The sequence below is a fragment of the Daucus carota genome, chromosome 5, assembly GCF_001625215.2.
Source record: "Daucus carota subsp. sativus chromosome 5, DH1 v3.0, whole genome shotgun sequence".
Lineage (NCBI taxonomy): Eukaryota > Viridiplantae > Streptophyta > Magnoliopsida > Apiales > Apiaceae > Daucus > Daucus carota.
The window spans coordinates 35,221,261-35,293,349 of NC_030385.2; the positions used below are offsets into that span (position 1 = coordinate 35,221,261).

The following is a 72,089-nucleotide window of genomic DNA, read 5'->3' on the forward strand; positions in this document are numbered from 1 at the left end:
ATTTAACCATCGAACTGCAATTCGTACCATCTATTGTCCCCAGAATGCAGTATATATAACCATTGTGAGATGTGACTGCAGATCAAAACCATTGTGAGGTGTGCAAACCAAAGAATTTTCTAGAAGACATAGACCTACAGACCACACCATATCACTTCTGTGCACAATATTATACTGGACTTTGGAAAGTTATTTGAATTATAAAAATATATCAAAACAATACATTAGAGATATGATGTAATTTATAGCATAATTTTTTTGTTGCTAAATTATAACAATAGCCGGTCTATTTTAGTACCATGTTATTTTATTGACTCAGGCTAAGATTGCCATATATAGTTTGTGAAACTTGGTATTTTTTGGATTCCTTAGTCTGAAATTAATTAATACCTCATATATATATGATCCTACTCCGATACAAATTAAATACAAAACAATACAAGTAGAATTGTAAGGATTTTGGGACGGGGAATGAACCTGAGATGGGCCTAGACGGGGTCTAAGTGGGGCCTAGTAGGATCGGGAGAGGCCTAGTGGGACCATGGTGGGGCCAAGTTTTGGCTCTTAAGGCTGTCTGGAGACTGTCTAGGGCCTGTGCAGCGTTGGCGAGGCCCTAGCGGGCCCAGGGTGGATTGAGTGTGGGCCTAGATGGGTGATGACATATAGGAGTGGGTGATGATATACAGGTGGTGTGTGATGTTATTTAGGTATTGTTTATCTTGGTTTGTATTATAGTTTTTATTTTGGTGGTTTGTATTTGAGCAATTGCCTATATATATACCTAGGCAGTTGCTCAAATAGAAACAACCAAAATAAAAACTAAAATGGAAACCAAGGGAAATTATATCTAAATGACCTAACCCACCCCTATATGTCATCACCCACTTAGGGGCCACCCTCACCCCCACTCAAATTATCCCGGGCCCGCTAAGGCCTTGCCAAGGCTCCTCACAGTCCCTGGACAGGCTCCCGACAGTCTTAAAGTGCCAAATCCTGGCCCCATCATGGTTCCACTAGGCCCCGACCCGTCTCTATTAGGCCCCATTTAGATCCCGTCTAGCCCCATCTCAGGTCCATCCACCGTCTCAAAACCCGCATCATTCTACTTAATCACATTGATTTTTATTTAGTTTCTCTACTGGAGTAGGACCCTATATATATATATATATATATATATATATATATATATATATATATATATATATATATATATATAGATATAGATATATATTGTAGAACTATTTTGTAAATGGATATGGTGTTGGTTGCATATTTTTTTGTGACCGATTGTGTTTATGTAAACAAGATATTAAGACTTTCTTTATTAATGGGAAGATATCTTAATCTATATATATTCACCTTCTTAATATTTATGTCCTTTCATAATTATAAACCTATCAATAAAATAGGGATCCAAATATTCTTTAAAATTAACAAATTTTGATAAAGTTATAAACAAAAGAACAATGATTACATAAGGTTTTATGTTTCCTCTTGAAATACATATTTTTCAGAGTCGAACATTATCAATCTATTTTTGCTTTCTTGTTATCTCGATGAAGATCATATCATTTTCTCAGCAAGAGTCTATATGTATTCTCTCATGATGTGGTGCCATGTCCAATGTCATTCTTAGAGCTATATATATTCTCTCAACAAATGGTCTTCAACTTGTGAACATTGATGAGAGAATACATATAGTTGTAAAAGTAACATTTGGAATGACACCATATCCTGAGAGTACATATAGCTCTAAGCTCTTACTGGGAAACAACACAATCTTTATCAAGACATCAGGCAAGCAAGCAAAGATAGAAAATGTTCGACTCTAAAATATTTTGCATTCGGATAAACCTTCTATAATAATAGTTATTTTGCTTATAACTTTATCAGTTTTATTAATTATGAAGAATATTCATATCTCTATATTGTTTATAGGTTTATAATTGTGGTACAAATATTATGAAGGTGAGCATAGTTTAAGATATCTTAGCAGTAAAAAAAATATTCTCATATCTGGTTTACATAAACACAATTAATCATAAAAAAGAGTATGCCCCTAACACCATCTACAATATATATATATATATATATATATATATATACATATATATATATATACATATATATATATACATACATATATATAATGTATCTCTTACCAAAATGATGGTGGTCAACGGTACCCAGAGAATTTCAAGATATATAATCAAATTAATAAGTATTTAATTATTAAAATTTTAAGCCACATCAAGGATCCAAAGAATGGGCGAGTGTTCAATTATAAGAAAAGGAATCAAGTGAAAAAATTGCACACACAAACATTTGTATGTGATTATGAAAGAGAAAAAAGAAAGAATAATCAAACCCATCCTTCATACATGAACATAATCTTAATTATATATATAATTTATACAAAACAAAATGAGAGAGAACATGTGTCATCCCGGAAGATAGCTATGAAAGAAAGATTTAAACAACTGATATTGCAATGAAACAATATTTAAAAATTGATATTATATATAACACCTCCACACAAACATAGAGAGATTGACCAATTATAGTCAGATAAAGAGATGACCAATTGTAGTCAGATAAAGAGATGGGTATTTATACTAGTATAAGAAGTTTCTAGATAGAACTGGACACTGTTGTTGAGCTGAACCAATCAAAATCAAATAAATTTATACAGAGCCAATGAAATTTAGATACATTTAGAGAGAGCCAATAAGAATTGAATCTCTACAATAATATGACATGTTAGAACCAATTAAAATTTGAGATGATGACATGATTTTTTAATTATACTATTTACTCAAAAAAATGTTACATAAACTTTTTTTTATACATATACTATTTACAAAATAGCATTACCAAACTTTGTGTAAAATTTTATTGAGATAATTAAACTAATAATTATATATACCGTTATACGATTTATATATATATATATATATATATATATATATATATATATTATTTTACTTATAATTGATGGTTATAAATTGAATCCTTTTATCATGATCAATAATATATATTGCAATATATTAAAATTCCATCAAAATATTATTAATTTATTAATATAGAAAAATCAATATAAAGAATAAAAAAATTAAGTAAATAATTATTAACTCAATATGAGTCTTTAGAAGAATATTAAATCTTATCATGTAGTTAAATTTAAATAATTGTACAATACTGGAGAAATTCTGATAATACAATTTGATTTTAGAATAATATATGAAATACAAATCTTAAATTTAAAAAAATAATAGACATGTATAAGTCTATACTATGAAATTTCTAATTTAAGTTTTATGCATTTCATAAATATACCCAACAAAATCTACAATTTAAATAAAGTTTAGTTTTGTATAAGATTAAAAAGACACAATACATAGAATACTTGGGGGTGTTATACATTTTTTTTCTAAAAGCTTAATATTTGTTTATAAAAAAACTTAAAAATTAGTTAAGTTCTTTACAATATTTGTAATTTTATTGAGATGTTGAAAAATCTCCACATTTTTTTGAGGAAGTTTAGCAAGTTTTTTCAAGTCAAATCTGCTTATAATTAATAAATTCAAGCTCAAATTAAAGTAACTAGCACGATTGGATAGATCTCAAATTGTAATCCACCTGCATAATCCAGCTTAACGCTTCCCTTATTCCGAGAGCTGCAGACACATGAATTTCTGGACTGCTCTTGAAACAAGTGGCCGTAGAATAATTATCGTCCCTTGCAATGCAACCCACTCCAAACTGTGATGAGTGCTTGAAAACCTGTGTTCTGAGGTTTGATCCAATGTTCATTAACCTGGACATGCTTCATTTGGAGGTTGCACAGCCTCCAAACTAGCCCTACCTTGAATTTTTTTTCTTTAAGCTTATCTTTTAAGAAGACGAAAACTGCATTTTTTTCTTTAAGCTTATCTTTTAAGAAGACGAAAACTGCATTTTCACTTCTACCAATCAATCTTGGTAAGCCTAGATAGAGGACTTTCATTGTCTGCTAAATGCAACAAGGTATACTGAAGGTACCTCCTGACGGCGGCCCTGAGATTTTTAAATTATTGTGCCCTATAATTATATTAAAAGAAATGTAAGGCCAATCAAATAAAAAAAACAATCTAATAACACTAGATATAATAGATACCCCTTTAATTTATAATGGAAAACATACAACAGAAAATGTGGGCGCTCAAAATTTATAACTAACAAGACATTCGGTCGTAACTTAGACCATAGTCCGACGGAAGGAGTTTCCATCATAAGTTTTATATTTAATATTAAATTCATAGCACGAAAATATAAAACAATGCTTTTTATTGTTGCAAAGCATTCCGTAATAAGTAACTTGTCTAGTTTGGATATTGTGCTGAAACAAAAAAAAAAAGGTTTTTTTTTACCTGGCCAATTTTGTCGTAAATTATAAGTTTAAATATTTTCAATAGTTAAATAGTTTTGTCGTAAATTGGCTGTCATAATATGTTGCCTTAGTATTAAGTAAAGGAAGATTAATATTCCCCCACAATTGTTTTTTTATACGTTTTCCGTGAGAAATTCAAAATTTAAAATATGAATTTCAAATTAGAAACGGAAAGAATGAAAAAAAATTTGTTTAATGACCTTCTGTCGTAAATTGATTGTCGTAATATGACATGTTAGCATTAAAAAATGAAAATTAACTTTTTGATCATAAGTTTTCCGTCAAAACTTCTCATTTGAATATGAATATCAAACTAAAACAAATGGAAAGTAAATTATTCACCAATTTTCAGTCGTAAATATCAGTCGTAAGTTTGCGACAACATTTCGTTATAGATTCTTTTGCCTTCCTGGGCTTTTCAAACAAAGCACAATTAATCAATGTAAATTCAATAAAAGAAGAACACAATTAAATAATCAATAATGCTATATATATAGTAACAAAATAAGCACAATGGTCGTAAGAAACGATGATCACAGATCGTAATGAGATAGATAGATATGAGAGAAGGACATGTCTATTATTGTCGCTTTACAACAAATAAAATAAACAATGAACCAATTGAGTACCTAAAATTTCTACATGACTCGACTATTTTTGAAGTGATGATTATCATATTAACGGTGTGACCGGTAGCAACCATATCGCTCTCAAGATGAAATAACTTTAAGTAATCCTTTAATTCAGAGACACGCCAAAACTCAATAACGATGAGTACTTAGTAAATTATGTATCCATGAGCAGAGAAAAAGAGATGAACATATGGCTATTAGGATTTCTAAGATACATATATCATAATAGCACAATTATCACCAGCATTTATCGTCAGCACAATTATGTACATAATATGACTTGTTGTTATTATCTGTCATCTATATATTTTGTTGCTATAAGTGATCTTATGTGTCATCACATTTATGTACATAATGCAAGATATATGAGTCACATGTATACACGTGTCTTCATGCATGGAGTCTATAGCCTCTATTTTTCATCATATAGTATATCATGATCTAAATGGACTTAATTTTATAAAATTGTTGATTTTGATTAATACTTATCAAGTGTAATGATATTCAAAATAATGCTCGCATTTTTCTCATTCATTTTCTCTTTTTTACTTGGTATAAAATACAAACCAAAATTGAAATGAAAACTACAAATTAATCTAAGTATAAATCTAATCTAATCATCACCGGAAGCCATCACACACAATTAAAATAAACCAACGCGCACCTGATCTCACAGATCCCCTCCTTTTCTAATTTAATTTTTCCCGACAATGTTTGTGATTTAATAAAATATTAAGAATACTGTAGGTTCAATTCTTGAGGAAACTCGAGTTCAAGTATTTTTACATTATAGTAATCACTATCGTGTCTCCAGTACGGTTAGTGTTCATTATTCCACAGTCTTTGTGCTACTCGTTTCAATGGCAAACAAAGGCAAGCCCTGTGCTTTCCTTCTCATTCTCTTCCTTTGTCTTGCTTCTTTTATTACTCTTAAAGCACTTGACAAAAGCGATACGACGCTGACCAAGTGCATCAAGAGTTGCCAACGGAACCCTCAGAGCCCAGAGGAGCGATATCGGGCTTGTCAGCAGCACTGCGAGATCACTGAACTGCAGCACCGCCCTGAGTGCAGACAACAGTGCATAGACAAGTACAAAGAGGAACAAAAAGATGATAACCCTTATGCATTCGATGAGCAACACTTCATTAATCATTACGTTTATTGAATCTCAGCATGGCAGCCTCAGGATTCTTCAGAAGTTCTTGGATCATTCCAAGCTTTTATCAGGCATCAACAGCTTCCGTTTTGGATTTCTTGTGGTCGGTCCTCACGCGTTTCTTGTCCCTAGCCATCTGGATGCGGACCTTCTTAACGTTGTTCTTCGAGGTGTGTTTTGTGTGATTACTTAGCCTGCAAACTAGACGTCTGTGATATGTTTTACAAGACATGTGATTTTAGAGTATCGCAATTATTTGACTCCTGTCAGGGGCGGATCTAGGAAGAGGCATGGGGGACAGGTGTCCCCTAAAAAAAAATTCTATTTTTTATCAATATTCTAGATTTTGCAAAACTATAGAAGTGCCCCCACAAAATTTGAGAATATATAGGTATTTTCCGAAAATTTGCTTGGTGACCCCAAAAGTTTGAATCCTAGATCCGCCCATGACTCCTGTAACTCGTAGTTTGTAGCTGGTTTGTTAGGGAACATGATCCTATAATTAATTTGTTAAGTAACCTTATAGATTAACAAGAGGGATAATGATTGCAGGAAGGGGAAGAGTGAGCTTGGTACGTTCGAAAGGAAGAGAGAGCTTAAGTCTTCAACCTGGCGATATCTACAGAATTCCTGCAGGAACAACTGCTTACTTGATCAATATAGACAAGAGTGAGAAACTTGTGATTGCGTCGCTCATCCAACCTGTTTCCACTCCAAGCAAATTTGAGGTGATGATTAGATAACAAGACTTTCAGGTATCTATGTTCAAAGATACATATCATTCGGTTAATATTATGTCTCCATTTTAGGCATTTTTCGGAGCTGGAGGGGAGAACCCAAAGGGATTTCTCACAACTTAATTAAGCCCTCAGCTCCTAGAAGCCGCTTAGAAGGTAAGCCTTCAGAACTGCAAAATGATTTGTGTTTGCCTATGATTGTTAACTGCGGTTTCAATTAATCTAAAATTGAAACATCAGGTGGATAGGGATAGGCTGCAGAGATTTCTGGGACAAAAGAATGAGGGGTTCTTCGTCGACGCTTCTGAAGAGCAAATCAGGGCTTTGAGTGATCATGCAGGTGAAAAAGGGTCATGGCCTTTTTAATTATTTTTTATTTGTTATAAATAGATTTAATAATAATTGGAAAAAATCCTAAATTATGTTTATAGTGACTCATACAAGCATAAATTTGTATCAAACTTCATTTTAAATAAAAGCATAATATTTATGCAAACATAAGCTAGAGGAAATTTGAAGCTAATAATCTTGAAGACACAGCAGAAAAATAGGCAAATTATGACGGAAATTAATGCTTCAATCCGTCATAAAACATCAACTTACGACAAAAAATTTACAAAAAATTGATCAAATAGTAAGTTCAGAAAAGCATTAAAACATGGTTTTATCGTAAATTGAAAACATAGATGGTAAGTTCGAGTAGGTGGAGCCCGCATTAGTGTCAAAGTAATGGACAAACTTATGATATCCATTGTAAGATGGATGAATTAAGACTGAACCCCTTCGATTTTGTACATGTGATATCTCATATGATGTTCGGGTAGGCATGAGTGATTTAAAATGTCTCAATATTTTATCGGAATAATACTATTCTTGGCACTTCTCTCCATCAACTTCTTTCCGGACTCTTGTGATCAATTTCATATGTTGATGTACTTCTCACCAATCTTACAGAATTAATTAGGATATCTTTTTCCAAATTTGGAGCACTTCTCTCTATTTTAAATGCACAATTTTTCTTCAATATCATGTTAATTAGCCTTTATGATTTAAGAAGTATATCGGAAGAGTTTATATATATAGTGCTGCACCAGAGCTTGCATATATAGGTTAGCATTAGATATAATTTTATTTTTTTTTATACTAACAACACCTTCATGTTTATCTTGGTGCATTTTAAAGACATGCTCACAAACAGCATATTTAGAAAATGAATCTAAGAGTCTCAAGTGGCTCCAAATCAAAATTCTCTTTGCTCATAATATTTTGTTACAACTACTGTATAAGAACAAAGCAGTGCATCTGTGGAAATGCCTCCTGAACTTTATTCTATTATCATGTCACGTATTTCTGGCAGCACCAACTATACATATTTCATTTGCCGGAGCAATCATGCATCACATAGAATCTTTGCTCATTGCTAGCAGCTTAAAAAAAGATGCACGCAGATTATTGTAATTAAAATGCTATTGCTACAACTAAGACTCCAACCATCAAGATAACTCAAATTACTGCCATCTCTTTGTCCAAGAAAGTATATTAGCTCTTAATTCTGATCAGAGCTATTAAATTCTATTGCTACAACTAAGCTTTTAAATTTGTGGGGCTAGCTTCTTTATTAATTATTAGGTTTTATTAATGTGAAGGTAGGTAACTTGTATATGGAACTATGTAGATTCTGATAAATTGAAATGCATATGAGCCTGGGAGTCCCAATATAATTGTGCCCAAATGATGAGTATATGGTTCCATATACATAAGTCGAAATTATATTGGAAAAATTTGGCCATAAGTATCTAACGCAAGTCGAAATTTTTCCACCAATTTCTTTCCCGGACACTTGTGACCAATTCTCTCACCAATCTTACAAAATTTAGGATATGTTCTTTCTAAATTTGGAGCACTTCTCTCCATTCTGAAAAACAAATTTTCTACGATACTATGTTTAGCGTTTATAATTTAAGAAGTATACAGGGAGTTTATGCTGCACCGGAGCTTGCATAGGTTAGTAGTATTAGATATAATTTTATTTTTCTTTATACTAACAACACCTTCATGTTTATCTTGATGCGTGCATTTCAAACAAGTGCTCACTAGCAGCGTATCAAAGAAACTCATGTGTACGTGGCTCCAAATCAAAATTCTCTTGGCATTTCTTAGTAGTAATAACTTCCATAACATGAGAGCAAGAGTGCTTGGATGTATTTTAGCTGATAGGTTATGATTATATACAAAAAAAAAAAGACAAAATGGAGATGTTGCCCCTCTACTCTGAAAATTCAATGTATCTTAGAATGCCGAGTTGCTTACACTTTAAACTATATAGACATATTGGTACATAAAGTTCATCACTTAAAATTAACTAGGCTTCGACAAAAGATCAAAATCCATGAGAACAGGAATTCAAGCCTAATTGAATAATGACATTCATAAATCTATACACTTAATGGAGTTGTCAAGTTTGCTAAACTTAATTGTGCGGACCAACGATAACACTAGCTTCCACTTTGTTGTTTATTTGGCCATAACTATCTAACAAGTCGATCGAAATACAATGTCCTTTTAAATTAATCTGAACCATACTCATCACTTGGGCATACAATTATATATATTGGGACTCCCAGGCTCATGCATCTCCAATTTATCAGAATCTACATAGATCCATATACAAATGACCTACCTTCACATTAATAAAACCTAATTATTAATAGAGAAGCCCCAAAAATTTAAAAGCTTAGTTGTAGCAAGAGCATTTAATAGCTCTGATCAGAATAGCTTGGACAAAGATATGGCATTAATTAGAGTTACCTTGATGGCTGGAGTCTAATTAGTTGTAGCAATAGCATTTTGGTTACAACGTAATCTGCATGCATCTTTTTTTAAGCTGCTAGCAATGAGCAAAGATTCTATGTGATGCATGATTGCTCGGACAAATGAATATGTATAGTTGGTGCTGCCAGAAATACGTGACATGATAGTGGAATAAAGTTCAGCAGGCATTTCCACAGATGCATTGCTTTGTTCTTATACAGTTAGTAGCAAAATATTATGAGCAGGAGAAAGATCATGTATTTAGTTAAATAGAATATAATAGGATTTAGTAGATCAATAAGCTTTTCATTCATGTAATTTCCAAATCATTAGAACTATTAGTGTAGAATTATGTAAAAGTAATATTTATTATAATTGACATTTTCAAAAAGGCCCAAATTAGTTGAGTATAAATATGATTTATCTTACATTGCATGCTTCATGTATATGATATATGTCATTATTAGAGCTGTGTATCTGCCCTATTATGCGAACCGGCAAATGTCAAATCTAAAAGCTAGTTTTATTGGATAAACTATCGGAGGATCTTCACGTACATTCATCAGTTAACAACACAAGAAACAAAAATAATAAGAATTAAAACATTAACCTTGTTCCTTGTGCTTATTATTTATACCAAGGTGTGTACCAGAAAATTACGTCTTCCCAAGAAAATGTTACCGGAAAATTATGTCTTCCCAAAAAAATGTTCTAGCTCAAATTCCAATTTAATGTCATGCCACATGCATGACAAAAGGAATGAATTGTTCAATATTGGTATAAAGCCTCAAATAAATATGGTGATACACAAAAACTTAACCAACCTTTTGTTATAGTAGTTAATGTAACTTATATATAGATTCTCCTGCTTCTAATTTAACCACCGAACTACAATTCATACCATCTATTGTGCCCATAATGCAGTATATATAACCATTGTGAGGTGTGCAAACTGCAGACCAAAACCATTCTAAGGTGTACGCAGACCAAAGAATTTTCTAGAAGACATACACCTTCAGACCACGCCATATCACTTGTGTGCACAATATTATACTGGACTTTAGAAAGTTATTTGAATTATAAAATATATTAAAACATTACATTTGAGATATGACGTAATTTATAGAACAATTTTTATGCTAAATTATGAAAATAGCTCGGTCTATTTTAGCACTATGTTATTTTATTAACTCGAGCTAAGATTGACATATACAGAGGTGATACTTTCGCTTGTGAAACTTGGTATTTTTTTGATTCCTTGGTCTGGCATATCATTTTGGACCGGGAATGAACCCCGAGATGAGCCTAGACGGGGTTCAAGTGGGGCCTAGTAGAGTCGGGACGGGGCCTAGTGGGACCATGGTGGGGCCAAGTTTTGACTGTTAAGGCTGTCTGGAGCCTGTCTAGGGCCTGTGCGGAGCCTTGGCGAGGCCCTAGCGGGCCCGGGGTGGACTGAGTGGGGGCGAGGGTGGGCCTAAGATGGGTGATGACATATAGGGGGTGGGTGATGTCATTTAGGTATAGTTTCTCTTGGTTTGTATTTTACTTTTTATTTTAGTGGTTTGTATTTGAGAATTTGCCTATATATATATAGGCAAATGCTCAAATAGAAACCACGAAAATAAAAACTAAAATGGAAACCAAGAGAAACTATACCTAAATGGCCCCACCCACCCCTTACATTTCATCACCCACCCCTATATGTTATCACCCACCTAGAGCCCACCCTCATCCCCACTGAATCCACCCCGGGCCTGCTACGGTCTCGCCAAGGCTCATTAAAAGCCCTGGACAGGCTCCAGACAGTCTTAAAGAACCGAACCTTGGCCCCACCATGGACCCACTAGCCCCAACCGGGCCCTACTAGGCCCCACTTAGACTCCATCTAGGCCCATCTCGGGGTCCATCCCCGGTCCTAAAACCCGTATCATTCTACTTCATCGCATTGATTTCTATTTAGTTTCTATTCTATTAGTTTCTATTGGAGTAGTTTCTAATATATATATATATATATATATATATATATATACACATATTTTTTTTGTGACTGATTGTGTTTATGTAAACAAGATATTAAGACTTTCTTTATTAATAGGAAGATATCTTAATCTATATTCACTTTCTTATTATTCATGTCCTTTCATAATTATAAACCTATCAATAAAATAGGGATCCAGATATTCTTCAAAATTAACAAATTTTGAAAAAGTTATTAACATAAGAACAATGATCAATCTATGTTTGCTTTCTTGTTATCTTGATGAAGATCATATCATTTTCTCAGCAAGAGTTTAAAGCTATATGTATTTTCTCAGGATGTGGTGTCATGTCCAATGTCACTCTTAGAGCTATATATATTCTCTCAGCAAATGGTCTTCAACTTGTGAACATTGATGAGAGAATACATATAGTTGTAAAAGTAACATTTGGAATTACACCATTTCCTGAGAGTACATATAGCTCTAAGTTCTTGCTGCGAAACGACACAATCTTTATGAAGACATCATGCAAGCAAGCAAAGATTGAAAATATTCGGCTTTAAAATTTTTTTGCATTCGGATAAACCTTCTATAATAATATTTATTTTGCTTATAACTTTATCAATTTTATTAATTATGAAGAATATTCATATTTCTCTTTTGTTTATAGGTTTATAATTGTGGTACGAATATGATGAAGGTGAGTATAGTTTAAGATATCTTAGCAGTAAAAAGAATCCTAATATGTGGTTTACATAAACACAATTAATCATAAAAAAGAGTATGCCCGTAACACCATCTACAAATATATATATATATATATATATATATATATATATATAAATATAATGTATCTCTTGGCAAAATGATGGTGGTCAACAGTCTCAACCACAACCATAACCATATAAAGGGCTTATATAATCAAGGATCCAAAGAATGAATGGGTGAGTGTTCATTTATAAGAAAAAGAATCAAGTGAAAAAATTGCACACACACACATTTGCATGTGATTATGAAAGGGAAAAAAGAAAGAATAATCAAACCCATCCTCATACATGAATAGAATCTTAATTATATATATCATTTGTACAAAACAAAATGAGAGAGACCATGTGTCATCCCCCAAGATAGCTATGAAAGAAAGATTTAAACAACTGATATTGCAATGGAACAATATTTAAACAATTGATATTATATATAACACCCACACAAACATAGAGAGATTGACCAATTATAGTCACACAAATGATGTTTTAAACTTGATAAAGAAATGGGTATTTATACTAGTATAAGAAGTTTCTAGATAGAACGGGACAATGTTGTTGAGCTGAACCAATCAAAATTAAAGAAATTTATACAGAGCCAATGAAAAGAAATGGGTATTTATACTAATATAAGAAGTTTCTAGATAGAACGGGACACTGTTGTTGATCTAACCAATCAAAATTAAAGAAATTTATACAGAGCCAATGAAATTTAGATACATTTAGAGAGAGCCAATACAAGTTGATCTTTACAATGATATGACATGTTAAAACCAATTAAAATTTGAGATGATGACATGATTTTTTAATTATACTATTTACTAAAAAAATGTTACATAAACTTTTTTGTATATATATACAATTTACAAAATAGCATTACCAAACTTTGTGTAAAATTTTGTTGGGATAAATAAACTAATAATTATTTATACGATATATATATATATATATATATATATATATATATATATATATATATATAGTTAAGTTTTATGGAGTACACAAAAACATTGGAGTATTGGAGTACAAATCATAATTTTTTAGTTTGATCCTATATAATATCTTTGATTATCCAAATTTTGAAATAATCTATCATTTATAAGGTGTCTTGCACATAATTGTCAATTAATCATTAATATCTTTCAACTTTAACAAGTATTAAGATTATTGTTCTGTTTATGTTGCAGAACATAATGTGCAGGTTGTCAAATATTTACAAATATTATTGGACAAAAAAAATTGAAATTTAGATGATTAGATTATATTTTATCCAACTTTGTAATCCAATACTCCAATTTTTTTTGTGCTCCATAGAACTTAACTCTCTCTCTATATATATATATATAATATATATATAGAGAGAGAGGATCCTACTCCAATACAAATTACTAAAATACAAACTAAATACAAATCAATGCGATTAAGGAGAATTGTAAGGATTTTGGAACCTGGAATGAACCCCGAGATGGGCATGAACAGGGTCGGGATGGGGCCTAGTGGGACCATGGTTGGGCCAAGTTTTGACTCGTAAGGTTGTCTGGAGCCTGTCTAGGGCCTGTGCGGAGCCTTGGCAAATATATAGGCCCTGGACAGGCTCTAGACAGTCTTAAAGAGCCGAACCTTGGCCCCACCATGATCCCACTAGGCCCCGACGCGGCCCTACTAGGCCCCACTTAGACCTCATCTAGGTGTTGGTTGCATTTTTTTTTGTGACTGATTGTGTTTATGTAAACAAGATATTAAGACTTTCTTTATTAATGGGAAGATATCTTATTCTATATTCACCTTCTTATTATTCATGTCCTTTCATAATCATAAACCTATCAATAAAATAGGGATCCGAATATTCTTCAAAATTAACAAATTTTGATAAAGTTATAAACAGAAGAACAATGATTACATAAGGTTTTATGTTTCCTCTCGAAATACATATTTTTTAAAGTGGAACATTATCAATCTATGTTTGCTTTCTTGTTATCTCGATGAAGATCATATCATTTTCTCAGCAAGAGTCTAAAGCTATATGTATTCTCTCAGGAAGTGGTGCCATGTCCAATGTCATTCTTAGAGCTATATATATTCTCACAGCAAATGGTCTTCAACTTGTGAACATTGATGAGAGAATACATATAATTGTAAAAGTAACATTTGGAATGACACCATTTCCTGAGAGTACATATAGCTCTAAGCTCTTGCTGCGAAACGACACAATCTTTATCAAGACATCATGCAAGCAAGCAAAGATAGAAAATGTTCGACTCTAAAAAGTTTTGCATTCCGATAAACCTTCTATAATAATAGTTATTTTGCTTATAACTTTATCAATTTTATTAATTATGAAGAATATTCATATCTCTATTTTGTTTATAGGTTTATAATTATGGTACGAATATTATGAAGGTGAGTATAGTTTAAGATATCTTAGCAGTAAAAAGAATCCTAATATGTGGTTTACATAAACACAATTAATCATAAAAAAGAGTATGCCCCTAACACCATCTACAATATATATATATATATATATATATATATATATATATATATATATATATATTATCAATAAATAAATATATATAATGTATCTCTTAGAAAAATGATGGTGGTCAACAGTGTCAACCACAACCATAACCATATAAAAGGCTCAATCAACCTTTAAAAGCACAACACAGAGAATTTCAAGATATATAATCAAATAAATAAAGATTTAATTATTAAAATTTTAAGCCAGGTCAAGGATTCAAAGAATGAATGGCTGAGTGTTCAATTATAAGAAAAAGAATCAAAGTGAAAAAATTGCACACACAGACATTTGTATGTGATTATGAAAGGGAAAAAAGAAAGAATAATCAAACCCATCCTCATACATGAACATAATCTTAATTATATATATCATTTATACAAAACAAAATGAGAGAGAAAATATGTCATCCCCCAAGATAGCTATGAAAGAAAGATTTAAACAACTGATATTGCAATGAAACAATATTTAAACAACTGATATTATATATAACACCCACACAAACAAGAGAGATTGACCAATTATAGTCACACAAATGATGTTTTAAACTTCATAAAGAGATGGGTATTTATACTAGTATAAGAAGTTTCTAGATAGAACGGGACACTGTTTCTAGATAGAACGAGACACTGTTGTTGAGCTGAACCAATCAAAATTAAAGAAATTTATAAAGAGCCAATGACATGTTAAAACCAATTAAAATTTCAGATGATGACATGATTTTTTACTTATACTATTTACTCAAAATAATGTTACATAAACTTTTTTGTATATATATACTATTTACAAAATAGCATTACCAAACTTTGTGTAAAATTTTATTGGGATAATTAAATTAATAATTATTTATAATATATATATATATATATATATATATATTATTTTACTTATAATTGATGGTTATAAATTGAATCTTTTTATCATGATCAATAATATATATATTGCAATATATTAAAATTCCATCAAAATATTATTCATTTATTAATATAGAAAAATCAATATAAAGAACAAAAAAAATTAAGAAAATAATTATTAACTCAAAATGAGTTTTTAGAAGAATATTAAATCTTTTCATGTGTAGTTAAATTTAAATAATTGTACAATACTGGAGAAATTATGATAATAAAAATTGATTTTAGAATAATATATGAAATAAAAATCTTAAATTTAAAAAAAATATATAGACATTTATAAGTCTATACTATGAAATTTCTAATTTAAGTTTTATGCATTTCATAAATATACACAACAAAATCTACAATAAAGTTCAGTTTTGTATAATAATAAGATTAAAAAGACACAATACATAGAATATTTGGGGGTGTTATACATTTTTTCTTCTAAAAGTTTAATATTTGTTTATAGAAAAAACTTATATTAGTTAAGTTCCTTACAATATTTGTAATTTTATTGAGATGTTGAAATTTCCACATTTTTTTGAGAAAGTTTAGCAAGTTTTTTCAAGCGAAATCTGCTTATAATTAATAAGTTTAATCTCAAAACTAACTAGCATGATTGGATAGCACAGTAGTTGTGACGATCCGGATTTTTCAAAATTTATTTTGTTAGTTTATTTGTGATTCTTCAAAAAATGTGGAATAAAATTTAATATTTTATTCTAGTTTCATAATTCTCAAAGTATATGTTTAAATTATTTTTCCGGTTCATTAGGGTATTGGAATTTTGTTGTCTATTTGAATTGAATACCATGTCAAATACGTGAATTACTTGTTCTATGATTTACTTTATTATCTGGATGTGATCTATGCTATATTTGTTACTAACTGCTGTGTTGTTTTATAAATATTAATGATTTCCTTAAAAATGAATTATAGGAAAATGAATTTCTAAAAATACAAAATGATTTGAAAAGAATTCTTTTAAGTACTTGATAATGATTATAAATATTTTTAGGAGTTTTTAAAATATTAAAAATATGATTATCATTTAAGTTTGATATTTAAATACTTCCTGAGTGCATTTAAATTCTAGATTGTGTATAAATTTCAAAAATGATCTATAAATCCCGACAATTTTATTTTATTAGTTTTATAATATTCGGAGATTTATAAATATTATTTCGATAATTTTTGGGAGAAATTTTATTGCTAGTTATTCCGTAAACTAGTTAATTGTGGGTGTATTCGGTGATTATACAGCTTAAAGATATGTGGCAGTCCTTTTGCACGCCACGTGCTCCATCTTTTCTTTCACCGTCTTTTATTTCTTCCCCATCTCAATTTCATCTCTCTCTCATCACTCCCTTAAATCTCCCCATCAGTCTCGTCTTTACTCCCTCTCTACTCTGCTTCCCGACACAATCACATCCCGCCTAGCTGCAACGCTGTCCAATCCCTTTTCCGTCATGCACCGCGGTCAGTCCACCTGCCGAGTTTTCTTTCCGGCAGCTTCCCTCCTCCGTGTTTTCTACCGCTCGAAACCAATCTCTGTTCTTCATTCTCCGCCCGACTAACTCCATTTTCTGGCCAACAGTCAACCCCACCTTTGGTTGCTCTGATTTAGGTACATCTTATATTGTCTCCTCTTTCGGTTATGTGTGTATATATTTGTGTATGTATATAAACTGATTATATGCTTGTAATTGAAGGTTGATTGAATTTTGAGATTAAGATTGGTGTTAGTAATTGTATGATTGAATTGTGTGCTTAATTGATATTTGAATTGGTTGTTGTAAGTTGATTATAATTAGTACGCCAACTAGTAGTATAATCGGATGACTTGGGTACTTGAATTATGGGAATATATAACTGAGTATTCAAGATTTCAGGTTTAAGATTTTGTGTAAATGTTTTCAGAATGGTGTTTTAAGAGTTTGAATATTGGGCAAAAATTTAGATTTACACATAATCCGTTGAATTCTAGGTTGCTGCTGATCTGTTTTGCAGTACAACTCTGGGCTCATAGAGTCGAATTATATGCTTAATCTTTGTGTGGTTATGTGCTCGTCAGAGTCTAGTTTATGTGCACGAAAGAATCGAATCGATTCGATTAGTGAGCTAGGAGATATGACCAATTTAGTATGGTATGCGCTGAAAATTCTGGGCAGGTTTGTCCTGTTCCAAGCCCTGTTTTACTGCTTTAAACTTGGATTTTCTTGCTGAAAATTTTACTGTAGGTTGCTGGGATTGTCCCATAAAAATTTTGTATTAAAGCGATATATTTTCAATTTATTAAAAATCATAGAATGAAGGTTGTTTTGAACTATTTGCTCTAGTTTTTTTTCTTTGTTAGTGCATAATACGAGGTTCTACTTGATTAATTGCATACGATTGATTATTAAATTGATTGGCTCAGTTGACCTTGTATATCTTATTAAACGTATTTTGTGTATAGTGAATTAGCAATAATGCTAAAAGTTTTTCTTATGTGTTTACTGCAAGTCAAGGGATCTTTTTATATTAATAATTCATGTGTTAGCAATAGTATTGGTTGGTTGTTGGTATTGCAAACAGGTGGATAGGCCTATAAACAGAGGAGATGCTGCCGAATTTTCGTTAGAAATTATATGTATTTAATGGCTATAGAAAGGGTTGTTTGTACAACTATGTGCTATGTGTTTATCTGACTATGTGGTATGTATATGCGAAGGGTAGATATATATAGGTCTTAATGCTTTTCACGGTTAGTTAATCCGTCCAATCTGACGATTAAAATACTATTTTACTATCGTATAGAATTGAAGACATTGACCGAGGCATTGATCGAGAAGTGATTGCAATGGGTATTCAGAAGTAGCCAGGGGGTGTTGCAAGTTGAAGTAGGGCGAAGATTTGTTGTAGATAAAAGCTTGTCAGAAGTTGGCAAAAAGGAATGATATGGCAGTATATAGTATTATTAGAAATCTAAGGTAGACACCGGAGTTAAGGCAAGTATTCTCATTTCTCTCTTATATATTTGAAAGTGCAAGTATTCCTACCTCTCTCTTTTATTTGAAAGAGTAAGTATACTCCTCTTTTATTCAAAGAAAAGCGTCCATAACCATATTTTAGAATTTCGGCTAGTACTTCTACCTTTCTCTTGCAAATTAGAAGCAAGTGCACTTTCCTTAAACTATTACTTACTGCAAATGCATGACTTAAGTGCGATTTTTGATTTGAAAGGTTGACTTACCAAATTGATGCATAAGATTTCAAAATCTCTATAAATGGTTTTCATAACTCGGTTTAGTTCCTCTGGTTGTAAGGCTTATCTATTATAAGTATACTTCTCATGGAATAAACCTTTTCTTGAAAACATTAAAGTTGTAGTTTTGAAACCTATATTGGGTAGGTTTGCGTAAGAGGCCCAGACACCGGCCCAGCGTGAAAGGTGGCTCCATTAGCCCGGAATACCGGATTTCATAATATTTGTGTGGCCTAGCTTGAAAAAGACTAGGTTCTATGGACTATAATGCGACTGATCATCGGCTATAGCATGGTGTCTTATTCAAAAACCCAATTAAACAATGGATAGTTTGAAAAGAGATTATCTTATGTTGAAAAGATGATTGATTTCATTTTTATCTCTACAGCTTTAAATTCATATATTGATGCAGAACTACTTTATCATGTATACCATTTCACTCTTTTATATTGAACTGTGATTTACAACATCATGTTATAATCCAAAGTTTACTTATACTTTAATCATTCAGATTCACTTAAATATGTATATCTTGTAACTTTCACCTATCATATTCTTGCTGAGCATCATTGCTCATTCTTGCTATTCCTTTCGACCCTTTTCAGCTAGGGATACAGATGATTCACTTAAGACTGTGCGTAAGAGTAATGACAGGCAATGATTGCAAGTGGTTGAGTTCAGGCAGATGGTCAGGTAGAGTATCCAGGACGATGTCATTAAGACTAGATGCAGTTGGAGTTCTGCAATTCAATTCAGTTGGAAATGAGATTTGTTTATTTGGTTATAAGTTACTCTTCTTATCGAGGTTTAGATGATAATGCAGTTCAATTTGTAAATTAAATTTGATAGTTTTAGTTTCTGATTTCAATGCTGTAACCTGTATGCGATCCTGTTTTCAGGGGGTAAAATTGATTTTCAATTTGAATCATTTTTTTTAAAATATTCAGGTTTCGAAATATTTGTTTTAACTTTCTTTCAAAAATACAGGTTTTAAATTGTTTTTCTTTTAGTGGCTAAAAAAAATACAGGTTTTAAATTATTTTTATTTACACGTGGCACCAGATCCAGACCCCCGGATCTCAGGGCTGTCACAGTAGTCTCAAATTGTAAGGCACCTGCATAATCCAGCTTAATGCTTCCTTTATTCCTAAAGTTTCAGACACATGAATTTCTGGACTGCCCTAGAAACAAGCAGCCGTAGCATAATTATTGTCCCTTGCAATGCAACCCACTCTAAACTGTGATGAGTGCTTGAAAACCTGTCTTTATCTGAGGTTTGATCCAATGTTCATTAACACCGGCTCTGACCTGGACATGCTTCATTTGGAGGTTGCACAGCCTCCAAACTAGCCCTACCTTGAATTTTTTTCTCTAAGCTTATCTTTTAAGAAGACGAAAACTGCATTTCTACTTCTACCAATCAATCTTGGTAAGCCTAAATAGGACTTTTATTGTCTGCTAATTACAACAAAGTATACTGGTACATCCTGACGGCCGCCCTAAGATGTTCAAATTATTGTGCCCCTATAATTATATTTAAAGAAATGTAAGGCCAATCAAATAACAAAAATAATCTAATAACACTATATATAATAGATACTTCTTCAATTTATATGATGGAAAACAAACAAGAGAAAAGGTGGGCGCTCATAATTTATAACCGACAAGACATTCAGTCGTAACTTGGGCCATAATAGTCCGACGGAAGGGGTTTCCATCATAAGTTTTATATTTAATATTAAATTCATAGCACGAAAATATAAACTAATGCTTTTTATTGCTGCGAAGCATTTTGTAATAAGTAACTTGTCTAGTTTGGATATTTTGTTGAAACAAAAAATAATAATAAAATAGGTTTTTTTTACCTGGCCAATTTTGTCATAAACTATCCGTAGTAAGTTTAAATATTTTCAATAGTTAAAGAGTTATGTCGTAAATTGACTGTCATAATATGTTGCCTTAATATTAAGTAAAGGAAGATTAATTTTCCCCCACGATTATTTTTTTATACGTATTCTGTGAGAAATTTAAAATTTAAAATATGAATTTCAAATTAAAAACTGAAAGAATGAAAGAATTTTTGTTTAATGACCTTCTGTCGTAAATTGATTGTCGTAATATGACATGCTAGTATTAAAATATGAAAATTAACTTTATCGTCATAAGTTTTCTGTCAAAAATTCTCATTTTAATATGAATATCAAACTAAAAAAATGGAAAGTAAATTATTCAGCATTTTCGATCGTAAATATCAGTCGTAAGTTTGCGACAACATTTCGTTACAGATTCTTTTGCCTTCCTCCCAGCCTCACCTCACCGGGCTTTTCAAACATAGCACAATTAATCAATGGAAATTCAATAAAAGAAGAACACAATTAAGTAATTAATGATGCGCGCTATATATATAGTAACAAAATAAGCACAAAGATTGTAACGAACGATGATCACAGATCGTAAAGAGAGATAAATATGAGAGAAAACCGCGTTTATTACTGTCGCTTTACAACAAATAAAATAAACAATGAACCAATTGAGTGCCTAGGATTTCTACATGACTCAAACTATTCTTGAAGTGATAATTATCTTATTAAAGCTAGATCGGGAGGAACAATATCAACAAAACTCAATAAGGATGAGTACTTAGTTGACCAAGAAACTAGGTATGTATCCACAACAGAGAAAAAGAGATGAACATATGGCTATTAGGATTTCTAAGATACATATATCTTTTCAATTCTTTTCCTATTCTCGTTGCATAATACCAAAATTAATGTTATATGTTGTTTAAAGTATATGATATTGTTACTAAATAAAAAATATTTATATATATTATTCATACATTTATTGTGTATATAATACAAAATTAAAGTGAAACTATCATATATAATATTAAACGTTATTATTCAAATATATAATAATATTAATATCATAATATAAATCAGTTGCATCAAATTTAATTGTCAAAAAAATATCATATAAACTTCAATGATTAAGATATTTATAGAAATTGTGTTTAAACTGAAAAATAATATAGAGAGAAAAAATCATATTTCAAATAACAAGAAAAAATTGAGACACTTGTTGAAGCATGTGAGTTGCTCTTATCACCAACATTTTTCATCAGCACAATTATGTACATAATATGACTTGTTCTCGTGACTTGTTCTTAGTACCTGGCATCTATATATTTTGTTGCTATAAGTGATCTTATGTGTCATCATATTTATGTACATAATACAAAATATAGGAATCACATATATACACGTGTCTTCATGCATGCAGTCTCTAGCCTCCGTTTTCCATCGTATAGTATATCATGATCTAAATTGACTTTATCTTATTAACTTATTGATTTTGATTAATACTTATCGCATTTTTTCTATTCATTTTCTCTTTTTTAATTGGTATAAAATACAAACCAAAATTAAAATGAAAACTACAAATTAATAGCATGAATCTAATCTAATGGTCACCAGAAACCATCACATACAATCACAATTAAAATAAATTAATTTCTATCCACAAACCCCTCCATTTTCTAATTTAATTTTTCCCGTCAATGTTTGTAATTTAATAAAATATTAAGAATACTGCACGTTCAATTCTTGAGGAAGCTGGAGTTCAAGTGTTTTTACATTATAGTCGTCACTATCGTGTCTCCAGTACGATTAGTGTTCATTATCCCACAGTCTTTGTGCTACTCGTTTCAATGGCAAACAAAGGCAAGCCCTGTGCTTTCCTTCTCATTCTCTTCCTTTGTCTTGCTTCTTTTATTACTGTTAAAGCACTTGACAAAAGCGATACGACGCTGACCAAGTGCATCAAGGGTTGCCAACGGAAGTACCCTCAGAGCCCAGAGGAGCGATATCGGGCTTGTCAGCAGCACTGCGAGAGCACTGAACTGCAGCACCGCCCTGAGTGCAGACAACAGTGCATAGACAAGTACAAAAAGGAACGAAAAGATGATAACCCTTATGCGTTCGAGGAGCAACACTTCACTACGTTAATTGAGTCTCAGCATGGCAGCCTCAGAATTCTTCAGAAGTTCCTGGATCATTCCAAGCTTTTATCAGGCATCAACAGCTTCCGTTTTGGATTTCTTGAGGTCGGTCCTCACGCGCTTCTTGTCCCTAGCCATCTGGATGCGAACCTTCTTAACGTTGTTCTTCGAGGTGTGTTGTGTGTGATTACTTGGCCTGCAAACTAGACGTCTGTGATTTGTTTTACAAGACATGTCATTTAGAGTATGGCAACTATTGGTTTGACTCCTGTCAGGAGGCGGATCTAGGAAAAGACACGGGGGAGACCTCTCCCCCTAAAAAAAAATTACATTTTTTTGTCATTCTAGATTTTGCAAAATTATAGAAGTGCCCTCACAAAATTTAAAAATATATAGGTATTTTCTGAAAATTTGTTTGGTGCCCCCCGAAGTTTGCATCCTAGATCCGTCCATGACTCGTGTAACTCGTAGTTTGTAACTGGTTTGTTAGGGAACATGATCCTATTTGTTAGGTAACCTTATAGATTAACAAGAGGGATAATTAATGATCGCAGGAAGGGGAAGAGTGAGCTTGGTACGTTCAAAAGGAAGAGAGAGCTTAAGTCTTCAACCTGGCGATATCTACAGAATTCCTGCAGGAACAACTGCTTACTTGATCAATATAAACAAGACTGAGAAACTTGAGATTGCGTCGCTCATCCAACCTGTTTCCACTCCGAGCAAATTTCAGGTGATGATTAGATAACAAGACTTTCAGGTATTTATGTTCAAAGATACATATCATTCCTTTAATATCAAGTCTCCATTAGGCCTTTTTCGGAGCTGTTGGACAGAACCCAAAGGGCTTTCTCACAACTTTCAGCCCTGAGCTCCTAGAAGCCGCTTACAAGGTAAGCCTTCAGAACTGTATAATGATTTGTGTTTGCCTATGATTGTTAACTGCGGTTTCAATTATTCTAAAATTGGAACATCAGGTAAACAGGGATAGGCTGCAGAGATTTCTGGGACAAAAGAATGAGGGGTTCTTCGTTGACGCTTCTGAAGAGCAAATCAGGGCTTTGAGTGATCAGGCAGGTGAAAAGGGGTCAAGGCCTTTTGGTAAATCAAGAAGCACGGTTAATATTTTACACCAACGCCCTGTACATTCAAATAAGTATGGTGAGATCCGTGACGTAAAACCTGATGACTTCAAGCCATTAGAAGACCTTAATGTTGGTGTTGCGTTCGCAAACATTACACAGGGAGCAATGTCAACCATGTTTTTCAACTCCAAGGCAACCAAGATCTGTGTAGTGCCTAACGGGAAAGGTTACATTCAGATGGCATGCCCACAGTTGTCTTCCTCTTCTTCAGAGGAGTCCGAACAAGGCCATGGCAACGGAGGCTCCCACGAGCAGAGTCCAGGTTATAAGCAGCTGAATACCCAATTAAGGCCTGGCATTGTGTTCATAGCCCCTCCTGGTCACCCTTTTGTCATGGTAGCTTCCAGTAACCAAAAGCTTGAGGTTCTCTGTTTTGTAATCAATGCCAGAAACAATGAAAGAACCCCTCTCGCAGGTATTGGGACTAGTCCTATCAGTCAACATCAATGTCAAAATTGATAATTTTTTGTGTGTTATGACATTCTTAGTTCTTTTCATAGCACTTGATCAAGAATCTTATTAACCCGTCATCAACCCGCTTGAGTTAGTATATATAGCCTGATTTTGATCTGAAATTCATGTAAAACTTTCAGGAGGAAACAACATACTGAATCAGCTAGAGGTGGCGGCCAAAGAGTTGGCATTTAACATGCCATCGGAAGAAGTGGATTCAATCCTAAGAAGCCAGAAGAATGAATGGTTTATGAAAGGGCCTTCCCCCTGATCAGTCCCGGACAGCTTCTAAGATTGAAGGCGTTTTTGTATAATATTGTAAGAAAGGTTTTTTTTTTTTTTTTTTTATGTAAGATGTACTATATCTCACCTCTGTATCCTGCAGAAGGCTAATACATAAATAAAACTGCCTTGATCCAATAGATTGAAGATATAGGGTAAAAGCTCAAAATAGTGGATAGGAAGAACTGAACTTATTTCAGCATGATACAGTTAAACCAGTATGAATTTTTTTTTGTGTGTGAAATGCAACTAAAAAGTGTATTGGCAAGGGAAGTGCATACTGATGGGGGCAAACAAGTTTTAAAATCATGGCCCTCCAAAATACATTCAAGGGCACATGAAAAGAAGATGAAGGTCTCTCCAGTAATCTATACACATACAGGGTGACATTCTATTCAAGTACCTGGTATGCATTAAAGGAAGTGCATGGTGATATATGCTTTACTTTACAGCTTTAATCAGATTTGGCTAAATGAATATGCACACTGGGAAAGAAAGAAAGCAATGAACATGAACACTCTTTTCTTTTAGGACATTGTTTACCTTTTCAGTAACAGTATAAAATTAGCTACATGTTTAACATCACCTCAGTTACTGATCAGTTACTAATCACTGAAGAGAATATTGAATTTATTAAGTATACAGTCTATGATTGTATTTCTGTAATCCAACCACACTAAACATACAGAGCTTGTGCTAGTTGCTAACTGGGGAGATGAATGTAAACCTTACCCGAGTAGAGAGGCTAATTCTGTGAAAATTGTGGGTTCTAAGAGAAAAAAAACATGAAGAGTTGAAATTTGTGAAAATCTTCATTTTCTGTATGGTTAAATATCACCCCATCTCTATTTTCAAAAAAAAAAAATATCACCCCATCTCCTGACAAATAAAAAATAAAAAAATCAACCCAACTAAACTAATCTACAAGTATCTGTTATTGCAAAGAACCTCTACAACAGTGCCCACAGCTACCCATCCTGCAAAAACCATGAATTTTTTTATTGTACAGCTAAATTTAGTTGATCATTTATATAGAAGTGACAACATAACATGTCAGAACTCAAGTCTCCTTGCTAACCAAATCAACTAAACTTGAAATTAATGATTTAAGTGGAAGGTAATGACTAGGAGTTGATGATCAGAATACTTTGAGCATAAGAATAGTATCTGTGCGTTCATATCAAATTTACTATTTACTATTTGTAGAGATGCACCATAATAAAATTTAGAAGGTTTGATAAATTCAGATGAAGTTGAATTTACAGGAAAAGAAATAAACTGAGATATGCTGATTTTTTATACATGGCCAACATTAGACCTATGTTCTTAAAGACAAGAAACAGTTCGTTTGCCAAACTGCATGTAACAATATGCAAAAATAATCGACATGATTAAAAGGAAGACATCAAGCTATTAGACTACTACTGTCAACTCTGAGCTATAATACTGATAGGATTAAAATTAGAATGAGTATATGAATGGCAAATGAATCAACAATATTCATGATTTCAAGTTTTACATTTAATGAATGCAAGCACTAAAGCAGTTCCACAAATACATTCTAATTATCTACAAGTAGTCTAATCACCTAGCAAGTAATGATCAAAATGTTTAAAAAATAAACATTTCAATGGCTTCACAAGTTCTTGCTAGATGCTATCTCTATACAAAGAATATGATCTAAATTTATGATAAGCCACAGGGAACAGTATTAAAAAAGTGCTTTTTTTTAAGTTAGTATTAGTGCCTTACCTGTTAAGCTGATATTGTAACACTTCCTGCTCTCCCAACTTCACAAGCCGAGAATTGGCTGTGACTTGGCATTATATTTATCTTGATGAATCATCATCAGATGCTGGTCTTGTTCAGAAGAAATTCAGTTGGCCATATTCATGAGCATACGGCAATAGTTCTTCTACCTCTATTCGGGAATTAGAACAACTCGCACTTTTCTTGATTCTGCTAGGATTGATAGACTCAACCTGTGCCAAGAATATGCTATAAACTGGTCTATGATCAGAAAAACGGGACTCCCCACGAACGTAAGACATTTGATGAAGGCCTCTACCGTACCACAATATGCGATCACACCTTTGCAAATAAACTACTATATTAGTTTTCAATATATAAATGTAAGGTTATGATCATCTCATATTACACTAGTTTTCCATAAAATTGCATGCACTGATTTCGACACCTTAATTTCCCCTCTTGTGAATGACTACTTTTTCCCTATATTTTGGGTTGAAAGATCTTTTTATATTTGTTGTATTTGTTCCTTTTTATATGTATGCTATGAAAAACAAGTATTACCATGCCGGTGTCCTCCGCTTCTCCCTCGGGTCCCTATTATCTCCTGCATATCTGTCCGAGTTGTTTGAATATTTGTATGTAGGAGGAAAATATATTCTCCCTTCATTCCAACCCTCAAACACATGTCCTCTTCTTTGCTCTATTTGAAGCTGCATTATACAGAATTCATTGGTGCTTCGTGATTCTGGAATAATTTTATACCCAAACGAAACAAAATGCATGTGTACACATAAAGTTTAAATATTTCACCTAATAACTGAACTCACCTGATCATTTTCCAACAAAGCCCTCCAGTTGCGCATCTCAACAAGAGCCTTTGCAGAACGGTAAGACAATGCAATCCGATAGTTCAAATCCCCAAGCCATATAATTCGACTACACAAATGTAAAGTAAACATATTCAAGAATGCAGGACAATAAACTGATTATTTAGTAAAGTTTTACTTGAACAGTAAATGTCGGAAACTGTTAACAATCCTATTTTCATCCAGACAAGTGTCTTACTCGTGCTCCAGAACTGTTTGGGGGGATTTATCGGTTTCCAAGGCATGAACTTGTGGAAATCTTGTCTTTTTTAGAATTTCCAAGACATCAGAGTTTCTCCTCAGTTCATCACCTTCCTTTTGCCCAGAGCTTAAATGACTACAGATGAAGCAGAAACTTGTTTGGTGCAAAGACATGCTAATTGATATAGAACCCTGTAAATTAATTAAAACCGGCAGCTGCTTTTATCACAAAACAAACACACAAGCTTGGGTTCGATATTAAGTTTTACTTTTGCACAAAGCACAAATTATACCTTGTTACCAAGATAACCCATCAATCCTCTGCCCACACAGGACACTTTCATGTTATGAACATCATCTCTAAGATCACTCCTGACCCATACTGTTAGAAAGATCCCGACCATCTGTTTGCTGGCCACTAGACTGTACCTTGTGCTTGCTTGTTGTCTATTTCTATCCATGGAGGTAGACCCATTGTACATCATTGGTGAACACTGAGTGATGCACGGGGAATCAACATTTTCTTCATCAGAGGAGCCACCCCATCTAACATTTGAATCATAATCACAGGTTCCCTGTCCCAACATATCTCTGTCACAAACACTGAATCGACGATCTGGATAAGGCTGAGGCACTGACATGTCATTGTCCATCATCCTCATGCTTCGACTTAGTGATTGGAAGGAACGACGATGAAAGAAAGATGAGGCCTTCTGTCTAGTAGATCCTTCAAAGTCTGCATCTGATTCCACAATTGGGTTAGGAATTGGTGAGGGCGTGAGGTAAGCGCCACTTGTTCCAGGAAGATTATTTAAAGTCTTTCGAATGAGAGCTAGCCATTTTCTTGCTGGGCCATTGTCTTCTGTGCCCAGGACATTACCAGCATTTAATGGAACTATTTCTTGGAACCTAAATGTGAAAGAGATTAATGAGATTACAATGATCGACTGCGTCTTATCATACATGACCATATTACTAAAATTCAAAATTACCCAAGAACGTAAATGTCAGCTGGAGGTGAAGTCTGAAGCCAATCTTCAAGATTCAAATTACTTGTAGGGGATTTCCCAGCTACATTCCATGTAGCTACAAAGATCCTGTATTTTATCAGAAGATGAAAGAACTGTAATCATTTTTGCAAATTTACCCACCAAACAACAATTAAAAAGAATAAAACCTACCTATAGTTCTGAACATCTGTGACCTGGGCAGCATCTAGATCAATCTTACTTCTCCGGACAAAATCAGAGTTTCTTTTGCTTAATCTCTCTGATGGAGGACATAAAAGAGTAATAACAAATATTAGATGAAAAGAACTCGATAGAGAAATGTACAAGTTCCTTTTCCCTTTCTCCTCGATACATTTTTCCATGAGTCAAAAAATTAGTGGGGTTTGTGGTCCTAAGTAAACAGGAAGCCTGACAATTAACCTGTTCTGCTTTTCTTCATGGTGCATGCTTCCTTATTTGAGAAATTATTCCTACATTCTTCACCACCACCTAGAAAGGGGGGGAACAAAGTTGTTAAAGCTGTGTGATCAACTCACTGGTCTTGCATCACCTCAAATATTCAAAAACATCTATAAAAAACAAAGAAACAAAGAGAATATAGTGTAGACCCAATGTAACGAAAAAAAGATCTTTCCATATCAAATGGGGATGAAAACGAAGGGCAAGTCTCAAATCGAAATGTTCTTAGTACAAAAGAAACAGTGATGGATGTAGATTGACACACAGTAAGTCAACATATTTCTTAAGAGTATAAATTAAAGTGATAAATTTCCAAGAGATGATTAATTACAAATTTTAACATTGTTAAATAAAATCAGTATCAAGATACAGAAGATGAATGGCAAGCAATCACCTTGATAAACAATATCTTCATCAGCATGAAAATCCTCTGCAGCTTTACTCTTAATATTGAACCATTTCTTGACCAGGGTCTTCGGCCATGAATACTTGAGCAACCAACACAAAGCACTCAGCCACCAAATCCCCACAAACAAAAAATCATGACTAAAAAAATTGGCATTTTCTTAAACAAACCTTGTGTTTCTTCGAGTTCTCATCTCTCATTGCTTCAAAACTTCATACACATATCCCACTAAATTTTACATGTAAGACTAATGTACAATCTTTCTGTATAGACTCGACTAATTATATATTAAAGGTATGGCTCAATGAATGAAATAAGGCAATACAATTTGCTAGTAAAAGATCTTAATAAAATTGACTGATGAACAAAGAAATGATAACAAAAAATTCATGAAGCTAAGTTAAAAGCTTGCACATAGTAATGTAAACAGAAGAAATCTGACACTGCTTTGTCAAGTATAGACAAAATAAAATCACATTTTCATGTCAAAGTTTAATCTATTATCAAGACTTCAAGAACTAAAGTACCCAAGTCTGGATTTTTGCTTACAATCAAGATTTCAAAAATCATTATTAAAATAACCAAACTTGGGTTATATGCTTTTTGTTAATACATAAAATTAGAGGAGTCTATAGTATTATTATATCATGAGATATTCATAAGAAATGAAGAATGTGTTTAAGAAGAAGACAATGCAGGAGAGACATAAGGTTACAATTAAGCTCAAAACAGCAGTGGCAAGTATTGAATATGAAAGGAGAATATATAGAAAAGTGCAGGAGTTTGAGAAGCTCTTCCCTTTTTTTAGTCTTCGCTCGAGGCTTTTGTATGTATGTATATGTTGCAACTTGCAAGTGGCATATATAAACTCCCCCGCGACCAAAACACACATAACCCAAGAAGAATAGTGGTGTGACCCAAAGCTAGAGGAGAGAGTGACACTCACTGCTCGCTCCACCCTCTCATCATTGACTTCTTTGTAATTTAGCATTGATATAATCCGCAAAATGCAAGGTACCTAATTTGGATTTTAAGGTTTTTTGGGCCAGGTCGTTTAAGGGTATGCCATATTTCTTAATATAATAATTTAATAGGGCTTTGTGTGAACCAAGTAATTTCAAAATATAATATATATTTTTTTTTTCATGTGTCGTTCTTGTACAGAACTCTAATTAATACTAGAAATAAGATAAGAGGAATTTGGATTCTCTATCTTTCTCATACATCTAATTTCTTGTGCATTTTATTAAACCCCGTAAATCCACCACGGCGACACAACTACAGAACCAAATTCGTAAGACAGAAGCTAAAAGTACAAATATGGGTTTCTAGTGCATGATGGTTGCCACATGCCAAAAACCACCCGTATACTTCTCGTAACGCTAATTCAACTTCTCCACACCATGGGTTTAAAAATATTGCAGAGCTTTTGAGAATACACGGGTCTCTTTGTTTTCGAACCGGGGTTAATGGCCGAGTCTTCGATGTAGATTTTGGTGCTTGCTAAATTCTTTTTTCCAAAGAATATTTGTTCTGTATCAGTTGATTCATTGGCTAAAAAACTCCTTTTCAACACTATAAAACCAAACATTACGCTTCATTTTGGTTCTTGATTTTTAAACATGTAGTTATAAAATAAGCTTTAACCCTTGAATATGCTAGGTGGCCGGTCCCTAGACCCAGTCGTTACCCACGACCCACGCGATCGCCTAGGGCTTTGAGCAACGTAGTGTAAATAGATTAGTTTAAGCATACGTAGCTTGAACAAAGTAATTTCTTGGATTATGCTCTCAAGGTTTGGAATTTTTATTTGACTAATCTCAATTACACATGCTGCATGTGGGGGACCGTGACAGATTATGATACAAATTCGGAGACTAATTTATGTGCTAATAAGATTGTTAGGAATCTAAACTACCAGTAATTACTTAATTCACGGCCGGGTTTATATATCTAATACTGATATTATAGGAATCTAAACTACTGGTATATATATAATAGCATCAGTTCATCACGGGTTGCACATAACATTAATTATTTTTTTCTCAAAGGGCAGATAAGTATTTGATCGGTACCAAAATCATGTGACAGGAAGGCAACGATGTTATTATTATAACATAAATTATATTATATTATTTATGAATTCAGATTAAGGGCAAACATATTATTCTTATAATTATATTGTTTGTGGCGCGCGCATGTCAATATTTTAATCTAAATTAGTATTAAACCCGTATGAAGGATGAGTGAATATATAATTTCAAATTTATTATTATTCATAATTGAATTTTTTTCCAGAAACAATAATTATAAATAAAATTGTACTTTATAATCCCTTAGGCATGCATAGCATAGACAATTAGACATGTTATATCAATATTATAAAAGCTGAGATTTACCACTAGGCCTTCAACCACATAACCCAAATTGGAATCCCCAGTAAGCCCAATATAGGTCACCCCCAGCCAAGTTTCCACTAGTCCATGATCATGTATTTGTCTGAACAACAGGTTGTCAAGCCTTGTCCGAGTATATTTTCCCGACATTACAACATATAAGTACAAAATTTCTTCTACCACTGGTAACGATGTTTGTCTCCTTACAATTTTATAATTACTTTGTCGTCACTAAATAGTTATAGTCAATTCATGCGTAGTAGACATTACTCATATTATAGGATTGATTAATTAGGTAGTTCTAGCCTGTTTTAAGAACTGGATTTATCCGATTTTGATTCATTTCTAAGTACACGGCAGGACAAGATTCACGTTCTCTGATTCAAAGCACTATACTGATTCGAACAAAGGTACAAATTGCAGTACTAAAACAAAGTGACAACTCAAGAAGTGGACTCGAAATCTACCTTCGTCAAGTTGCTCTTGATCATGCATAAGCTCTTTCTTGCATGAGAGTGTATGGAGGGCTGTGGTATCAATTATCATACACAGTAGAGTTATTCTTTTTGCTTGATGTTTTGGATATTAGTTCTTGATCGATTGCTATTAAGTTACCATATGGATTTGGATTCATTCAACATTTTCTACAACCGACTTACAATATGCAAATAAGTAAATAAAACATATGCTGTAAATTTACAATAAAACATATTGTAAATATGTTGTAATGTTGTAAGTACAATATGTTTACAATAAGTACAATATATTTACAATATGTTTTATTGTAAACATATTGTACTTATTGTAAACAAATTGGAATCCCCAGTAAGCCCAATATAGGTCACCCCCTAGCCAAGTTTCCACTAGTCCATGATCATGTATTTGTCTGAACAACAGGTTGTCAAGCCTTGTCCGAGTATATTTTCCCGACATTACAACATATAAGTACAATATGTTTACAATATGTGCATATTGTAAATTTACAATAAAACATATTTGCATAACAATATGTTTTAAATTTACAATATGTTTTAAATTTACAATATGTTTTATTGTAATTTTTTTAAAATTACAATATGTTTTATTTACTTATTTGCATAACAAGAATTGTATTTGTATTTTAAATTTTAAATGAAATATATATAATAATGATGTTCTGTTTTGATTATAGAAGGAAAAATAAGTACAATATGTTTACAATAAAACATATTGTAAATATTGTAAATTACAATAAAACATATTGTAAATTTAAAACATATTGTTATGCAAATATGTTTTATTTACTTATTTGCATAACAAGAATTGTATTTGTATTTTAAATTTTAAATGAAATATATATAATAATGATGTTCTGTTTTGATTATAGAAGGAAAAATAGTGTCTACCCCCCACCACCACACATAAATATGATTATTTTTTTCAACACAAATTAAAATGAGTAAATTTTTTGAGTCATGGTAAATAAATGAGAAATTATAAAAGAAGTTTGGAATTGGAGAATTTTATTTTAATATTTGAGAATTATAAATCAAACAATATTAGCCATTATTGTCTTATTATAATATGTGAGATTTAGAGTAGGAAATATTATGCATTTGATTTTGCTTATGTGAGTTTTGAGAGGAGTAGATATTACACATCTGATTTTACTTATAAAATATTCTTCTTAGAAAATTAAAGAAATCGATTGTATAAAAGTAAAGATAAGAATAATCTAAAAATTGATGACATATTGGGTATGATTATTAATTATATATATTGAAACAAAAAATCTTACCATATAATTTTACAAAATTTATAATTTTACAATTTTTGAAAGGTAAAATCCCAAAAAACATAACGTATAAAATAGAAAAAGTTTGGACTTCGGAGTGAGGGAGTAAAATACCTAAAAATGCTGAGGACAATACAAGTAACTAGGCCAGATTGTCGGAGGGTATTTCAGTAAAAGAAAAGTTCGGGGGCGATGAGCCTTATACGACGCAGTTTAACCGAATTCTTGAAAGGGGAAAAAATAGAAGCCCTAACTTTGATTTGATAAGAAATTCAATTACAATTTAGAGCTCAATCGCGAAACTGGTTAGACATCTCCTATCTCTATCACACGTACATACATCGCAGCTTTTGATTTTCACTTTGTTATTAGAAGCAGTTGAATTTGTGTATGTGATTATAGTTCACAAAATGGAAGACGTGTTTCTCTGTTTCTATTTTGAACTTGCTACGTGTTATTTTAGTTCACATCAATTACAATTTTATGATTTGGCAAATAAGGTTGTAGTTGCTGAAATTTGTTTACTTTGTTTGTTGGCTTCAGTTTGTTATCTATGAAAAGAGGACTTCCTTGGAATGATGATGATTCGTCGTCGGATGAATCTTCAGCAGACGATACAGATACGGAAACAGTAGAGAATGATGGTAGTACTAAGAATGCGAAAAGTGGGGGAACTTCTAAAAAGAATAAACCCGAAGGTAATGTTACTTCAGTTCGTTATTGTAATCGTGTAGAACACTTTTAAGACTATTTTACTCAACTATGGTAATAGGAGTGAATGTGTTTTCAATGTATAGCTGATAAGACGAGTATATAATTTTTTGCGTAGTAGCGATTCTGGTTCATGTAGTTGATCTAATGTATAAACGCATACTGTAAAATGTGGTGTGGAGTTGGACACTTAGTGATACATGTGTAGGTTTGGTCGAGCTTAGTTGGTAGAGCTGCAACGTGCTAATGCTTGTAATGTGATATGTGGTTCTTTTTTTCCTTTGCTTTCCAATTTTATGTTTCCAGATGTTAGGTGCTATGTTAAATAGTATTGATTCCATGTAATGAAAAACATCAAAGATGACGAATTAATTAGTAAAACTGAGCTTTGTTTACATTTGCTTATTTGATGCTTGATGAATAAATTATCTTCATGTTCGACCAACCAGAGGCCTCATTTCTTCTGCTGGTGATGCTTGATGCCAAGGGCGAGGGTAATCACTTGAGGTTGGACAAGTGATCAGTAGAATTAAGTGTCAGCCATATTTTAAATGATTGCACTAGTTATCATCACATGTCTATCACCATTTATCTTATATTAGAATTGCTTGCGTTCAATACAACTATGCACCTCAAGCACAAATAAAAAAAATGTACGGACCCAGCTTAACGGCCCGATATATGTGCTGTGGCATCAATAATAATAAAAAGACAGATGCATTGCTAGGGGTACACTGGCATCTTTATAAGTTTGGCTCTTCTATAACATATATCAGGATGTGGCTAATTTTAAATTTATGCCTTCTGTACCCAGATTTTTTACATTCTTTGCTTCTTACTACAACCAAATACTCTGCTTCAGTACGTGTTTGCAATATGCATTAATTACCTTTAAACTTCAAATATAATTTGATGTATAAAAAAAGGCACTCATTTGACCATATTGTAGCTATTATATGTGTACAGTAAAAAGCAAGGGCAAAGGTATAGATTTTGATGCTCTGAGTCGCCATGGCTATAAAGGTGGACTATCAGTGCTGAAAGTGCCTCCACCCAAAGACTCGATAGAGTATAATTTGTCTTGGTCTACAGGCAAGGAAAGACGCATTACTGCAGATGAAAGTGAAGAAACCTTTGAAGAACGGGAGAAAACTAGAGCTGCATTACGTGAAGGAGAGCAGCTGAAAACTGCACAAACACAGAGAGAGAAAAATCAATCGTTCTCACAGAAAGAGAAGAGGAAGAGAGATCTTGGTCAGGCTAGCAGAGGGAAGAACTATGTTGAGGAAGAAAAGAGGTTGTTGAGGGATAATGGCGTGTACTCTGGTTTTGATTCTTGATGCTTTTATAATCTACAGTGTTGCTAGTCATATCTTGTAGGTAATATAATGCAACTCCATATGAGTGTTTTGTAAACATAATCAAGTAACTGTTATGTACTTGTTTCGAGTTTGCAGTCTATTATCAAGGGACTCTAACCATCATATAGGCTGCCCTCTTAGCTTGTTTTTCAAGAAAATTAACTTAAACATTAATTAAGCTTCGACTGAGAACTCAACTTGCATTTAAAATATCCCCCACCACACTTGGTAGCACACCTCACTGTTCAATGTATGTACAACAACCTGAAGAGAGTCACTCTCGATGCTTGCTGGCTGATGACAAGTCTGCTTAATCCTTAGAGCCTCACACTCCCCGAATGCCTCGGCTTCAAGAACCGGAACCTTTCCTTCCACTTTCATGCATTTTCCACTCACAAAGTTACCTGCATCATTTTTTATCACCATACCAATTGAAAAGAATGGAGCGTCCACAAAGACAAAAGCATCAACATTCAGTTTCAGAACCCCAGTTTCAGGCGCCTTTCACCTTGCAGAACTTTGTTGAATATTATCTGTAAATGCATTTGGCTTACCCTGTACTTCTTTTGTGATGTTCCCCAGTCCTCAATTTGCTGTGAAATCCAGCTCATAGGCTCATAGGCTCATAGCCACACTCGTCCACACTTTCTTATTACGCGCAAACCAATTCCCATATAATGCCCCCTGCTATTTTGACCACAACTTCCTGAGATTCAGTACTTAATTTTTTCAAAAGCCATTGTGGGGTGGACTCAATCTGGTTAATATCAAAAGACATAACTTTATGATGCCCGCGGTCTTCTGCAAACTTGCAGTGAAAGAAGGGATCAAGCAGTTGTTCCACATTAGCGTCACACATCGGGTATATGATAGGAACTTGCACCCTATGTTACTCGGACTCTTTATTTTACCTCGAAGTACCCGTGTCGGACACTCCAACACTTGGACATGGACACTTAATTTAGGCCAAAAATATGTAAATTTTTCAAAATATTACCGAGTCCGACACATGGAAACGCATCCATGTCGGATACTTCTTGCCGAGTCTGAGCAACATAGCTTGCACCCCTTCACAAAATCAAAAACAGCCATCTTAGACCTCCCCACCAGTGAGGGTAGTCCCAGGTATTTACTATTTGCTCAGGTCATTACAGACTAACGGAAGATCTTTAATCATATGTTGTTCATTAGTACGGACATTGGCACTAAAAAATACAACTGATGTCTGAAAGTTGATCGCCTGTTTCGATTGGCTATCATAGCTGTTGAGAAGTTTTGTGTTGAACAGCAGATAATGGGTTGGTGAACACATCAGCCAGCTGTAAAATGTACGAATGTGGAATATACGAAGAAATCCAGAAGTGACATAGTCACGGATAAAATGACAATCAATCTTCAAGTGCTTAGTCCGTTCCTGAAAGATTGGATGTTCTGCAATGTATTTGGCAGCGGTGTTATTACAGTAAAAATTGATTGGAGTAGGAACATGAACCTGCAGATCCTTTAAAAGACCTTCCAACCAAATACCTCACTAGTAGTATAACTCATGCCACGATACTCCCTCTGCAGTACTTTTGGAAACAGTTTTCTGTTTCTTGATTTTCCAGGAAATCAATGAAGTGCCTAAGAAAACTGCATAACCAGACAATGAACAAGTGAACAGAGAACAAGTGCCACAGTCAGCATCAAACTAAGCAGATAACTCCAATCCCACATTTAAACTGCCTTTTAAAATATTTCAGAACATGCAGAGCAGCATCCAAATGGCTCTGTGCTGGTGCAGATAAGAATTGTGATAATTGTTGGACTGAATAAGAAATGTCAGGTCTGGTGAGATTTAAGTCCAACAGTTTACCAACCAGGCGTCTGTAAACTTCGGGATCAGGCAATTTTAGACTGTCATTTAGGCTCAACTGAAGCCCTTAAGCCAAAGGAAACAAAGCTGGTTTACAATCCATCATGTGAGTATCTTTAAGATGATCCAAGATGTATTTCCTTCGATTCAACTTAATTCCAGTAGAATCTCTAGTAACTTCAACACCCAAAAATTACTAATCTTCAATTGTAAAAGTCTTATGCAACTCAGATTTAATACTAGAAATGGCTTCCAAATCATTTCCAGTGAGCAACAGTTCATCAACATAACAAATAATTGATGTACATGAAGTACCAGTAGTCTTGACAAACAAAGAATTGTCCTGGACTGATTGAGTATAGCCCACAGAAATGAGAAATTTAGACAGTTCATAATTCCATTGCCTTGAAGCCTGTCTTAAACCATAAATTGACCTTGTTAATTTACAAACAGATGTTCATAATACTTCTTGGCTACAGATCACATACGATCATGGTCCGTCACAACCAACCTCCCCAGTTTCTGTTCTCAGAGATGAAATATGATTAATCTTTTTCCGCATTAAGGCTAACGCAGGAAAAAAACTTTTTCGGTACACTTCCTCATGAAGTAACAGTTCAATCAAAGTATTTCCTTAAATTCTCCTCATCAAGACAATTAACATGCAAATTCAAAACCCAAGCCAGCTTAGATAAGAAGTGAGGCAAAATAGTACATTTTATAATCTAGAGTAAGTACTCGTATCTGATAAGAATTTAGTTGCAGTCTCCCTAATTATCCATTTAGCGGAAGTTGAAAGCTTCAATCTCGTCTTTAGCGAGTATGATGATCCGGTACTTGTTATACTGAAAACAGAATAATGTCATCTCTTTTAATGAATTATGAAGGAGCAATATATTTTTGTAACAAATAAAGCTACGAGGCACACAACCTCTTTTCGCCGGTGGGTGATTTTTCATACACTTGTGACACCTAAATGTACCCTTGTTTTGTTACTTCTTCAAATCAATTCATACAACTCTTGTAACACCCGGTTTCACTCTCTTCCACAGCTGTCACTATAACTTTGTATAAGAAATACGGATAAATTTTGCATAAGAACTTGCAAGACCAAAGATTTCAAATTTGTGTAGTAGTATCTTGAAGTCAATCCCTTGAATCTTGTCTACAGTTTTTGATGGTGAGAAGTTAACGATGATTAATTTTAGAAGAAACAGGTTTAACTGTTTAAGTGAAACCAAAGTCTCTTTTGCTGAATTTCGATATGATATACAACCATCCTTCAGTCATTTTATCAGCAATGCAATTCCATGCAAGTATGAGCATAAATATATGCATGACATGACAGTTCTTTTATTAAGTAAATGTTATAAAATTATATGATCATGGTAAACACCCCTCCCAACACCTTGAGTTTTCAGGAGAATTGGTCACTTAACATGGTAAGTTCGACTCCATGTGATCTCCAATATTCTCATATTTAAAAGTAAAATACAAAATGGTGGCTAAATTTTATCCGTTTTTGCATATTAGTGGCTAGAATTTCAAATTTCCAAGTGGCTAGATTATGTTTCCAAGAAACGGCTAAGGACCGCTTTTCTCAAGAAAAAACATTTTTTTGCCTTAAAAAGTCGCTCTTGGCCACCTTTTTGATAAATCAAACAATATATGCCACCCTATTACAAATTTGAAACTCTAATCACTAAAATTAATGAAAAAATGATAAAGTTCTGCCATCTACTTTACTCTTTTGCCAACTTTTAAACCCACATGCAGTTAGTTGAAGCAATGTTAACCTCTAACTCTGGACTTGGTGTAAGTGTAAACATTTAAACCTCTAACTCTGAACATTCGAAGAAAAAACTAGAAGTTTGGCCGGATTACCTGCATTTTTGGTCACTAGTATGCCTTCTCTGCTAACCCTTTGTATCAAATGTACAATTGTAGAGATCAAACTAGCACTACAAGAAAAACGGACATTTCCGACCGCCAAAATCGGTCGGAAATAAGCAAAATCGATCGGTTTTGAGGTCATTTCTGACCACCGACCGACCACGTCGGTCCCTTTAAACCGAGTCGGGAATGACGTGTCGGTCCGAAATGAGGTATATAACCGACCGATTCATTCGGTCGAAAATGTGTTGCCATGTCCATATACATGTGGATTGTATCATATAAATTTGGCCCACCGTTGACGTGTCATATACGTGGATTGTCTCAAAACCGACTAATGACGATCGGAAATGTGTTGGTCGGTATAGTTACTTTATGTATACAAAGCTTCCAAGCAATAACTATGATAATATATAAACTAAAAAACATCAGAACTATATAAGCCAAATAAAATTATCAAATTTAAGAAGTTTGCATGAACTTCTTAAATTTAAGAAATATTTAATATTTAATATATCTTAAATTTAAGAAATATTTAAGAAGTTTGCATGATCTGGTGGAGTACTACAAATTGAGAAATTGAGGAAAAAGTAGATTTTATGAAGATTGTTCGGACAAGCGAAGCTCTATTCAACACCCAATGTGTGTGCGATTTTCGTCTTGTAACCTAAGCTTCTGGGCAACTGATGTAAAACACACAACAGAAAATAATACTCTCCCATGCACCTGGCATTTTATTAGTTGACAAATAATATCTCAAAAAAAAAATGCAGACTAATAATATAACAAATGTATATTTTTAAAATTGAAAAATCATATTGGTTGGACTTGTATACTATTATTATGGATACTATTTAATCATTTGATATTTGTGATAAAGTAAATGATAAATTATTATTATATGGTAATTATTTCATAATTATTTATTTATAAAGTTGCTTTTGTATAAATCATTTTCAATTTTTTAATATATAATAATTATGAAAGGATATGCAAATCTACGTATACTCCTTTAATAACATTTTTTTTTATCATGCTGATCATGATACAGTTGACCTCATGTTGCCATACTAATGTTCAAGCTCCCATAATCCCATCTTAATCACATGAGTTTATATACTAAAGCCATCAATTTTCATGTCCTCCAAGTGGAGCTCGAACTAAAGAGCTCCTGCAGCAAGTTCGCCAGAGTAGGAGTTGGCTGCGGCCAGTTTTAGAAGTCCTGCCACCAGTGGCAGAGCTCCTGCAGCAAGTTCGCCAGAGTAGGAGTTGGCTGCGGCCAGTTTTAGAAGTCCTGCCACCAGTGGCGGAACCAGGACTAAAAGTTAGGGGGCTGAAAAATATTTCATCATCTATACTTGCATAAATTGCTTTCTCAATATATATCATCATACTATCATTCATTCATGCATCTTCCATCCTATTACGCTGATAATTCTAAATTGTTTTCATAGCAAAAAAAACCTCTCTCAACAATAGCAATGACAACGGGTAAAACCATAGCTAACTCAACCAGAAGATAAATTAAGAGATAAGCGGTGTGTCTGTGTGTTTTAACCATCATGACAGAAAGATTTCCTATTTTATTGAAGTCCAGATTAATCTTTATCTGCTCCCACATCATTCACATCATAGATAAAATTGTGTAACTGATTAGACAACAACTCCAGGTCTAGTAAAGAGAAATCCTTTGGATAAAATTGTGCAAGGCAGACTAGTTTTGAGTTATTGAAAGTTGAAAATTAATTTCTAGGATCCAAAGAGCTAGTAGCTCTATGTTTCCTTCTGTAAAATGGTTATCCATCTCTTGAAAAATAAGATCAATAACCTGTTAAATAAAAAGGACATTAGTAAACAAGTTTTTTAGCTGCAATGTAATTTTCATACTTCGAACCATTGTCATAACATTTAAAATTTCGGGTTCTTTGTTGTAAAGATTATGACAAATCATTAGTAATTGTCAAGATAACTTTTATCAAAAGAACTCCGCTGAGTTAGGGTAGTGTTAATGTTTGCGTTTGACTTATGAGAGTATGTCCAAAAACTTCTTCATATGGGCTCTTTAGCAAAAATTTGAAGAATATGGAGATGAAATGAACTCCAACAAGCTCCTAGCACCTCTTCAAAAACTTAGGAGCTCTATTTGCTTCCTCGACAATGAGGAGCACACTCTCCCTCTTAATTATATTTTATATTATTTTTCTTATGTACAAAGATGTATTTGTTAATTAGACTATCTTTAGACTAAGTGTCTTTTCTTTTCTTTTTGTATAATAAGTCCCTCTCTATGACATTTATAATTCAGCCGGGCTAATAACATAATATTGTCATCACAAATTTAGCGGGGGCTAAAAAAAAGATACACTGTTTTTTCGAGGATAGGGGGCTCCGCTAGAGCCCCCTCTGGTTCCGCCACTGCCTGAGGACTTTCAGCTCCATCTCCTTCTCCCTTTTCTTGTTAGTGGTAAATTTTGAGAGACCTTGCCACATAGCTTTTAGTTGTACTTTCAATTTTGAAGTAAAAAAAAAAGAAGCAAGTGTTTTCTTTCTTTTGATAACTTATTTATATTTCTGTTATCTTTGGTTATTGTTTGCTTATATATTTTCAATTCTAATAGTAGAATAATAAACTAAAATACAAAAATACAAAAAAATACAAAAATGGACTAATAATAATATCAACTTTCATCAAAAAAAAAAATCATAACAATATCAACTAAAATATCTACTATCTATCAAAAAAAAACTAAAATATCTACTAAATTGTCTTTTCACAACACCTATGAGTGTGAAAAGATATTTACTAAAATGATATGAGGTCGGTACATTTTGTTACTTAAATAAAGACTATATTTTAATATAATTAAACTAATAATATGAATAACAAATATATTTCTCAATATGTTTAGTTTAATACATTTACCTGGGTGGGCCTACGGTATTTTTGTTAATAGTCCAAGCCCAGGAAATCTCACGTTAAATTTCATAGTATATTTATAACCTAATGATACATTGTCCACCCAAGCGCCTTCTACAACCTCTTTTTAATAAATCTACGTGGGCGGGCCTACGATTCTTGTTAATAGTCCAAGCCCAAGAGATCTTAGGTTATATTTCATATTATATATATAACATATTCATACATTGTCTACCCAGCCGCCTTCTGCATCCTCTCTTTTCCTAAAACTTAAAAGATATACAATCAACATCCCAATTGAGATACCTAGTTTAAAATTAATGGTTGATCAAGCCTCTACTATTGATGAAGAACCGATGATGATTCTTTGTCTTTCGGTGAGCGTTTATTTTTATATATTATAACATGTGTTTTAGAGTTATTTACATTATAGATCAACATTTTTTAACTTTTTAAATGGTTGATTTCTTATTCGGTTAACGTGATTTTCTAGAGATTGTTTATGGTACATCAAATCAATTGGCTGCATCATTTTTGTTGGTGTGGGTACAAGACCCAGATCATGTTTTTTCGTAAGTAGATCGAAAATTTTTCTCTTTTATTTTTAAAAAATATATATACATATGATTGAATTCTTTTAATTGATTATTGATCTTACTATTTGTAGGGAAGTGTGATGTGGTGCTCCAAACTAGACAAGAGATTAGAAGAGAATACAAGGTAAAAGAAAAAAATGATAGAAATTTGAAAGTATTTTTTCCTTGTATGAACTTTTTTTATGGTTAAAATCTATGGTTAAACATGCAATTATATGTTATTTACTTGAATAGATTAATTTTAGCATCAATTATTTTTGTTTGAAATTAATTTTTTGAACTTAGTTGATTTATTATTCAGGATTGTATAGTTAAATTCTTGATTTAAAATTTATGTGGCAGCTTAGAAAATAAATTTTAATTTTATATTTTAACAAGCCAACATGTAGAGTACGCAACGCTGACTAACTTTTGTGCATGATTATAAACCACTAATTGGGGATTTTATTTCATACTTGAGCTAGTAAATATATTAGTAGGCTATAAAATTAGTGAAATTGAGAAGGATAAAACTAAACAATCACAAAACTCTAATAATGGAAAATTTAGATTAACGAGGACTATGCGATTCAACCTAAACTGACATTATCGTGTTCTTTGATTATGAGTATTTCTAACTGAGGAAAATTTACTTTTCATGCTTCCAGGGCATCATCATCATCCAACAATCAAAAGGAGAAAAAACAATTGCAGCTTGTTTGTTGATTTTACTATGTACTACCTTGTATCATCAAAAATAAATAAAAACAAAGCGAAAGGTAATATACATACATATATATATATATATATATACACACACATAGATGTATAATCATATAATTTACATATTTCTCATCCTTCAACGAATCTCATCCAAAGCATTAACACTTGGTCCTCAAGAAACAAGTTGTTTATTGAATTACATGTCTTGAAAACAAAAAATTATGTCTAGTATTTTGAAGATGTTGCAGCTTTGAACAAAACATAAAAGCTCTGGGACATGTTTCGAGGATGAAGAGGTGGCTGATATCCTTTTACAACTCGGTGAACAATCTCGCAAGAATGTAAAAGGTCAAGATGAAAATGATCCGCCTAGGGCATCAAATGTCATAGTATGCCAGACCCGATGCCGAAAAGTTGATTCAGCAAAACAAGATGTTTCTATATGTGAGGGGAGTATTGAATTGTGGGTTTCAATTAGGATTCAATCACATGATGTAATGACATGTTTGCACTTTAAACTCGCAGCAACATCTCGACTTGGGTATTAAATTTAAGCCATATTTAGAAGCTATCAACTGATGTAATGACATGTTTGTACCTTAAACTCGCAGCAACATCTCGACTTGTGTATTAAATTTAAGCCATGTTTGGAATCTAAAGATTTGAGAAATGATTTGAGGTTCGGGTCAAATTTGAGATTTGACTAGACGAATCATCTGATAATAGTATACTAGTATTTGGTAGTTAGTATTTTTATTTCCAGAGATCAAAACTGGGTGAAAAAAGCCCGAATAATAACATATCAGATCTTACAAACAAGACAGTACTACATTAATATAAAAGTATATCATATAAACTTTTAAAAGTATATCATATAAACTTTTCTCGGCAGATTGATTTTCTTAAAGTGGTTGTTCAAGGTGGAAGTTGTAACATGATGCTCTCCAACTTCCTAGTACAAGCTAATTTGAGTAAATTGAAGGATGACTCTAATAATCAAGAAATCCTAATAGTAATAAAAAAATGTCCGAATGAAAACATTGAAAAATGAACGCGAAACTATAAGCATTAGTTTTCTAGATGAATTAATAGAGCTTGGAACGATCCTTTGTGAATGAAGAAAACTCATCACAGTTGGGAATTCATACATCTTTTAAATGTCAACAATTTTAAAATATAATTTATAAATGAATGATTGTAACCGGACAATGTGAGCTGAAGGTAGTACAATGATTATTGAAATCATGATATCTAACTACGCTGAATGCAAGTTTTTGAAATCAGTGGAAGCATGAAATGAAAAGTATCACTCATGAGAGAAGGAACCTATTCAAGAATATATGAGAAATTAATTTTCTGAGGATATATTCTCGAAGCCGGTAATTGAAATTTAAAAATTTTGTATAAAGTAGGATGTGAATCAACTACACTTGAAGAAGTGGTCTGCGGCAGATAATCTAATGGGACTTTATTAATTCAATTAGTAAACATATATAATTGTATTTATAAAATTTAAATTAAATTCAAAATTTTAAAATCGATACAAAGAAGGTAAGAACTCCATGTCTACGGTTGCGAATATACCTCATAGGCGTATTGTTATTTTCCATGCATATAACAAAAGCAAATCCTAATCTATGAGGTCCAAAAAAGGTAAGAACTCTAATTTGTCTGAATAGCCCTCATCATGATTATAGAGAAGATAGCTTTAAACATGATTTTTATGATAAATCTCATAATTCGTGCATAAGTTTTATACTCATTCACCCCCCTCCCTCTCAAAGTTTTGTTTATTCTTACTATTTATTAAAAATAATATAAAAATAGTTTGTATCTTTCGCATCGAGCACATTGATATGTATGTGGTATACATAATTTCTCCTATCTGTGGCACTGGCACCAGAGAAGAGGCCACCAATGTGTGAGGTTGTGAGAGAGTCTTTGATGTAACTTTTCATCTTCAGATATAATTTATATCTTTGCGTGAGGTCTTTGATATGATCCACGTTCAATTTGTGGGCAATGAGTGCAAATTGTCGCACTTTGTACGTAATTGTTTTCTACATTTTAGTTTTAGAATAAAATGTTGTTTGAGCTTGGAGGAAAAACATGAACATGTGATAAAATTTTGTGTCATATTTGGCTTGGGTAAAACAAAGAATAAGTAGGAGAGTAATAATGTGTTTTGAAATGTATCTCTTTGTTTCCTCCCTTCATATATTTTAAGGTGAAATCATATTATTTTATGTTTTTTTCATTTGTAATTTTACAAGTAAAAAGTGCAAGATGATCCTGTAATAGCATTCAAAACTTTCACAAAGCTAATAGATCGGTGAGAAGTGTACCATTTGGTTACCTCTGAGCACATATGTTATTTATGCGAGCCTAAAGATATATTTTATTTTTGTGTTTGTACTCTATTATTATCATGTATAGTTTCAACATTTCTGAGAAAAAGGTCGGTGATCAGACTTCAAAGCATTCTGGTGACAACTGTGGGTGTAACTTTGGCCACTGGCCAATATTAGAACTGAATAATAAAGACGAAACCATCCGAGAGGGACCATATCATTGATTTTGAATACACTAGTCAAGATCCAAAAAATACTTGAGGTTGTCAAGATCTTTAATTGTAAAAGCCTTATGCAACTCAGATTTAATACCAGAATTGGCTCAAATCATTTCTAGTGAGCAATAAATCATCAACATCAAAACCAATTGATGTAAATGGAGTGCCAGTAGTCTTGACAAACAAAGAATAGTCCTGAACTGATTGAGTATAGCCCATAGAAATGAGAAATTTGGACAGTTCATAATTCCGTTGCCTTGAAGCCTGTCTTAAACCATAAATTGACTTTGTTAATTTACAAACACGTGTTCATAATTCTTCTTGGCTACAGAGCACATACCATCATGGTCCGTCACCACCTCACCATTTTCTATATTCGGAGATGAAATATGATTAATCTTTTTCCGCATTAAGGCTGACGTAGGAATAAGCTTTGTATTAATCCCCTTTAACAAGCCAAAATGTTTTTGCTCTTTGTCTCCGGTGCACTTCCTCATGAAGTAATAGTTCATTCAAATTATTTCCTTATATTCTCCTCATCAAGACAATTAACAAGAAAATTCAACACCCAACCTAGATAAGAAGTGAGGAAAAATAGTACATTTTATAATCTAGAGCAAGTAGATTTATACTTTCAGGTTATCTGATATGAATTCAGTTGTAGTCTTCCTAATTATCCTTTTAGCTGAAGTTGAAAGCTTCAATCTCGTCTTCAACGAGTATGATGATCGATCCGGTACTTATACTGAAAACATTATACTAAGGACCGCTTTCTCAGGAAAAAACATTTTTTAATTTGCCTAAAAAAGTCGCTCTTGGCCACCTTTTTGATGAATCAAGACAAAATATGCCACCCTATTGCAACTTTGAAACTCTAATCACTAAATTGAAAAAATGATAAAGTTCTGCCATCAATTTATATTTTACTCTTTTTACAACTTTGAAACCCACATGCCGTGAGTTAAGCAATGTTAACCTTTAACTAATTAACCTCTGGACTTGCTGTAACTGTAAACATTTAAACCTCATGTAGAACATTCGAAGTAAAAACTAGGGCCGGATTACCTGCATTTTTGGTCACTAGTATGCCTTCTCTCCTAACCTTTCATATCAAATGTACAATTGTATAGATCAAACTAGTTACTTTATGTATACAAAGCTTCCAGAAATAACTATGATAATAAACTAAAAAACATCAGAACTATATAAACCAAATAAAATTATCAAATCAGTTTAAATTCAGTAAAAATGAAAAAAATCACCTGGGGTTGACGAGTTCTTTTTCTGGAAAACATCCCACCAATCAAAATAATGGATTTGGTGTCTAAAGGGACAACTGTTCTTCCACTAGCTGTGCTCTTCTTGGCCTTTTTTACATCTTTCATTGCTTCCTTGGGAACCATTGATGAGCTTCAAAGATTCCACTATATGATTTATAAGCTGTTTCTGAAGAAAAATTTAAGAAGTTTGCATGATCTGGTGGAGTAGAATATAATTGAGGAAAAAGTAGATTTTGTGAAGATTTTTGGGAGCAGGGGCGGAACTAGGGGGGCAGAGGGGGGCTTGAGCCCCGGCTAGACCAAAAAATTTTAATAAAATTCTTTTTTTTAGTCATGGATATATTATAAAATAAAAAAAAGAAAATTTTTGAGCCCCGGATAATTTTTTGAGCCCCGGATAACTTGGGGATATATATGAAGATGCTGTTTATCAAGAACAAAAAGGTATTGCAGAAGGATTACTTGAAAAGATGCAGACATTCAAGTTTGTGTTTACATTGCGTTTGATGAAAGATATCTTGGCAATAACCAATGATTTGTCAGAAGCCTTACAACAAAAGACTCAAAATATTATCAACGTCATGACTATGGTTCGAGCTACGAAAGTGGAACTACAGTCATTAAGAGAAGACAAATGGGGGACACTTTTAGAAAGTGTTAAGAATTTTTGTGTTGAGAACTCCATTGAAGTACCTAATATGAATGACATAATACCAATTCGGGGTCGCTCAAGGCGTGAAGGACAAGCTGTTACATACTTTCATCTATACCGTGTTGAAATATTTTGTGGGGTTAGTTACTTACTTTAATTATTTATGTGTCTTTTATTGTTTAGTCAATAGTACAACTTATCTATTTGAGTATGCCATGTTTATATATTCTGCTCAAATTTAATTTTCAGGTGATTGATATTATTTCTCGAGAGATGGAAAATCGTTTTTCAGAGACAAACAGTGAGCTGCTTACTTGCATTGCCTCTCTTGATCCCCGAAATTCTTTTTTGGATTTTGATCATGCAAAGCTTCTTCGATTAGCACAGTTTTATCCAAATGATTTCTCGTTAATGGATCAAGAACTGTTGAGTACTCAGTTAAACAACTTCATCTTTGATGTCCGAAGCGATAAACATATTTCAGAACTTAAGAATATAGGGGAGCTTGCAATTAAAATGGTGAAGACTCGTAGACATACAGCTTATCCTCTTGTTTATCGATTGATTGAGTTAGCTCTTGTTTTGCCTATTGCGACAGCTACCGTTGAGAGAGTATTCTCGGCAATGAAAATTGTGAAGTCTGATTTGCGTAATCGGATGGGGGATGAGTGGCTGAATGACAGTATGTGTACATCGAGAAGGCAATTTTTGCGACTGTGGATAACGAATCAATCTTGCAACGTTATCAGCATATACAAACTCGCAGGATTCAGTTATCTTCTATTAGTACTTCAAGTAAGGATGATAGCACCAGCACATAAAAAAAAAAAGGTACCCTTACTTTTATGAGATAAAATTATGAATTCTTGATGTTAAATAATTGAGCCCCGGTTGATTTTTAATTCTAGTTCCGCTACTGTTTGGGAGTTTGGGACAAGCAAACCTAACTTCTCAACCCAATGTGTGCAGTTTTGGTCTTGTAACCTAAGCTTCTGGGCAACTGATGTAAAACATACAAAAGAAAATAATACTCTCCCATCCACCTGGGATTTTATTAATTGATAAATAATATCTCAAAAAAATATATTTTTTTCAAAAGCAGACTAATAATAAAACAAATGTATATATTTTTAGAATTGAAAAATCATAATTGGTTGGATTTCTATAATATTATGGATACTATTTAATCATTTGATAGTTGTGATAAAGTAAATGATAAATTATTAATATTTGGTAATTATTCAATAATTATTTATTTATAAATTTCCTTTTGTATAAATCATTTTTAATATTATAATATATAATAATTATGAAAGAAGATGCAAATATACATATACTCCTTTTATAACATTTTTTTTATCATGCTGATCATGATACAGTTGACCTCATGTTGCCATACTAATGTTCAAGCTCCCATTATCCCATCTGAATCACATGAGTTTATATACTAAAGCCATCAATTTTCATGTCCTCCAAGTGGAGCTCGAACTAAAGAGCTCCTGCAGCAAGTTCGCCAGAGTAGGAGTTGGCTGCGGCCAGGTTTAGAAGTCCTGCCGCTTCTAGAGTCTCTGTTTTTTCTGATCAGTTGGACTTTCCAACTTATTGCACCTAGCTAGGGTTCTCCACGTGAATCCTGAGGACTTTCAGCTCCATCTCCTTCTCCCTTTCCTTGTTAGTTGTAAATTTTTAGAGACCTTACCACGTAGCTTTTAGTTGTACTTTCAATTTTGAAGTAAAAAAAAAAAAGAAGCAAGTGTTTTCTTTCTTTTGATAACTTATTTATATTTCTGTTATCTTTGGTTATTGTTTGCTTATATATTTTCAATTCTGATAGTAGAGTAATTATTGCTCATATTTTCTATTGGCGAAAACGTTTGTACAATATTTATTTGCCGAGTATCGATAATCTTGCCATGTGAACCACAAGCAAAATCTAATAATCTTTATGGATTTAATCATGCCCGTCTTAAACATTTAATGGCCCCCTATGCTATATAAAAAATTGGGCCCTTGATATAATATCAAAAAATTTTATTTTATTTTTCTTATAATGATAATAAATTTTTTATACAAAAACAACCTGATGATATTAATAAAAAAAATATATAGAGATGATGTATTTACGTAAATAAGGTGTAAATTTCAAAGATGGAAAGTTTTTATATGACTCATGTTTCTATTTTTGCTAATATATTATACATCTATAAATGGGCCATAAATATTTGGGGGCCCTAAAAATTTGGAGGCGCTTCAGTTGGGCTGTTTGCACTCCTCGATAGCCGGCTAATTTATTCTCTGCCCTTTTTATTGTTTTGATGATTGGCCTCTATATACAAATTATATACTTATATATAATAAGCGTAAGGGAGATAATTTGGTCGCATGGTCACATGTTTCAAAAGCTTATCATCCGTTGGATCGTATATTGAACAAATAAGCACCGTTAGATTATAACAAAATTAACTTCTACTTCTATATATAAGGAAACTGATATCTACTTGCATGTTTATAATTCCTTTTCTGAACTTAAAACAAATTCTGTCTTTTACATGTTTATGATTTTTTTAATCCAAAATAAATATTTCCTACCGGCTTTAATTGTAGAATCATATAAATCGCACCGTCACAAAATTATTTTTATCTAATATATTTCAAAATTAATAAGCCGGATATTTTAATCCAAAATAAATATTTCCTACCAGTTTTAATTGTAGAATTATATAAATCGCACTGTCACAAAATTATTTTATCTAATATATTTTAAAATTAATAAGCCGGATATTTTAATCCAAGATAAATATTTCCTACCAGTTTTAATTGTAGAATTATATAAATCGCACTGTCACAAAATTATTTATATCTAATATATTTTAAAATTAGTAAGCCAAATTTAAATTATATTATAATAATTCTAATATAAAATACATTTATAAATATAATCTAATGGAAGTTGACGTTACATATTCTACTCAATATATATTAAAATTTGATAGAAAAAATTTAATAATTTGGCATGATACATAAGAGAAAAGGAATGGCTTGATTACAATAGTTTATTTGAAGCTTTTAATGGCTGTGACGGTGTATTTTATATTGCATCGCCACTGTCGGATGATCCAACACGTGTGAACAATTTTTTTTTTTTACAAAAACAAGTCTGAAAAATAGAACCTATATATTTTTACAATAGTTCTGACTTACAAACAAATCATAATTTCATATTTTATTTAATTGAAAATATTAATTTATTGTTTATAAATTAAATTCTTATACATCATTTACAATATATTTAAAAAAATTTATAAATAATTAAGAAGCTCCCGTGCCTTGCACGGGCTATAAGCTAGTATATTAAAAGTGTAGTAGTAGTTGGATGAAACAATCCTCACTGGTGAGCCTCAAATAAATTATCTTCTATTTACCATAATTCATCAAGTTGTAATAAATCATCAACTATGGGCCTTACACGCTTAATTAGGAAATGACAAAAATGGACTAATAATAATATCAACTTTCATCAAAAAAAAAAATAATCATAATAATATCAACTAAAATATCTACTATCTGTAAAAAAAAAACTAAAATATCTACTAAATTGTCTTTTCACAACACCTATGAGTGTGAAAAGATATTTACTAAAATGATATGAGGTCGGTACATTTTGTTACTTAAATAAAGACTATATTTTAATATAATTAAACTAATAATATGAATAACAAATATATTTCTCAATATGTTCAGTTTAATACATTTACCTGGGTGGGCCTACGGTATTCTTGTTAATAGTCCAAGCCCAGGAAATCTCACGTTAAATTTCATAGTATATTTATAACCTAATGATACATTGTCCACCCAAGCGCCTTCTACAACCTCTTTTTAATAAATCTACGTGGGCGGACCTACGATTCTTGTTAATAGTCCAAGCCCAAGAGATCTTAGGTTATATTTCATAGTATATATATAACATATTCATACATTGTCTACCCAGCCGCCTTCTGCATCCTCTCTTTTCCTAAAACTTAAAAGATATACAATCAACATCCCAATTGAGATACCTAGTTTAAAATTAATGGTTGATCAAGCCTCTACTATTGATGAAGAACCGATGATGATTCTTTGTCTTTCGGTGAGCGTTTATTTTTATATATTATAACATCTGTTTTAGAGTTATTTACATTATAGATCAACATTTTTTAACTTTTTAAATGGTTGATTTCTTATTCGGTTAACGTGATTTTTTAGAGATTGTTTATGGTACATCAAATCAATTGGCTGCATCATTTTTGTTGGTGTGGGTACAAGACCCAGATCATGTTTTTTCGTAAGTAGATCGAAAATTTTTCTCTTTTATTTTTAAAAAATATATATACATATGATTGAATTCTTTTAATTGATTACTGATCTTACTATTTGTAGGGAAGTGTGATGTGGTGCTCCAAACTAGACAAGAGATTAGAAGAGAATACAAGGTAAAAGAAAAAAAAATGATAGAAATTTGAAAGTCTTTTTTCGTTGTATGAACTTTTTTTATGGTTAAAATCTATGGTTAAACATGCAATTATATGTTATTTACTTGAATAGATTAATTTTAGCATCAATTATTTTTGTTTGAAATTAATTTTTTGAACTTAGTTGATTTATTATTCAGGATTGTATAGTTAAATTCTTGATTTAAAATTTATGTTGCAGCTTAGAAAATAAATTTTAATTTTATATTTTAACAAGCCAACATGTAGAGTACGCAACGGCCGACTAACTTTTGTGCATGATTATAAACCACTAATTGGGGATTTTATTTCATACTTGAGCTAGTAAATATATTAGTAGGCTATAAAATTAGTGAAATTGAGAAGGATAAAACTAAACAATCACAAAACTCTAATAATGGAAAATTTAGATTAACGAGGTAATGGAAAATTTAGATTAACGAGGACTATGCAATTCAACCTAAACTGACATTATCGTGTTCTTTGATTATGAGTATTTCTAACTGAGGAAAATTTACTTTTCATGCTTCCATGGCATCATCACCATCCAACAATCAAAAGGAGAAAAAAAAATTGCAGCTTGTATTTACATATTTCTCATCTCTCAACGAATCTCATCCAAAGCATTAACACTTAGTCCTCAAGAAACAAGTTGTTTATTGAATTACATGTCTTGAAAACAAAAAATTATGTCTAGTATTTTGAAGATGTTGCAGCTTTGAACAAAACATAAAGCTCTGGGACATGTTTCGAGGACGAAGAGGTGGCTGATATCCTTTTACAACTCGGTGAACAATCTCGCAAGAATGTAAAAGGTCAAGATGAAAATGATCCGCCTAGGGCATCAAATGTCATAGTATGCCAGACCCGATGCCGAAAAGTTGATTCAGCAAAACAAGATGTTTCTATATGTGAGCGGAGTATTGAATTGTGGGTTTCAATTAGGATTCAATCACATGATGTAATGACATGTTTGCACTTTAAACTCGCAGCAACATCTCGACTTGGGTATTAAATTTAAGCCATATTGAGAAGCTATCAACTGATGTAATGACATGTTTGTACCTTAAACTCGCAGCAACATCTCGACTTGTGTATTAAATTTAAGCCATGTTTGGAATCTAAAGATTTGAGAAATGATTTGAGGTTCGGGTCAAATTTGAGATTTGACTAGACGAATCATCTGATAATAGTATACTAGTATTTGGTAGTTAGTATTTTTATTTCCAGATATCAAAAGTGGGTGAAAAAGGCCCGAATAATAACATATCAGATCTTACAAACAAGACAGTACTACATTAATATAAAAGTATATCATATAAACTTTTAAAAGTATATCATATAAACTTTTCTCGGCAGATTGATTTTCTTAAAGTGGTTGTTCAAGGTGGAAGTTGTAACATGATGCTCTCCAACTTCCTAGTACAAGCTAATTTGAGTAAATTGAAGGATGACTCTAATAATCAAGAAATCCTAATAGTAATAAAAAAATGTCCGAATGAAAACATTGAAAAATGAACGCGAAACTATAAGCATTAGTTTTCTAGATGAATTAATAGAGCTTGGAACGATCCTTTGTGAATGAAGAAAACTCATCGCAGTTGGGAATTCATACATCTTTTAAATGTCAACAATTTTAAAATATAATTTATAAATGAATGATTGTAACCGGACAATGTGAGCTGAAGGTAGTACAATGATTATTGAAATCATGATATCTAACTACGCTGAATGCAAGTTTTTGAAATCAGTGGAAGCATGAAATGAAAAATATCACTCATGAGAGAAGGAGGTATTCAAGAATATATGAGAAATTAATTTTCTGAGGATATATTCTCGAAGCCGGTAATTGAAATTTAAAAATTTTGTATAAAGTAGGATGTGAATCAACTACACTTGAAGAAGTGGTCTGCGGCAGATAATCTAATGGGACTTTATTAATTCATTTAGTAAACATATATAATTGTATTTATAAAATTTAAATTAAATTCAAAATTTTAAAATCGATACAAAGAAGGCAAGAACTCCATGTCTACGGTTGTGAATATACCTCATAGGCGTATTGTTATTTTCCATGCATATAACAAAAGCAAATCCTAATCTATGAGGTCCAAAAAAGGTAAGAACTCTAATTTGTCTGAATAGCCCTCATCATGATTATAGAGAAGATAGCTTTAAACATGATTTTTATGATAAATCTCATAATTCGTGCATAAGTTTTATACTCATTCACCCCCCTCCCTCTCAAAGTTTTGTTTATTCTTACTATTTATTAAAAATAATATAAAAATAGTTTGTATCTTTCGCATCGAGCACATTGATATGTATGTGGTATACGTAATTTTTCCTATCTGTGGCACTGGCACCAGAGAAGAGGCCACCAATGTGTGAGGTTGTGAGAGAGTCTTTGATGTAACTTTTCATCTTCAGATATAATTTATATCTTTGCGTGAGGTCTTTGATATGATCCACGTTCAATTTGTGGGCAATGAGTGTAAATTGTCGCACTTTGTACGTGTTAGGTCCAAAGTATCGTAGAAGGGGGGGTTGAATACGATACTCACTACAATTTAAAATTCTTTCGAATCTTGCGGATAAATAAATTGCAGTCCTGTAATGGGTTTCGTGTTCCGGATATTTATTGGGTCGGTTTCTGAGGATATTAAAATATTAAACCAACACACAATATTTTCCAAGGTATATCTGTATATTGATAAATACCTCGAAGGTGCTACAAATCCAAACCCGAAGGTTGGCTACAATGACCACTCCTCTAAATATTACAAGCCCTATCCACTACAAATATTTATGGTACAAAACTAGGCTAGGGTGTGTGTATATTTGAGAGAGTTTGTGCATAGCACTTGGCCATCCATCCCGAAGGATGATGTTAATTGTGAGAACCACAATCACATATTTATAGGCTTTCATAAACTAACCATGGTTAACGAGTTCGTCCAGGACGACTTCGTTTTATAAAAATAAAACTAACTCCCCAGTAAATGATTGAAGTGGCGCCAGTTATATATATACATATATATATATCACAAACTTGCGCTTGGATACACATATGTATATATATGTTTGAATGAGAAGGTCAAACATGGCGCCAGTCAAAACTTGCGCCCTATGGTACTCCACTGTGATGCCTTAGAAGATTTTTACTGAACTTGCGCCTTTGGACATGGTTGGAGAGTTGTGGCGCAAACTTTGACCAGAGTCAAAGGTTGCGCCTCAACTGAGCACACTGTACCACAGTTGTTGCCTTAGACAAATCTAGAAGTGAACTCAAGTCAAAGTTGGCGCTTTGACTTGAGGTCAAACCTTGCGCCACTTACTTGTACACAGCCATGACTTGGAGAAACTAAGTAGAAATGCTGTGAGTAGAACTTGGAGTCGCAAACTTTGACTGGTCAAAGTTTGCGCTCCAAGTGCACTTATATCCTCCTGTAATGAACTTGGTACTTAGACAATTTCTCATGTCTTTTCTTGTTATCACTCCTTTGACTGAGATTGACTTGAGTTTGCTTCATTCATATAATATATTATATTCATAATATTATATAAATATATGTATAAATAAAGATATATATATAAATGTATATAAATAATATTTATATAAACATATAGTAATATATATATATACATATATTTAAATATATTCTCATATATTTAAATATATATAATATACATAAAATTATATGTAAATATAAATATAAATATATATAGGGATATATATATAATTATCTATAGATATAAATATACACATATTTATGCACATAATATAATATATATATATACACTTAAATATATAAGTGTTTATGTGAAATATAAATACATATACTATATACATATATATTTATTTAAATATATATACATATAAATATACATATACATATGTTTAAAAACATATATACATATATATTATATATATTATATTTAATTAAATATACATATATACATATATGATTATATTTGTACATATACAAATATATAAGTGCACACATATATAAAATGTCACTTCCTGATATGGCTTTCTGTGGAAGCTTTGACATATGGCATTTGAGCAGTAAGCTTTGGCATAGCTGGCATTTGGCTTGACTTGGCTTTGGAACAAATGACTTGATATGACTGGATCAATTCTTCGATCGATAAATACTTTGCAAAGCTCCGTACGTGCTGACGCTTAGTGCACTGGTCTGGTTCACAAGCGACTAACACTGAAGTTAAACATTGTACCGTCTTTGTCAGCAAACATTGATCAGTCGGTTCCGGGTTAGTTTATGCTTCAGTTTGTTGATTATAAATAACCAACCAAGATATATAGAAATATCTTGCTTCAGGGGTTGCACTGAAATCTTTCGAGTACTTGGACAACATCTTCATTGTTTCCACAATCTTGAATACTTCAATCTTTATTCTTCACTGAGGCATGAACATATTAATGAACTTCTTCCAGTGAACTTATTCCTTCAAGACTGTAGATGGCTTCTTCAACCTTTGTCTTCGTATCTTCCGATTCCGGTGCAGGCGTAGTGTTATTTACTTGTCCTGTTCTATTGTTGAGTTATCATCCCTATGTAACAGATAGGGTTGTCTTTACATTTAGACTTACAATCTCCCCCTATTTGTTTGTTAATCATAACAAGCAAATCCTCTGGAGGATAACTCAACTAACACTAGAAAAAGTAAAGTCCTGGACTAGTAAATAATGCTACAAAGTTTCTGGATCATATAATACATTTCCAGATTTCATGAAATAGAAATAACAAATGTGCATATCACCTTTATTTCTCTGGTTCTTGCTTACCTGCCAGATAATCCTCATAGTCTGTCTTGAAGAGAATTCAAAACATTCCATTATGCAAAGAACAATCAGCAGCTTCATTAAATTCTTCAGTGGTAATGAATAAGTTCCTTTCTACCACTTACTGAAGAATAATTGTATCACCTTATACTTCTCCTCCCGTTACCTTGATCAGGTTCCCCTTAGTGATAAGTAGCTATCTTCCTTAGATGAAAGATCAATCCTCCTCCTTAGTTGAAAGATAAATCTCCCCTCAGCAGTACACCACTAAAGAGTAGTTTACTCCCCCTTAGTTGTAGACAGCAGAAGAAAGCTAACTTACTTTTTCTTCCCCCTTTCATATATTCTCCCCCTAAATATATTCTCCCCCTTAGTTGTGGAATCCTCCGAGGATATGTGGTATCAAATAGGTCAAGGAACGTGTACAATACTTCCTGTACCAAAAGATAATCTCCCCATAGAGAACTAAACAACGCTAAAGCTGGGGTCGAAGAAAGAGTTCAGAAGAAGGGTTTACTTTGATTGGGTTGGTCCCTATGCTGAAAGAATAGGTTCCAAACGGAAAAGTAAGGAATAAAAACTGACATTCCAGTAACAACATCCACTTTGTCTTTAGGTATAAATTTGGTAATTAGTGGGTGTCTCACTAAAATGTTCTGCAGGTGTATCACTCAACACTCAATTTTCTCTCGGTTTTTGGGTAAGGGTGTCACTCACAAGTTCTGTAAGTGTATCCCTCCACACAAATACTGAGCTTCCAAAATGCTGAGTACCTGCAAGAAAATCACCTTAGCCACCCTTAAAGAGGGTCACCGGTGGTGCAATGGGAGTTCGTAATTCCCAATCCCTGCAGACTTATCAGATAAATCCGAATCATGGTCCACAAGTTGCCAACCACTAAGTGGCTTATCCAATTAAGGATCCAGAGTTGTTTGCTCTGGGAGGTTAGACAAAGGCTTAATTATGGCAAAGGCCTACGTCCTCCTCAATGTCTGTGAAGACACATGATTCAAGTGAATCATCAACCATAAGTTCACACCGTGAAATGGAATGAACCATAGTTGCTTCCGTCAATTCTTTCAACAACTTGTGAGCTTTCAATACCAATTATTATTATATGTACCTCACAAGTGTTTCACTCTTCTCAAAATCCTATGTGTTTGCACTCACTCATGCTCACATATTTCTCATTCTGATATCTCACTGGTTCTTCTCAGAATCTCACCAAGTGTTTAACTCTCAGTGTTTGGCTCACAGTGTTTCTCTCAGCACTCAAAGTATGGTCTTCTGTACCTGCATGAGAAAATCACCATAGCCCCTTCAAGAGAGGTCACTGGCGGTGCAATGGGGTTTCGTAAATCCCCGATCCTCAACTGACTCATCAATAAATTGACTCATAGTCAGAGAGTTGCCGATCTCCTATAAATAGGAAATCCATTCCGATTGGATCCAGATCTGTTCTTATCTGGGGAGGGAGACGAGAATCCTGAAGATTTGGCAATTGAGATCCTCGTTTCCTCCTTACACCTGTAAAGGCATCAACCATCTTATCTACCGTAAAATGGTAAATGAAGAAGTTGCTTCTAGAACAAAACCTTTAACCTTACTGTGCACTCTCTTGTATTGTGTCCATAAGATTTTTGTTTAGGCTCTTCATCAGAGTGGTTACTGATGATGTGCTTGACTCAATACAAGATGCTCTGGCTGACGAGCGAATTTCAATGGACTCATCCTGTTGAGAGAATGATTCCAGAGACTGTTTTATTGCCTTTTCAGCTCTATATTCTTTTGGGAGAATACAGATGAGCAACAGTTACCTCAAGTTTGAAAACACCTTTTCTCCTTGAGAGGTAGAGCTGTGGGTACACTATCCCTCACATCCTTATTTGCTGCAACGAGTACAGTTTCTCCCTTATTGACCTCTAGTCTAATAAGTTCCTTATTACTCCAGGGGAAAAGTCGGGATGTGTTCTGAATTTGGTTTTATAGTCTGGGATAAAGATTGTTGGTTTTCAACCTTATGACTATCTAGGAAAGCCAAGAAGCTGATTAAGTTCCGAAGAACAGAAAGAGATATAAATGCATTTTAGAAAATCTATGATTTTGAATGAAAGCAATTGCATTTAATCTTTTGAGGAAAAATGAATCAGTTGTGATTGTAAAAATGATTTTCATAAAGAATGACAATCACAACCGATGAAAGAATCAAAGTTTTCCATTAAAAACTTGTTTGAGTACGAGAGTCTGAATCTATGCATAAAAGTTTTAAATGAACTTGTCTTTGAAAAAGACACAGACTCCTGTTTCTCACTACAATTTTTAAAAAGGGAAAAAGAAAATTTATGCGCTACAGTGTATAAAGCACTCACCAAAATAATTAGTGAAAAGGCCTCATACTAGCACATCGTCAAAACAGACGCTGCAAGTGACAAAGATCACCAAGTACACAAATACAAGATAATCAATGTCTCGTCCTATGACGCTACATGTATAGATGCAAAATATTCTAAGAAATATTTATGAAATAGAGTAGTGGATACCAATTGTTGAAATCAATTGATAAGAAAATTTCTTTGAAGAAACTCACCACTCCAGAACATAAATATGAGACAAAATAAAGATTTTGTTGTCTCCCTTGTACTCAGAATATTAAACACCTAATATATATTTGCACTAGTGGTTTTAAGAAATATGCAACAATATTTCACCAGTGCCAATACATCACAATCAATTCACAAATAAAACATCAATAAAGCATCAAGAAAAGATACCAATCAAATATTTCAAAGATGAATTAATCATGCTTCTATTATTCTATCAAAGTCAATCATGAAACAAATAAGCATATAATTGTCATGGATCACAATCTAACTAAGATAAAATAATAATTACCTACGCAATATCATATAATTATCAGATCAGCATATAACAACTAAAATTATGACAATCATACAAAGATATTCGCAAGCCCGAGGAAAAGTTGAAGAAAAATTCACAAGTCCTATACATGTAAGCATTGGGTACAAGTAAACTCACACAACTCCTCGCAGAACATATTAACAATTAATATTAGTGATCTACATATAAGCATGCAAAATATCACTAACACTAAAAGTATCACAACTATATGCAGTTAGACATGAAATAAGATATCAATTAATAAATCATCAAATATCCAACACAAATAGTTATGCTTCAAATATATACACTAATATAAATGGATTCAGCCTAGAGAGAATCTAAGTAACTCCACAAATACTAGTATATCATGACTAAATTCTAACTAGATTCTAACCACATACCAATTACTGATACAAGTCACAAGTCTAGAAACAAATAAGTCATGCTTCAGATTTTATACCTATAAAAATGAATTCAACCTAGAAAATAATCCTAAGTATGTTCACAAATACAGATATATCACAACTTGATTATGACAAAGTTCTCTACTAGATACCAATTGTTAAAGAGGTATAGATCAAGAAAATAACATAACTAAGTCATGCTTCATGTCATATCTAATCATTTAAATCATGAACAAATAAGTCACTTAATTGTCATGCTCCATAATTTAAATAATTTGAAATAACAAATACTCATGCTAAAACATATAATCACCATCTAATCATGCAAAGCAATAAACATGGCAATCATATAAAATAGCAAAAAGCACGAGGTACTGGATTTTAAATAAATTCACAAGTCCTATGTATAGACAATTTTAATACTCATGAATTCATTCAAGAAATACGATAGACATGCTCATGAAAGAAGTAATACCTTATGTCAACGAGCACTAGATCGGGCAGTAGGTCCTGAGGTTCCAATAGCAAGATCCTTAGATTCCAAGGAGTAGAGAATGCTTCACAGAGTTGCTGGAAATGGAGTTATTTCCTTGTTCTTGACATCTTCTCATTCTAACAAGAAATCAACCTCATTCCACGAATGACAGCTTCACGAGATAATAAATCCCCTGTCTTTCTGACAATCTGTAAAACAATATCTATGTAGTTGTACAGGTTAAGCACAGTATCTTTAGGGTACCATTCCAATAGATTAGGCAATCCCCAAAAATAACTATAAACCTCTTAACAACTAAATGGATAGATTCTCCAAAATCCACTCAGAACCATGAACATTGACATAGAGAAAATATAACATGTGACCATTTTGCAGTTAAGTAAAGTGATGAGTTGAATACCTCTAAGACTTGACATTTCAGTTGATGTACCTTTCTTGTACTGATCAAGTTCAGTGGTTGTTGGCTTAAGTCTTGGCAGGTCTAGAATCTTCCAAAATGCGCATATTCAAAAGATCCTTGACTTCCTTTTATTGCCATCATTCTTTAGGCTAACTAGTAGACCATAAAAAATTGCAACTTTCCAACAAACTCATCATATCACTAATCTGCATTCACTTAGCAATTATCTTGCACAAGTGACGTTAGTCCACATATAATATAATCATGGTATTACAGCACAGATAGTTGTATTGTGTGTGCCTTGTATCATGAGAGGTAATAATTTGGATACCAAATATGACTCTAGCAAACAGATATTAAGATAATATGCTAGTCAGAAGTCATACCATGTCTGTGACGATCATCAGGTATTGGATAGCAACTCATAGAGAGCTGGTGAAGAAATAGGTATACACATTCCGTTGGATCTGCAACTGCAAAGTCCTTGAAATATTGTATGAATCTTCATCTTCTAGCTCACTGTAATATCCTGAACCCGAGTCTCGTCAATGGTGCTTTAGTTAAATCATGAAGGTCGTTGAGTCCCCTAAGTTGTAGAGTCCTGAACTTGAAGATTCTATTTCCATCATCTTCATAACCTTCTCCTTTGTAATAACTCTAAGCAACCAAATTGGCTTGTCCCTCGTAACAGAGCCAAAAACATCCAGTTGGAATCTAAATACCCGACAAATACTAAGTACTGAATTGTCATTAGGTCAGGGTATCAGACTCCGCATAATCTGCTTTCAAACTGACTGAGATCATCTTGCTGTGCAATCACTCAATCTGGATCCCATTAAGAGCTTTTGAATCTTCCCCAAGTTTCACTTCAGATTGAAACCCAAAGAAATAACATCCTTTCACCATAGCTCTCCTAGTCTTCACTTCACCATTAGGAACATTTAAGAACTAGAACCCGAGAATGATATTGATTTCAAACCCTTTGTCTAAGCAGATACGTTCTTGATATGTCCTGTTCATCTTCAATTTGGTGTTGAGTTTGACTAGTGGATCCACCAAATGCTCCCCCTAAGCTGTTGCTGGGATTTCTTTAATAATCCTTATCCTTGCAAAGAGATTCTGCTTGGATCTAAATCATTATTAAACCAATAATATCACCTTTAACAGCTTGGAGCAAAGTGTCGTTCAATCTCTTGTCCAGACTTACAATCACCTTCTGTTGATTAATCACAATCACCCTGTAGACTGCAGACTCCATAGGGTAGCCGAGGAAAATATTCTTTGATCTTCAAATGCAAGACTTGTAAAGAGGCATTTTCCTCCAAACACATACCAAGAGTTAGTGTTTGCTTCTGATTGGCCACTGGCAAAAATGGTGTCTTTCTGGATTTATCAATGATCAGGGTTCATCTTGATCAACCTTCATTTGTGACGTCTCGTCCTTCGAACACATACGAACAACACGAAAGAATCTAGAGGAGTCAATGATCATCGCAAAAAGATATCTAGCTTTGTTTGCAGACATGACATTAGCTGATCCGTAGAAATCCATACGTATCATCTGAAGAGGCTCAGTAATGTTAGTCATATCTTTGCTTCTGTGCGATGCTCCTTCGACTTCCCTATTGACATACCTCATGAGCTTCATCCATATTGAATTCCAGATGAGGTAGTCCTCTCACCAATTCTCTTCTTACGAATAGAAAGAGCTCCTTGTTTTGACATACAAGTGCGAGAGCTTCAAGTGCCATAGCTAATACTCATCTGATGAGGCTTCACTATCAAAACAGCTCACTCCATCTTCAGTTGAAGTTCCATATTAGCTACGAGCAAAATTCACATCCTTCTTGATTTAAGATAAAACACTATTCCATGAACTGACATAATGTCCTTTGTCAGAGAACCGTTTGATACTAGGAATTTGTGTGCTTTGACTCTTCCAAGAAAGATATGCTTCCATGATGACATTCTAGGAAAACAAGCATGTCCCGCAAGAGAATCTTTGTTGTCATCTTTCAAAGATTATTGACGGAACTGCTCACATGATCACATTTGCTAACAGGGTACTTTTGGTGAATATATGATTTCGGCTACTCAGCAAACAGAGTGCACCAAAAATCATATGGAACATATGTAACCTGCAATCACAAATGGAAAGAGTTCTATGGTCCCCAATCATAACTGGGTCCGGATGGATTAGAGATTTTTCTTTAACAGCGGGATTATACTATCTCTATTACCTAAGTCAGTGTTAGATCTAACATGAAGTTCTAAAATTTCTACTGACACAAGGTAGACATTCCATCATAGAACAAATAAATTCCTTAACAAACAATTCAGATAAATAAGCAAGTCTAATTGTACTAGGGAATCTGAAACAAAGTGTTTTAACAAAGTTATTCATGCTAGGATCATAACCCCTAAAACTAAGAGTCGTGTTCCAAAGGAAAGCTTCTAATCTCACCATTGCAAATAATCGAATCCTAAATATTCATACACATGTTAAGAATCTGCTAAAGACACATGCACAAGATTATCATCAATCCTAGTTACCAGAACAGTGATCTAGCATACTAGTTCAACATTATCTATTGTGATGCTATCATGCTTGTGCTTGTGTGTTAAACAATTCTACTCAGAGATTTATAACATGCTTTAAATATAAAGAAATAAGTATTGCATAGTTAGAAAGAATTTGTACCTGAGAAGTGCGAGGTGAGTCATCTTCAGAGAATGCTAGGATAGCCAGATAACCATAATCATCCTTCTCATTAGCAATTGATCCATCTCACACCTTTCCTTATGTAGCATAAGAACTTGTTGTGATGCTTCTTTCAAAACATCCACTTGAATTTCAGACAAGCCCTATCATCCTTGTTTGTCGAGGCTTCAATATGTATAGCAACCTTCTTTGCTAAAGATACCAATCAATATTGTGTGTACTTACCAACTCAGTTTTCAAACAACCTGTCGAACTAAACCCCGAAGAGTCTCCACTTGAAACCAATGGATTCCATCTGAATCTGACATGACTAAACCTCTCAGACAGTGTTATGCCAATCCTTGAAGTTCTGTCCTCACATTCTTCAAAAGTGTTAACTTTCGTCGACTTGAGCTTCCTCAAATTCAGCAGTTACAAACTCTTCTGTTCAATCCTAAGGTTTTGACATTAATGCACGAAACTGATTTGGTACGGTAGTAACTCGATAATTATATCCTTAAACCTCCACAGTTCTCTGTCTTTGGTTCAGTTGATTCTGGATGGATTTAGCATTGATACAATTCACTGTGTAATTGTATATCCCTGAATCACTGAGTTAGATTGAAATCCCTTGAAGATTCGTCTGCAAAAACTTCTCTTTTCCTACTACCAGTGGTGCCATTCAAAGTTGACATTCCGAGCCCTGGAAAGATGCTTCACTGCATATGTAGCAAATTCCCATCCTGATCTGGTGATCTGATAATCAAGTAGGAGTAATTACTCAGATCAAGGCCTGAAGTATCTTCTTCAAAATTCACTATCAGTAGTGTCCAATCAGTCTTCAATAGAATCTTCTTCGAATCACAATCAGCTTTGTCGAACATAGAAAACTGCTTCTAATAATCCTTTGAGAAATCAATTGGATTGGGTCATCAATGTACTTCCATTACCGCTTCTGAGAATCTGGTATTTGAAAGCCCGATGTTTGTCTTGTAATCTGTCAGCCTGATCTGTCTCAACTAAATGTCAATTTGATTTGTCTTGGAGTAGAATAATTAAAAAGGTTACGGGACACTTGATTATTTAAACTAAGTTTAAATTATAAAGAAAATAAATTTTAAAATTAAGTTTTAAAAGATGAAAGAAAATAAAGTATAAAATAAACTTAGTTAAATCTATAAAGTAAATTTAATTATATTTAAAAAATAAATTCAAATAAATTCATAATAAACTGAATAAGTTTAGAATAAATTTATTTCAAATTCATTTAGTAAATATATTAAAATTTATTAGATAAATTTAATTTTTGAAAATATTCAAGTGTCTCGTCTCCAATTAAATCATAGCTTCCAGAACAAACTAAATTGAACCCTTGAACTTGAACTTATATCCATAATCAGTTAAATCCTCTTAAATTTATATTTTATATTTTAACTTAAATATAAATTATAAACTATAAAAATTTAAATAATAAATTTATAAAATTTATGATAAACTTAATAAAGTCTAAGAGTAAACTTTACAAGTCTAAAATAAATCTGAACAAATTTATTAAATGAATTTCATAAGGTTTATAAAATAAATTTAATTAAGTTCATAAAATAAATTTAATTAATTCATAATAAACTCAATTAATAAGTTTAAAATAAATTAAATCAAATTTATAAAATAAACTTATTAAAATTTAAAATATAAATTTATAAGTCCTGGTCCAAAGTTCAGTATCCAACAGATAATCCTTGCTTAGGCCTACGGACAAATTCAGCAACACAAACCGGAAGAACATTTCCCCTAATCAAATATCAAAAGCTAGGTTCTTGATTTTCCGTACGATTAGGATCCTGATTTGTATATCAATCAACCTCGCTCTGATACCAATTGTTAGGTCCAAAGTATCGTAGAAGGGGGGGTTGAATACGATACTCACTACAATTTAAAATTCTTTCGAATCTTGCGGATAAATAAATTGCAGTCCTGTAATGGGTTTCGTGTTCCGGATATTTATTGGGTCGGTTTCTGAGGATATTAAAATATTAAACCAACACACAATATTTTCCAAGGTATATCTGTATATTGATAAATACCTCGAAGGTGCTACAAATCCAAACCCGAAGGTTGGCTACAATGACCACTCCTCTAAATATTACAAGCCCTATCCACTACAAATATTTATGGTACAAAACTAGGCTAGGGTGTGTGTATATTTGAGAGAGTTTGTGCATAGCACTTGGCCATCCATCCCGAAGGATGATGTTAATTGTGAGAACCACAATCACATATTTATAGGCTTTCATAAACTAACCATGGTTAACGAGTTCGTCCAGGACGACTTCGTTTTATAAAAATAAAACTAACTCCCCAGTAAATGATTGAAGTGGCGCCAGTTATATATATACATATATATATATCACAAACTTGCGCTTGGATACACATATGTATATATATGTTTGAATGAGAAGGTCAAACATGGCGCCAGTCAAAACTTGCGCCCTATGGTACTCCACTGTGATGCCTTAGAAGATTTTTACTGAACTTGCGCCTTTGGACATGGTTGGAGAGTTGTGGCGCAAACTTTGACCAGAGTCAAAGGTTGCGCCTCAACTGAGCACACTGTACCACAGTTGTTGCCTTAGACAAATCTAGAAGTGAACTCAAGTCAAAGTTGGCGCTTTGACTTGAGGTCAAACCTTGCGCCACTTACTTGTACACAGCCATGACTTGGAGAAACTAAGTAGAAATGCTGTGAGTAGAACTTGGAGTCGCAAACTTTGACTGGTCAAAGTTTGCGCTCCAAGTGCACTTATATCCTCCTGTAATGAACTTGGTACTTAGACAATTTCTCATGTCTTTTCTTGTTATCACTCCTTTGACTGAGATTGACTTGAGTTTGCTTCATTCATATAATATATTATATTCATAATATTATATAAATATATGTATAAATAAAGATATATATATAAATGTATATAAATAATATTTATATAAACATATAGTAATATATATATATACATATATTTAAATATATTCTCATATATTTAAATATATATAATATACATAAAATTATATGTAAATATAAATATAAATATATATAGGGATATATATATAATTATCTATAGATATAAATATACACATATTTATGCACATAATATAATATATATATATACACTTAAATATATAAGTGTTTATGTGAAATATAAATACATATACTATATACATATATATTTATTTAAATATATATACATATAAATATACATATACATATGTTTAAAAACATATATACATATATATTATATATATTATATTTAATTAAATATACATATATACATATATGATTATATTTGTACATATACAAATATATAAGTGCACACATATATAAAATGTCACTTCCTGATATGGCTTTCTGTGGAAGCTTTGACATATGGCATTTGAGCAGTAAGCTTTGGCATAGCTGGCATTTGGCTTGACTTGGCTTTGGAACAAATGACTTGATATGACTGGATCAATTCTTCGATCGATAAATACTTTGCAAAGCTCCGTACGTGCTGACGCTTAGTGCACTGGTCTGGTTCACAAGCGACTAACACTGAAGTTAAACATTGTACCGTCTTTGTCAGCAAACATTGATCAGTCGGTTCCGGGTTAGTTTATGCTTCAGTTTGTTGATTATAAATAACCAACCAAGATATATAGAAATATCTTGCTTCAGGGGTTGCACTGAAATCTTTCGAGTACTTGGACAACATCTTCATTGTTTCCACAATCTTGAATACTTCAATCTTTATTCTTCACTGAGGCATGAACATATTAATGAACTTCTTCCAGTGAACTTATTCCTTCAAGACTGTAGATGGCTTCTTCAACCTTTGTCTTCGTATCTTCCGATTCCGGTGCAGGCGTAGTGTTATTTACTTGTCCTGTTCTATTGTTGAGTTATCATCCCTATGTAACAGATAGGGTTGTCTTTACATTTAGACTTACAGTACGTAATTGTTTTCTACATTTTAGTTTTAGAATAAAATGTTGTTTGAGCTTGGAGGAAAAACATGAACATGTGATAAAATTTTGTGTCATATTTGGCTTGGGTAAAACAAAGAATAAGTAGGAGAGTAATAATGTGTTTTGAAATGTATCTCTTTGTTTCCTCCCTTCATATATTTTAAGGTGAAATCATATTATTTTATGTTTTTTTCATTTGTAATTTTACAAGTAAAAAGTGCAAGATGATCCTGTAATAGCATTCAAAACTTTCACAAAGCTAATAGATCGGTGAGAAGTGTACCATTTGGTTACCTCTGAGCACATATGTTATTTATGCGAGCCTAAAGATATATTTTATTTTTGTGTTTGTACTCTATTATTATCATGTATAGTTTCAACATTTCTGAGAAAAAGGTCGGTGATCAGACTTCAAAGCATTCTGGTGACAACTGTGGGTGTAACTTTGGCCACTGGCCAATATTAGAACTGAATAATAAAGACGAAACCATCCGAGAGGGACCATATCATTAATTTTGAATACACTAGTCAAGATCCAATAAATACTTGAGGTTGTCAAGACCTTTAATTGTAAAAGCCTTATGCAACTCAGATTTAATACCAGAATTGGCTCAAATCATTTCTAGTGAGCAATAAATCATCAACATCAAAAACAATTGATGTAAATGGAGTGCCAGTAGTCTTGACAAACAAAGAATAGTCCTGAACTGATTGAGTATAGCCCATAGAAATGAGAAATTTGGACAGTTCATAATTCCGTTGCCTTGAAGCCTGTCTTAAACCATAAATTGACTTTGTTAATTTACAAACACATGTTCATAATTCTTCTTGGCTACAGAGCACATACCATCATGGTCCGTCACCACCTCACCAGTTTCTATATTCGGAGATGAAATATGATTAATCTTTTTCCGCATTAAGGCTGGCGTAGGAATAAGCTTTGTATTAATCCCCTTTAACAAGCCAAAATGTTTTTGCTCTTTGTCTCCGGTGCACTTCCTCATGAAGTAACAGTTCATTCAAATTATTTCCTTATATTCTCCTCATGAAGACAATTAACAAGAAAATTCAACACCCAACCTAGATAAGAAGTGAGGAAAAATAGTACATTTTATAATCTAGAGCAAGTAGATTTATACTTTCAGGTTATCTGATATGAATTCAGTTGTAGTCTTCCTAATTATCCTTTTAGCTGAAGTTGAAAGCTTCAATCTCGTCTTCAACGAGTATGATGATCGATCCGGTACTTATACTGAAAACATTATACTAAGGAGCGCTTTCTCAGGAAAAAACATTTTTTAATTTGCCTAAAAAAGTCGCTCTTGGCCACCTTTTTGATGAATCAAGACAAAATATGCCACCCTATTGCAACTTTGAAACTCTAATCACTAAATTGAAAAAATGATAAAGTTCTGCCATCAATTTATATTTTACTCTTTTTACAACTTTGAAACCCACATGCAGTGAGTTAAGCAATGTTAACCTTTAACTAATTAACCTCTGGACTTGCTGTAACTGTAAACATTTAAACCTCATATAGAACATTCGAAGAAAAAACTAGGGCCGGATTACCTGCATTTTTGGTCACTAGTATGCCTTCTCTGCTAACCTTTCATATCAAATGTACAATTGTATAGATCAAACTAGTTACTTTATGTATACAAAGCTTCCAGAAATAACTATGATAATAAACTAAAAAACATCAGAACTATATAAACCAAATAAAATTATCAAATCAGTTTAAATTCAGTAAAAATGAAAAAAATCACCTGGGGTTGACGAGTTCTTTTTCTGGAAAACATCCCACCAATCAAAATAATGGATTTGGTGTCTAAAGGGACAACTGTTCTTCCACTAGCTGTGCTCTTCTTGGCCTTTTTTACATCTTTCATTGCTTCCTTGGGAACCATTGATGAGCTTCAAAGATTCCACTATATGATTATAAGCTGTTTCTGAAGAAAAATTTAAGAAGTTTGCATGATCTGGTGGAGTAGAATATAATTGAGGAAAAAGTAGATTTTGTGAAGATTTTTGGGAGCAGGGGCGGAACTAGGGGGGCAGAGGGGGGCTTGAGCCCCGGCTAGACCAAAAAATTTTAATAAAATTCTTTTTTTTAGTCATGGATATATTATAAAATAAAAAAAAGAAAATTTTTGAGCCCCGGATAATTGTTTGAGCCCCGGATAACTTGGGGATATATATGAAGATGCTGTTTATCAAGAACAAAAAGGTATTGCAGAAGGATTACTTGAAAAGATGCAGACATTCAAGTTTGTGTTTACATTGCGTTTGATGAAAGATATCTTGGCAATAACCAATGATTTGTCAGAAGCCTTACAACAAAAGACTCAAAATATTATCAACGCCATGACTATGGTTCGAGCTACGAAAGTGGAACTACAGTCATTAAGAGAAGACAAATGGGGGACACTTTTAGAAAGTGTTAAGAATTTTTGTGTTGAGAACTCCATTGAAGTACCTAATATGAATGACATAATACCAATTCGGGGTCGCTCAAGGCGTGAAGGACAAGCTGTTACATACATTCATCTATACCGTGTTGAAATATTTTGTGGGGTTAGTTACTTACTTTAATTATTTATGTGTCTTTTATTGTTTAGTCAATAGTACAACTTATCTATTTGAGTATGCCATGTTTATATATTCTGCTCAAATTTAATTTTCAGGTGATTGATATTATTTCTCGAGAGATGGAAAATCGTTTTTCAGAGACAAACAGTGAGCTGCTTACTTGCATTGCCTCTCTTGATCCCCGAAATTCTTTTTTGGATTTTGATCATGCAAAGCTTCTTCGATTAGCACAGTTTTATCCAAATGATTTCTCGTTAATGGATCAAGAACTGTTGAGTACTCAGTTAAACAACTTCATCTTTGATGTCCGAAGCGATAAACATATTTCAGAACTTAAGAATATAGGGGAGCTTGCAATTAAAATGGTGAAGACTCGTAGACATACAGCTTATCCTCTTGTTTATCGATTGATTGAGTTAGCTCTTGTTTTGCCTATTGCGACAGCTACCGTTGAGAGAGTATTCTCGGCAATGAAAATTGTGAAGTCTGATTTGCGTAATCGGATGGGGGATGAGTGGCTGAATGACAGTATGTGTACATCGAGAAGGCAATTTTTGCGACTGTGGATAACGAATCAATCTTGCAACGTTATCAGCATATACAAACTCGCAGGATTCAGTTATCTTCTATTAGTACTTCAAGTAAGGATGATAGCACCAGCACATAAAAAAAAAAGGTACCCTTACTTTTATGAGATAAAATTATGAATTCTTGATGTTAAATAATTGAGCCCCGGTTGATTTTTAATTCTAGTTCCGCTACTGTTTGGGAGTTTGGGACAAGCAAACCTAACTTCTCAACCCAATGTGTGCAGTTTTGGTCTTGTAACCTAAGCTTCTGGGCAACTGATGTAAAACA

At 33.0% G+C, this 72,089-nt stretch overlaps 4 protein-coding genes across 6 annotated transcripts; 3 read left to right on the forward strand and 1 right to left on the reverse strand.

Moving 5' to 3' along the window:
- Positions 1 to 5,921: 5,921 nt before the first annotated feature.
- On the forward strand, positions 5,922 to 7,321 carry LOC108221663 (vicilin Cor a 11.0101-like). Its single transcript, XM_017395527.1, has 4 exons — positions 5,922 to 6,151; positions 6,243 to 6,388; positions 6,771 to 6,946; positions 7,196 to 7,321. The coding sequence occupies exons 1-4, from the start codon at positions 5,922 to 5,924 to the stop codon at positions 7,319 to 7,321; spliced, it is 678 nt and encodes a 225-aa protein (XP_017251016.1).
- A 15,558-nt stretch (positions 7,322 to 22,879) lies between these two features.
- Positions 22,880 to 24,911, forward strand: LOC108221664 (vicilin Cor a 11.0101-like). Its single transcript, XM_064094017.1, has 4 exons — positions 22,880 to 23,342; positions 23,725 to 23,900; positions 23,980 to 24,060; positions 24,145 to 24,911. Exons 1-4 carry the CDS (start codon positions 22,880 to 22,882, stop codon positions 24,769 to 24,771), a joined length of 1,347 nt encoding a protein of 448 aa, XP_063950087.1. The 3' UTR covers positions 24,772 to 24,911.
- Positions 24,912 to 25,058: 147 nt separating this feature from the next.
- LOC108220990 (type I inositol polyphosphate 5-phosphatase 4) lies at positions 25,059 to 30,776 on the reverse strand. The gene is made up of 11 exons (XM_064092909.1): positions 29,912 to 30,776; positions 29,730 to 29,823; positions 29,297 to 29,365; positions 29,048 to 29,135; positions 28,859 to 28,963; positions 28,160 to 28,775; positions 27,865 to 28,058; positions 27,627 to 27,735; positions 27,361 to 27,509; positions 26,800 to 27,138; positions 25,059 to 26,024 (listed from the first exon to the last, which is right to left on the reverse strand). Exons 1-10 carry the CDS (start codon positions 29,939 to 29,941, stop codon positions 26,913 to 26,915), a joined length of 1,680 nt encoding a protein of 559 aa, XP_063948979.1. The 5' UTR covers positions 29,942 to 30,776; the 3' UTR covers positions 25,059 to 26,024; positions 26,800 to 26,912.
- A 3,282-nt stretch (positions 30,777 to 34,058) lies between these two features.
- On the forward strand, positions 34,059 to 36,106 carry LOC108220641 (uncharacterized). Of its 3 annotated transcripts, none has more exons than XM_017394453.2 (3): positions 34,059 to 34,216; positions 34,455 to 34,609; positions 35,589 to 36,106. In XM_017394453.2, exons 2-3 carry the CDS (start codon positions 34,465 to 34,467, stop codon positions 35,960 to 35,962), a joined length of 519 nt encoding a protein of 172 aa, XP_017249942.1. In that variant the 5' UTR covers positions 34,059 to 34,216; positions 34,455 to 34,464; the 3' UTR covers positions 35,963 to 36,106. The 3 variants fall into 3 exon arrangements, with proteins under 3 accessions (XP_017249942.1, XP_063950840.1, XP_063950839.1); XM_064094770.1 differs by having other exon boundaries at positions 34,150 to 34,243; XM_064094769.1 differs by having other exon boundaries at positions 34,175 to 34,299.
- Positions 36,107 to 72,089: the final 35,983 nt, after the last annotated feature.

Bases quoted from the DNA above. Each gene is read 5' to 3' on its own strand.
- LOC108221663 (XM_017395527.1), top strand. From the start codon at position 5,922: ATGGCAAACAAAGGCAAGCCCTGTGCTTTCCTTCTCATTCTCTTCCTT. The intron at 6,152-6,242 runs GTACAAAGAGGA...TCAGCATGGCAG, and splicing joins AGACAACAGTGCATAGACAA to CCTCAGGATTCTTCAGAAGT. The intron at 6,947-7,195 runs GTGATGATTAGA...TTGAAACATCAG, and splicing joins CCACTCCAAGCAAATTTGAG to GTGGATAGGGATAGGCTGCA.
- LOC108221664 (XM_064094017.1), top strand. From the start codon at position 22,880: ATGGCAAACAAAGGCAAGCCCTGTGCTTTCCTTCTCATTCTCTTCCTT. The intron at 23,343-23,724 runs GTGTGTTGTGTG...TAATGATCGCAG, and splicing joins TCTTAACGTTGTTCTTCGAG to GAAGGGGAAGAGTGAGCTTG. The intron at 24,061-24,144 runs GTAAGCCTTCAG...TTGGAACATCAG, and splicing joins TCCTAGAAGCCGCTTACAAG to GTAAACAGGGATAGGCTGCA.
- LOC108220990 (XM_064092909.1), bottom strand. From the start codon at position 29,941: ATGAGAGATGAGAACTCGAAGAAACACAAG. The intron at 29,136-29,296 runs GTTAATTGTCAG...GTCCTCCATCAG, and splicing joins CATGAAGAAAAGCAGAACAG to AGAGATTAAGCAAAAGAAAC. The intron at 28,059-28,159 runs GTATAATTTGTG...ATTAATTTACAG, and splicing joins TGGGTTATCTTGGTAACAAG to GGTTCTATATCAATTAGCAT.
- LOC108220641 (XM_017394453.2), top strand. From the start codon at position 34,465: ATGAAAAGAGGACTTCCTTGGAATGATGATGATTCGTCGTCGGATGAA. The intron at 34,610-35,588 runs GTAATGTTACTT...ATATGTGTACAG, and splicing joins TAAAAAGAATAAACCCGAAG to TAAAAAGCAAGGGCAAAGGT.